Here is a 71845-nt window from a genome sequence, read left to right as displayed (position 1 = left end):
AATTGCGGAGGTCTTGCAAGCTGGGGACAGGTACTCAGACACAGACCTTATGAAAGGGAAGCCACAGGGGGTTTCCTCTGGTGGAGTCTTGGGTTAGCTCTATGTTTGGAGGACCGCGTGGGGGCAGGGAGACTGAGCGGGGCTGTGGGAACTTCCCAGCCTCCCTGGGCAGAAGGCACCCTCCTCATTTAATCGAGGGTCTCCTCTTCTTGTCAATGCCCAAGTTTTCCCAAACTGCCAGTTTAAAGGATGCGTAGACATAAATGCAATCTCATTACCACGGCTGCAGCACCATCTCACATGGTTTTCTGTATTTCTCTGAGTCTCTAGAGAGGAAAGCTTGCCCGAAGGCATCGTTCGCCCTGTTAGAAAACTCCAGGGGCTCAGAGTGTAACAGAGAATTCAGTCATGTCCACACTGAGACAGTACAAGGACTTCTCTTTCACAGTGACACATTTCAGTGGGAAAAATATTCACAAAGTAGAATCTTTTTCTTAAGTAATTGTCAAATTAGTAATCTAAATAACTTCTCAAATGAGAGTCCTGGTTCACTTGGGTCCACAAACCCTAGGTCTCAGTGTCTTTCTTTTAATAAGGACCACTTTGGGGGAAGTTTGGTATTCCCTATAAAAAATCCTCTCCTTCATGTATACACCCCAAGACATGCGTACACAGAGCAGCAAGAACTTCCTTCAAGATTGTTCAGTGGCATTTGTAATAATAGTAGCTCCTGATCGGAAATAACTCAAATGTCCGTTTCAGCAAAATGGGTTTGTTTCTTGTGAGATCTGCAGGCCTGGACCTAGAGTGAACAATAGCTCCGTTCAGCAGCGGGGTGAATCACAGACAGAATGTTGAAACAAGGAAGGCAGTGCACACCAGAGAACGTATACAGTGTGGTTCTATTTATACACAGTAACAAGCCAGGCAAACAAACTGGTGGCATAAACCCTCACTGCGGCTCCTTTTGGTGAGAAGGGGGGTTGTCATGATTGGAAAAATTGCAGGAGGAGCTTCTGGGCTCTCTGCTCTGCTAGGGACTGGACCTAGGCAGTGGTCACCTGGGCTTCCAGTCTGTCCTTCCCTGACTCGGTCTCCCTCTGTGTCTCCCTCCGTCCTCATCTTCACCTCATACCCACACCTACATCTGCATTCGTAACCATATTCTGTCTACATCCTGATCTATCTCTGTAGCTACATTTCCATCTGTATCCATATCCATGCCTATGTTTTTACTCTTCTGTGCTTTATTTCAACTTGTGTTTTAAAGATAACATCCTAGTGCTTATATGCACATTTGTAAAATTATGAAAATAAAACCTGTATATAAAATGTTGGAAAATTAGAAAAAAGGTCATAATTACTGAGCTCAAAGAATACTTCATTATAACATGATAGTTCAGTATAAATTGTCAGGTCTGAATGATCATAATGCACCATAATTATACCAGAACTTTAGAATTATCATAATTCAGCCTTGGACTCCTTCTCCTTTATGTCTTAAATATCTCTTTCTATTTTTTAAATAGAAAACACATTCAGTACAGTGCTGGTGACTTTATTACATGTTAAGTAAATGAACTAAAAAAAAATTGGAAACATCCAACGCTCAGCATTGGGTCATATGGACTCTTTCTATGTATGCAGGTACTAAGTGATAAGTTAATATAGAGATCTGCATTTTCCCTGGTGGCTCAGTTGGTAAAGAGTCTGCCTATAATGCGGGAGACACAGGTTTGATCCCTGAGTGGGGAAGATCCCCTGGAGAAGGAAATGGCAACCCACTCCAGTATTCTTGCCTGGAGAATTCATGGACAGAGGAGCCTGGTAGACTACAGTTCCTGGGGTCACAAAGAGTCAGACATGACTGAGCGACTAACACTTTCCAGGGGATACATGTATATGTGAATGTCTATGATGTGTATACTGTGTTAACAAGGGTTTGTGTTCTTTAGGTCATAATTATTAAGACATCACAGTTGCATGCTCATCGCGAGTTTTGGGCTAGTCTGATATTGCTTGTGATTGAAGCAAGTGAATCACATCTAGAAAGGATGGGAGGATGTGAATTTTGTGTTGTCAGTTTTACATGAGCACGCTCACTCGCAGACACACATGAGTATCATCTCCAAATATACGTACACGTCACTTAAACACGAATGTTTGTCCAAGCAGGAAAAGATTTAGGCTGTGGCATAGATAATAAACCTCTGAAGTTTCTACCCAATCCGTGTATGAAAATGCCGGCTTCACTCCAAAGAGCCTTTTTCTCCTAATCAGATTTGTTTTGTTCAAGCATTCTCAGGGCTCCATGTCTGGACCATTGCTGGTGATATTGATCTTTTGATAGCCATTTTGAGGGGTGGAGAATAGCATCTCACTGAGTGACTAGTTTTGTGCTTTTATTTTTTAAACAGTTATTATAGAAAATTTCGATCACATACTAAAGTAAGCAGTATCACGAACCCAATTTTCCCAACATGTAGCTTCAAGGATTTTCAGCACACAGCCCATTTTATTTCCTGTGTGTCCCCACCTGCTCGTCCTCTTCTTCCCCCGCCCTGGTCATTGTCCCTGAGCTCTGGAACACGGTTTGTCAGCTACAGCATATGATGCACTCCATACTATGGTTTTTTCTGCATCATCTCCTGAGTAATCCAATATGTATTCTGAGAAAATTCTCCAACATGAACAATGTCAGACCTACACGCCTTTGCAGGAAAATATAAATCAAGGAACTTTAGAAACCTCCCAAATAACAATTTCTTAAATTTTTTCCCATTAATAGAAAGTCCTTTTAGGTTTTTGCTTGGCAACTTGATTGCTAAATTTTGAATGTTGTTTATAATTGTGTTTACACAGAGTTGATATATTTTTAAAAGTTACTCTTCTCTTTCTAAGATAAAGGTGAAGCCTACAGATTTTACAGCATGGAAATAACAAATTATCCATGGCTCCCTTTGGAAATATCCAGTGTTCACTCTTTATTGTGTTTCCTTCAGTTTTTTTCTGTGAATGCAGTTTACATCGTTAAGATCAGACTTCATGTTCTAATATTTTTTGAAACTTGGATAATATCCAAGTTTTTTCTTTTAAAGAAAAAATGTGAGCAACCCATGATGTGCAGACCCCCGCCCCTCAGGATCTAGCCCTAATTACTTAAAAATTAATTTGAGAGTAACTTACTTTAGAAAGTAAATTTTTATCCTATGAATATATCTTTCAAGTCAAAATTTCACTATGACGAAGACGTTTTTATAACTGGTACCATATGTTTTTGGATGATAACCACAAGTTTCTAGATTATAATTGTAGAGTCCTAGAGCCCAATTCCCTAGACCAGCCAAGCACACTTTATGAGACACTGGATAAGCAAACCGATAACTCATCACAGATCGATCTTTCTCTCCATCTTGAACCTGACCTTCTTCTCAAGTAAACTCTTGTTCAGATGGATAACATGGCAAAGGCCCTATCCTGGGGGCAAGAGGCCAGTGGAGGAAAATGCCAAGTGGTGATGCCCCGGCTGAGTCATGGAGGGGAGGGGAAAGTGGGTGGCAAGAGGTGGACCAGTCTGGTTGTGGTCAGTGCCTGTGACCAGAGCCCTCAGACATGGCAGAGGGGAGGAAGCCGGCATCAGGCACCTGCTGGCTGGGAAGGTGTCCTGCGCTTTTCTCCACCCCGTCAGAGCAGCTAATGAGTGGCAGGAGAGTTTGGTGGCCCTTTGCAGGGATGGTGGGGATTTTCTCAGCAGAGAAAAATGTCTCCCAGCAGCCTGATGCTGCTGCCCTGCCCAGCCTCAGGGATGGCTGGATTCAGACCAGTCTGGGGGCAGGGCTGTGGGCAGCAGTGGAGGGGCTGGCTTCTCCACGGCCTCTTCTGTGTGTCTGACTTCCCCAGAAGCTCAGGACGTGCATCCTGGCTTTGGACCCAGCCAGAGGCCTTTCTTTTGGTGACTTGTTTAAGAGAAACTTAAACCAGGGTTTCCCTGGTTCAGATAGTCAAGGGTAAACCAGGGTTCAGATGGTAAAGAATCTGCCTGCAATTCAGGAGACCTGGGTTCAATCCCTGGGTAGGGAAAATCCAGTAGTCTTGCCTAGAGAATCCCATGGATGGAGAAGCCTGGCAGACTACAGTCCATGGGGTCACAAAGAGTCAGACATAACTGAGCAACTAACACTTTCACTTTTTAACAGAAACACATATCATTAACACATATGTATTGTCAGATTTATCAAATTCTTTCCAAATTAAGCTTGCAAACCCGGTTGGAGGAGGTCCCTGGATGTGGCCAGGACTGGAGGAGGGAGATCAGGGTAGACCTTGACCCTGGATGGCCTCCGTTTTCCTTGGGGGTCCAGGTAGCAAGTGGGGGTTCCAGATAGCAGGCTGTGCACTCAGCTTTCTCGGCTGCATCTCCAGGCTCTACTGCCTTGGGGGCAGCCTGGGGTCATGCGTGGAGCCAGGGTCCTGCTCTGTGACATGCAGGTGATTTGGTCTGTGCTGTTCTCCCCGTCCCCGAATAATGGGAAGAATCACAGCTTCCTGTCTGAAGATTTCATGAGGATAAAACAAGTGATACTGTTAAATTACTTGAATAATTTGACAGTCAGCACACTTATTGATTCTTTATTATGATGTAACCAGTTGACATGTATGTGTTGAGTAAGCATGCGGGACAGGAGGACATGAGCCCCAGTGCACACAGCAGGTTGACGTGGGAATGGGACCAGGGTCAGGGGTCTCTGAGGTCGTGGATCCACCATCAGCTGTCCCCCTGCGAAGGTGCGTCCTGAGGACGGTCATGTCCCATGTACAAAGGCACTGGCCTCACCTCATCCCAGCACCTTGTTCTTGCTTGTGGTCAGTGGACAGGTTCCCTGAGATGTGTAATTCAATATTAGATGAGAAGAGAAGGATAAGGACAGGCCCGCTATCTTCTGGGCTCTGCAAAGGAATGCCATTACTAGATAGTGATCTTGCAAGCATTTACACTGAAAAATGCACAATATAAAGAATAAAGGCAGATATGTGCTGGAGAATCTTTCTACAGATAAATGGTGTGCTAAATTTAGGGCAAAAATGTGAGGATGGACACACGGTCTACTTCTGTAGAAAATGAAGGTAACCATTCACAGAGACAAATTCTGTTGTCACAGCATTGCATTTTGAGGTGCTGTGGTTTTGTGGGATTTGTGAGTTATCCCTCGTCACGTGGGACTCCACGTGGACACTGACCTGTGCAAGAAGGCTTCCCGGGTGCCGGTGCATCTCCTTGCAGTGTCCAGTAATGCGTGTTGTGTGCAGAGCTCGCTCTGAAGGTGATAAATTAAACGCATGGCAGCCCCAGAGCCTTGACCGCTGGTGAAAATCATGCTGCTTGAAAGTTTTGAGAAGCTCCTGAAGTGTTTTCTCAGAATTAGAATTTGGATAGGAGAGCGGATTCACCCCCGAAGTTGAGTTTTGCCCTCCTGGGCATCCTCATGATTCAGGGCGCCTCCTTAGACAACCTCAGCCTTGTCCAGGCACCTTTCAGGATCACAAAGGAGCTGCCCTCCCATGTCCCATGAACAGGGGTCATGGTCAGCTGTCCAATGTGATTCCATGACTAACAGTTTCCTAGAAGACCCTTGTTAGTGTGGAAGAACAGAGATCCTGCAAAAACGCTGATGACAACTGGAATCTTCGGAAAACGTATTTTAAATTTCTCAGGGTCGTAACAGCAGGTAGTTGCATGGTAGTGCTCATTCACTTCTGAGCACTTTTCTCAAGATAGAATTTAGGTTTGGAAAATCACCTCCCAGAAGGAGTGTGTGTGTGTGTGCTAAGCTGCCTCAGTCATGTACGACTCTTTGCCATCCCATGGACTGTAGCCCTCCAGGCTCCTCTGTCCATGGGATCCTCCAGGCAAGAATACTGGAGTGGGTTGCCATGCCCTCCTCCAGGGAATCTTCCCAACCCAGGGATCAAAACCACATCTCTTATATTTCCTACATTGGCAGGCAGGTTCTTTTACCACTAGCACCACCTGGGAACCCCCCCAGAAAGGGTGGACACTCCCTTTTACACTTAGGTCTGCGGCTGTGATCATAAAGGCCCCGTGTGAGCCTCTTTTTATTTGCTTTTACAACTAGGATTTTAGCAGGTTTATTTCTGACTTCGTCTTTTTTAGAGGGTAAAGAAATATTTCTCAAGTGAATCTGAATCCCCACCAGTTTATTTCTAGTGCGAAAATGCTATCAAACTTCTTGTAGATACATAGATATACTGAGATTATTTCTTTGTCTTTCACCTTCTAACAAATGAAAGCCTAATGTGAAAAGCAGAGGTTCAGTAAGGATTCTCCATCTATACCTGAGGACCAGCCTTGGTGTGAAATTACTTTTCCTTTGACTATTTCCCGGTGCAGGTCTCTCCCTCCTCCAGCCTGGCCCCCGGCTCGCTGCCCCCAGCTTCATGTGGCCCGGCAGCCAGGAGCCTGGAGACCGCAGGCAGGTGGCCGCTCACTCCTGTCTTTGGTGGTGTCCCAAACCCCACGGGGTGCAGAGGTGGTTCAGGAAACATGTGAAGCCAGCCACCCAAGTCGAATGGAAAATTTCAGGAGGGTCGAAACCCATCAGGATGGGGGCAGTGGATGGCTGAGGTCTGGGCTCAGAATCATCTCTTGGTTTACCTGTTTACCCAAAGCATTTCACCCATTCCTTCAGAAAACGAAAAAAAAAATGGAGCACTCACACAAAAAACAAAAAACAGTCGATCTATTCGACAGCCTGGATATCACATCATTCATAGATTTAGGACGACCTGTGTGAACCGTGAGACACAGTCTCGTGTTTTCTTCCCATTCCTTGTTCTTTGTGTCTGTTTTCAGAAACCATTAAAGTGCACATGTTTGCAAGGAAGTGGAAGCCATTACAGAGCTAGAAATAGACTGGGGGTGAATATTCAGATTCATTTGAAAGGTATTTTTTCCCAGCGGGGAGGAGACACCCGCCCTGCCATTGCTGTGCTCCGTCACTCTGCCGAGGGATGCGGGAGGTGATGGCAGGATGTCAGCGGAGCTTTTGCGCTGGATTGCTGGTTGGCAGAGAGCGCGGGTACCACGTTTACTCTGACTGACCTCATCGTTGGAAATGACCCAACGTAAATGTACATGGGCTCCTTGCCCTCCCCCGCCTCACTGGACCCCGGGCTACTCCCCCTCACACCCTCTTCATGCAGGCAATGATCAGATAGTTGGGGGTTGTTCTCCCTTTTTCGTGGGGAGTGTGGTGACTGGCAGACTGCAGGACAGCTCATCTGGGAGTGACTGTGACCCAGAGAGGCCCTGGCATGTCCTGCTCTCCAGTGTGAGAACTGCTGTCCAATACCACAAAGACACTGTGAGAAGATCTACAGCATCGATGGGCCTGGGACCAGAGGAGTCTTTGAGAAGCATCTGAAGGGGCCTACTTCCCAGAGCACACTTTGGGGACGAGGAGCTTGTATCAGTCTTGCCCAGTGAGCTCTGGGGCGGCCCGGGGCAAGGGGGAGCCTGGAAAGAAGACCAGGCGGGATCTGTCCTGCTTCAAGGAAGCCCTTTCTCACTTGCTTCTCACACAGCTGGCTCCTCAATGACTAAGCTTTTCTTTGAAGAAAGGTTTGCTTGACCCAAAAAAAAAAAAAAAAAAAAAAAAAGATTCTAGAAATATTTGTGGATGCTCAGGACTGAATCTCAATGTCAGCTATTTTTTCCCCCGGCTTTGCTGCTCCTCAGACTTTCTTATGGTATTTTTGGAATGAAACCACAGATTCAGACTCCAGTATGAAATCCCAAAGCCAACATCGTCTGATATTTTTTCCCACAAGTGCGTTAGAACCACAGGGAATGAAAGGATGCCCTCTTAGCAGATGACCGAGGCAGTGGGACAGAAGGTCGCTCTGGTGATTGGGGGTCAGTGCTCTGGGGAGGTCGTTAGCTGGGCACCAATCCATCCTGGGCAGAGCCCAGGGTGCTTGATTCCCTGTGAGGGGCACCGGTAGGCATGGGAGCCACGGGCCAATGCCTGCTCCAGGCAGATGCATTCTGCACAAATGCATTGCTCTCTCCCAACAAGGAGGGCATATGGAGCATGGTGACATTTAATCACAGGCCTGAGGAGGCAATCAAGTGTGAAATTAGAACATCAGCCTGAAACCTTGTGTTAATTTTACATTATGCTAAATTTCCAGACCAAATATACACATTAGTAAGCATGTGTGTGTTAGTCTCTCAGTCGTGTCCAACTGGTTGAGACCCCGTGGACTGTGGCCTGCCAGGCTCCTCCATCCGTGGGATTTTCCAGCAAGAATACTGGAGTGGATTGCCATTTCCTTCTCCAGAAGATCTTCCCGGCTCAAGGATTGAACCCAGTCTGCTGCATTGCAGGCAGACTCTTTACTGTCTGAGCTACCAGGGAAGCCCATCGTAGGCATAGATCTAAATTATTAGTTGAATTTAGCACAAGGAAAACCAATAAGGTCAGGTCAGTGTGCCTCCCAGGACCTCTGCCTGCCCTGGTCCTGACCATCCGCCTGGCCTGAATGCCCCTAGAAGTCCACTCCCTGGGCTTGGTGGGAGGGGTGGTTAAGAAAACTCATGCTAGAAAGATCTGTTCTTTTTCTTTGTGTTGGTTACTCAGTCCTGTCTGACTCTGTGTGACCCCATGGACTGTAGCCCATCAGGTTCCTCTGGCCATGGGATTCTCCAGGCAAGAATACTGGATTGGGTTGCCATTCCTTTCTCTGGGGAATCTTCCTGACCCAGGGATTGAACCTGGGTCTCCTGCATTGCAGGCAGATTCTTTACCATCTAACATCTTTACTTTTCCTTAATTTTTTTTCTTTTTCACTTTTTACTCTATAACTTGCTCTGGGCAAATGCTCTCATCAGGCTATGGGGTACATTCAAAATGAGCAGCAGGAACGACAACTTATCTCTATTTCAACATGGAAATGTGGTTTCTCCAGATGTTTCTAATGTTCCAAATGGGGATTTTCAAAGACGAGTATTGCATTGAGGCGTCTAGTCTGAGAGACTTCTCACAGTGACCATGCTTCTGTAACACACACAAACTCACACTCTCACACACCCAGAAGTGCAGATAGTGACTTAATCTGTGCACAAGTAAAGAGGATTTGAGGGGAGACACGCTGTTTCTTCCTGGATGTAGTCAGACTAGACACTGAGCAGCTGCCTTCTTTGAAGAACCATGAAGTGCATGAAAGCGCCTTAAACAATCCAGACCATCTAGTGGTGGGTGAATCATCCCCAGAGCTGGTTTCCCAGACCACAAAGCCAGGGAGGCGACCTGGGGAGACGTCGAGAGCTCACATCATAGGAAAAGCCATATATGGCTGCAGCCTGCAGCATCCATGGGGGAGAGAGAGAGAGAGAGCGGACGGACAGAGAGACAGGGCAGGCGCACAGTGGAGGAAACACAACTTCTGTGAGAGTCACTTGCTGTTGTTTAATCATGATGAATTCATCAGTGGGGGGAGATGTGGAAATGGTGGCTGGAGCATGAGGGTTCAGAAAATGCACCCGTCTCGACAGCTGGCTTCGCTGCTGCACGGGGAGACGGCTGTTGATTATACATTGACGCGTGTCTGTGCTCTGCGCTGTTTCAGCTGCAAGGTGTCTCAGAGTACCGTTCAGGGCTTACGATAAGTTATTCCCACAATCACCAAATGACGTCTGTCTTGCGATAAAAATCCTTCATTCAGTAAAAACTTCCTGCTCATCTCTTAGGCCCAGGCTGCTGGGAGATAAAAATGTGATTACAGTGTCGACCCTTAAAGAATTCACCATCCAGAGAGGAGATGGGCACAGAGGCAACAGCTGTCACGTGAATGACCCTGTGCGTGGGTAAGAACCAGGGGCAGGTCTGGGAGAGTGGGAGGGAGCTCCTTGCAGGAGGCAGGACTTGAACTGAGGTTCCAAGATCCTGTAGGAGTCAGCCGGACAGACCCAGGGGAGAAGGGGTGCCAGGGGTGGGCGGGGTGCGAGGTCCTGCAGTTTTAGCTTGTTTAGGCAACTACCAGCTGTTCAACATTTCTGGAGTGCACAGGAAGATAAACTCAATCACATATTTACTAAGAATCAATAAAAGCCTATAGGTTTGGGTCTCATCTTAGCTTGTTCAGATGTTGCCTTTGGTGTGCTGGGCTGAGAAAACACATTTGTGTTCATGACTACGTTTTGCTCTATCAGAGGAAGACGGGAAAGCTCTCTGCCGCCCTTCACCCGAATGTGAGGAGGGTGGGCTACGTCCATGGAAGCACAGCAAAGACTCAATCTCTCACCCAGTAAACTCGTTTTTCCCTGGAGTCGGGCCAGTGGGTTGGCACTGCTTTCATACTAATTTTCCTGGTTCATCAGGCAGGAGCCTAAAGCCACAGCTGTATTAGGTATTCCCACGTAGAGAGATCCACATTTGGGTCAGAATTATTTGAACATCCCTATACAACCCCCAGTGCAGACATTTTCTGGATTTTCTGACTCATTGATGTTAGGGTACAGGGTCTCCTAATCTTTCTCCCTGTGTTAGTCACTAAATCTTGTCCAACTCTTTGTGGCCCTTGGACTGTAGCCTGCCAGGCTCCTTTGTTCATGGGATTCTCAGTCAAGAATGCTGGAGAATTGCCATACCCTTCTCCAGGGGATCTTTCTGACCCAGGAGTTGAACCCTGGTTTACCTGAATTGCAGCAGGATTCTTTACCACCTGAGAACACCAATCAGAACATAAATAGCCCATCAGGAAACTATCCAATACAACTGATGAATTGGCTGTGGTGTTTTTGTGGAAGAAATGTCATTTTTCTGGATCCCTTTATTTAGTAAAAGTTACAAGTGATGGCAAATGAATTCAACAGCAGTTCCTCACAGCTTCAGAGTCTGCTGACTGTTTACTTATTCTTTGATGAAATATGGTCCTGTGGTTACTGGATATGAAAAGTCCATTTGGCCAACAAGAAACAGTACTGATGTGCTGATATAGTTACTGAGTTTTTCTTTCATCTGATGTCTTCTATGGATTCAGCTGGGGTTTGAATCCCACTGCGTTGTGCTTGGTGGGATTCACAATTTTTGGGAAAGATTGAGGGCCAGAGGAGAAGTGGGTGACAGAGGATGAGGTGGTTGGATACCATCATTGACTAAATGGACATGAGTTTGAGTAAACTCTAGGAGATAGCGAAGGACAGGGAAGCCAGGCGTGCTGCAGTCCATGGGGTCACAAAGAGACATGAATTCATGACTGAACAATGACAACAACAACAATTGATAATGTTGAGCATTGGCAATCTCAATCTCAAAGCCAGGAATAGTTTCATTTTATTTTTTACTTATTTTTAAAAATTTATTTTATTGAAGTATAGTTGATCTGAGCTTTCCTGGTGGTTCAGATGATAAAGAATCCACCTGCCAATGCAGGAAGCCAGGATTTGATCCTTGAGCCCAGAAGATCTCTGGAGAAGTGAATGGCTACCCACACAGTATTCTTGCCTGGAGATTTCCATGGACAGAAGAGTCCATGGGGGTCACAAAGAGTAGGACAAGACTGAGCAGCTAACTTTAGTTTCAACTTTCAATAGTTGATTTACAATATTGCTTTAATTTCTACTGTGTAGTGAAGTGATTCCATATATGTATATATAGTTCATATTATTTTCTTTATTTTTAACTTTTTACAGGAAAGAGAGTAAAACAGAGACCTGAATAGGTGTGAGTCATGTTGTCTGTCTTTTCTTTTGTGAGCAATAAGGATTGGTGGTTGGCAGTTCACTGGACTAAACAGGTTAGCTTCTAGGAAAAAAACCAAAAAGGACACCAAGGAGGATCATCCATCAACTCCACATGGCTTTGCTTCCTTCGTTCAGCTCAACTACACTGGTGAAGGGCAGAGAGAAGCTTGGGGTAAAGCCCATGGTCTGTGGGGGACCTGTCGTCCATCTCAGGAAAGCAGGGGTCCAGCCCCCATCCCTGCCTTCTCCTGGAGTGGGTTTGCTGGCGACTTTCTGGTCTTGTGGGGTCATCATGGGTGCCATGACAGCCACACACTGGCCTCATTTCCAACTGAAGGGTCGGGGTGTCCTGCTCACTTGCTGCCCTTGTGCAACATCCAGTTGGGGGTGTGGAATTCACACATTCATGAAAAAGATAAGTGAGACATCTATTTCTAACCTTCCTTACTCAACTTTGCTTCAAGATACTTCTCTCCTGCACATCATTTCAATCCTCCTGATGGAATGAAAATTACTTTGGTTTTAGAGATCACTTTATCGTTGATATAGACCCAGATAGCAGGTATGGAACACAGAGAGGAAACTTGGTCATAGCATGGGATATGAAGCATCTGTCCTGAACTTTTCAAAGTGTTTCTTCTCTGATTTCAGAAGTGAGATACTTTCATTTAAGTGTGCACTTTATATAAACTCATTATACAGAAGGTGAAAACTTTTCAAAGTTCTTGACAAACTCATTGGATGGAGAGCTTTTGGTGTATTTTTATGGTTTGTGAGTCTGAGAAACATCCTTCTGACTTCTCAGCTTCTTGCATTGTTCTGGGTGAGAGAGCTCGTGGGCTGCTGGGGGCAGATTCTGACCTGTGATGACCGCACGGTAAACGCTCACATCACACCCATCTCAGGTGCTCTTATTAACTGCCAAGAGCAGGGAAGGAAGGCTGCTGAGCGGGAGGGAGCATCTCTTTCTAACAGAAAAGAATAGAATCACTTTCTCATTGGAGAAAAACTACGTCTTCAGCTTTCTCCTGAGAACTTGTTTCTGTAGATTGAAAACCAGGTTGGACTTGAAGAAAAAAGTGTGCTGATCCCTGCTGTGTGAGACACTGTGGCCCGCACTCCTCACCCACCCAGAGTCAAGAACCGTCCTCACTGCGGCTGAGGGAGGGGAGGACTAGGCCGACTTGGGTTGGGCGTGGAGCCGGGTCAGCCAGGGCCACAGAGCCCTGCATGCCTCTATGCTAGCACCACAGACCAGAACTGCCTAGGTTACGACGGAGCTGCGGCCATTGGTTCCTTTAAAAAGTCATGTCACTGATGTTTGTGTTGCAGGATGGCAGTTTGGCAGGATAAATGAAAATGCTGCCCCTTCCTTGTTAAAGATCTGAAGTTGAAAAAGGAGACTGGCTGCCTGTAAGGTCGATCAGGACACCTCCCTGGAAAGGTACCTGGGCTCTTTCGTGTTGGCAGGAGTAGAGGACCAGGCTGGCGCCCCGGGGAGGACGCTCCCGTCCTGGGTCCAGCCAGCACCCTGGCAGCGGCCCCATCCTGAAGGCCTCCAGATTTTCCTAAATTGTAAAAAACCTAAAAGTTACATTTCAAAATCGTCTTTTCTCCTAATTCTTTTTTATTGCCTTTTTATTGCCTCAGGAAAGCAGTAATACAAAGACCCTTTTACGTCTTTGGTTGAAAGCACAGAATCCAAGAAGAGCTTGTCTGGCTGGGTTCATGGAGGGAAATCCTTTTCTGATCAGCATTCGTCCCACAGTGGAAGCCCAATCACGGCAGACGGGCCCATTCAGGCTAGCTTACAAACGCAAAAAAATGACTTTAAAATTGTTGCATATGAGCCAAACGCCTGGATTCTCACTCAGTTTCATTTATTATGCTACAAAGAAATCTTTGTAGCTAGGGCCTCTATCATTTTCTTTCTCTTTTGTCCTGTAAAGTTGTTCTTATTGTGCTAAGAAGCTCCACCCCCACCAACCTGAATTTTATACCATATCAGCTTAATTGCAGCTTAATATCTATTATACTATATAATGTATACTATATTAAAATATAGTATACTTAAATACAGCATATATATAATGTACTTTTCAGCTGAATTTCAAACTTTCTGAAAGTTGTTGTGCTATAAAGAAATTTGTAAAGAATTTGGAATCGTTCAGAACAAGTGTGTGCTGTTTCCTTTTCCATTCTTTCACTGGGGGGATGGTCTGCTCTAACAGTTCCTTCCATCGAGAGCCTAGGACCAGGCTTGCTCGGCTAGCAGTGGAGTGCGATGAACTGGAGTGAGCAAGAGAACAATCCTAAATTTGTGCATAAGTCCTAACTCTCATCCCATCACGAACTGCAGGGGCTCAGCCTCTATCCCCCTCTCCTCCTGACCCCGACCAGCTGTATCAGCCTTATTTGGGAGCTTGGGAGACATGCAGGACTTTCGGTCCCCTGCCAACCTTCTAATTCCGAATTCGGGGGATAATGCATGTTTCCACCAGTCTTTTGCTGATTCTGTGCTTAGTCACTAAGTCGTATCTGACTCTTGGTGACCCCATGGACTACAGCCTGCCAGGCTCTTCCGTTCATGGGATTTCCCAGGCAAGAATATTGGAGTGGGTTGCCATTTACTCCTCCAGGGGATCTTCCCATGATTTCATGATTTCAAATCCGAGAGCCACTAAGCAGCTGTTTTCTCCATGGCCCTGGGACCCCTTCTTCTCCATCCATCTTGCCCCTGATGCTGGAGATACTCCACTGGGCCTCTCACCTGTCTGTGTGTCTGTCTTCAGGACACATGGAAGTTAGGAGGGCCTCTGGTCCCCCTAGGGCTGCTGCAGGTCCAGCCATCATCCTCTCTTTCCACAGGAGACAGGAGGGGGAACTGTGGTCAGTGTGCTTCAGAGGAGACCAAGTGTGCATTTTGGGCCTGGACTCAGAAGGTTGCTTTTATCTATAGCACATATAACTTGCAGTGATGACCAGAGCTGATGAGCAAGCCCTGAAGCACAGCCAGGAGGAGGGCAGGAACTCAAAGCTCCACAGGCACACAAACACCCAAGTGCCCTCACTGCCTCCACCTGGCTCAGGCCACAGCATCTATTCCCCTGTCAGAGGTGGCAGGTAGACCTCCCAGCGACCACCCAAAGCTCGAGTTAAGCAAGACGAGACTAACTGGACCTGGTCGATGACCACCCTGACAAAGATGCCCACCCTAGGCCAGTGCAGCACCTCGTGATGTTTTATGGCATTTTGCACTGTGTGCGTGTGTGTGTGTGTGTGTAAGTCACATGGTTGTGTGCAATCCCACGTACTATAGCCCGCTAGGTTCCTCTATCTGTGGAATTCCTGAGACAGGAATACTGGAGTGGGTAACCATTTTCTTTTCTGTGTCATCCCCCAGATCTGACATTGGTTCTTACCTTCAGGTAATTTCTGCTGAATTTGCCCAGTTATAATTCACTGCTTCACTTCCTTTAGACCTATAGGCTTAAGACATGGTGATCTGTATTCTGTTTTGTTTTGACAAAAATGGTTTTAAAATAAATTTACTCCATAAAATAAGAGAACACAAAGTGATCAGTATATGGTCAATAGTGTGAAATTTATCCTTCAAATGGTGCTTAATATAAGAAATAGGTGCAAAAGAATACTTCTTCCTGTGAAAGGGTGCATAGAATAATGTTTTGAGCCCTTGCATATGGAAGATGCTCTTCATGGCACCTTCATTTGTGATTGTTTGGCTGGATGTAAAATTCTAGATTGGAGATAGTTTTCTTTTGATTTTGAAGTCACTTTTCCTTTATCTTCAAATGTCCAGTATTATTGAAACGTCTAAAACCATTCTGATTCCGTGTTCCTTACATGTGACTTAAGAAAAAAAAAATCTCTTTGAAATTTAAAAAAAAGAAATAGGGAATCCTTCATTATACACACAGCTGATCCTTGAATGACACAGGTAGGGGTGAGGGGTGCCAAACTGCCCACAGATGAAAATCTGTGTATAACTTTACAGGTGACCCCAGTGTCTATGGATTCCACCAGTCACGGACTCTGAGGTGCCACAGTGTGTGGTGAAAACAATCCATTTATAAATGGACCCTTGCAATTCAAACCTGTGCTGTTCAAGGATCAACTGATTATTATTATATATTCCTTACTCAATGATGGGCTTAGGGGGTAAAATGATCCTTAGTTTAATTGTCTGTCATCATTTTATTGTATTTTGGATGAGTTTGGCTATAATGGGGGAAAAAAACATTTAACATTTAACATTGGCTATTATGGGAGAAAAGAATTACTTGCCATCAGTTCAGAAAAAAATCATTTTCTCCTAAGAGTGCCCATTTGCAATTTTATGTAAATATTAATAAGTAATATATAATTAAATTAAAGCAACATAGCAAAACTAACCTAGGAACTAGAAAAAAAATACATCAACTAATTTCCACTTGGCAGGATGTCAAATGTCTGTAAAAGACACAAAGTAATCGGGCAGGCGAAGCCTGTGCAGTTGCTCCCCAAGCTGCCTGTGAGCATTCCTAGGGGAGTCCCACGGCACTCAGGTAGGAGCCCACCTGAGGGCCAGGGGAGGGGTCCAGGCCAGACCCGCCCCATCAGCCTTGCCAGTGTGGGTGGTTTCCTCTCTTTGGGCTGAAATCACATTTAAGCTTCTCTGCAGAGAGCAAGGCCCAGTCTTGGAGTGGGAGTGGAAGCAGCTGGTGTGTGTTTTGCTATTCAGTCATTAAGTCGTGTCTGACTCTTTGCAACCCCATGGACTGCAGCATGGCAGTCTTCCCTGTCCTTCACTATCTCCCGGAGTTTGCTAAAACTCAAGACCATTGAGTCGGTGATGCCATCCAACCATCTCATCCTCTGTTACCCCTTTCTCCTCCTGCCCTCTATCTTTCCCAGCATCAGGGTCTTTTCCAATGAGTTGATGCTTTGCATCAGGTGGCCCGGAAGAGAGGAGCTGCTTCACTGGACATCTGTGTGGTCCTGTCTTTACCACCCTCAGCTTGAATAGGGAGTGGGTGGGGCTGCTGGGAGCAGAGTGTGGTCACAGCCTGGCACCCTGGGGTGATGTTCAAGGGTCAGCCTAACACCTGGGAGCCAGCTAGAAATGCAGACTCCCAGGCCCTGCCCCACCCCAGACCCCAGGATGACTGCAGCTCACGGAGATCTGAGAGGTGGGGGCTGTGAGGATCTTAGCCTCTTTCACTGTTCTTTCTGCCAAGTCTGAATACAAAACTCATGCATCATAGGAGAGTTCCGACTCTGCTCATCTGAGCGTCTACAGGCAGAAGCTGGAACTCAGGAGAAATATGATGCTCATTCGTTGTCTTTGTTAGAAGAATGTCTCGCTATTTCACTTTGCCTGAGTCTTTCTTCCCACTTTGTAGAACCAGCTCTTGCTACCTGCTGATTCTGCAGAAGTAGAAGTCCTTCACTGGGAAGGGTGGGGGCAAGTTCCAGCCCAGAACAAGCCCCGGGAGAAGGTCATCCATCCTTCTCCCCATCCTGACCGTCTCCCGACATTGTCTAAGAAAACTAGTTAGTGATAACTCACAGATCATCTCCCAAACAACTGGCCGAGTGGACCATAAGCAGAGCAACCTACCTCAGTGAGCGAGTGCACAGACTGTACCAGTGCACAGGCTCCTGTTGGCAGCAGCCTTCCCACTCACGGCTATAAATACCCTGCCGGCCTCTCTGGGGTCCCAGGCCAGGGATGCGGGGCTGTTTCCTCTGCTGATCGCTCATTGTCTGGGGTCTGGCTGGGGGCCAGGGCGGAAGGCCTGCCAGGCTCGCTGCTTTTTCCGTGCACGCCGTCCACAGGGTAATGATTACTTCCTGGAGGCCTGAGGGGCCGGCCCTCACTCAGCCCAGAGCTCAGGCCCTGTGACTGTGGACACTCACTTCTACCAACGCAAATGAAACGAGAGGATTTTTCCCTCTGTGTGTGTCTGTCTCAGGTGAGGGGAGTCCTTCTGCTCTCCAACTGCCCCTGGTGGGGAGATAAGAAGGAGAGAAAAGCTGTCTCACTCGAGAATCCTTGCTCCCCGTGATGACAGGACACTTATTCTTAAGTGAGTTTTGATCAGAAAGCTTCCCGTATCTAAACTAGGAGCAACTCCTTGGAAGTGGATGTCAGCCAGGGAAGCCTTCGACTTTTCACAATTATAATTGCCTCATTACCCTGGAGTGTCCACATTTTAGTGGTGAAAGAAAGGATGTTTGCCTTGGAAGCCTTGTTGTCTCTGGAGATAAAAGCCGGGTGAGGAGTGTGGGTGTGAGAGGGAGCCGTAGTGGCCTTCAGAAGATGAAGTGTTAACGGCTGAGGATGAAGACCAGCTGCCTTCCAGCTTGCCGGGGTGGGGGTCGGGAGAGGAAATGGTTCGTGGCCCCAGGAGGGCGCAGGGGAGCTGTGGGGAGGTGGGGAGTGGGCCCTGCCAGGCGGCCCCGCAGGAAGTGGGGCCAACAGGGCTTCTCCAGCCGAGTTGGGAAATGCCTCTGGAGATTGTTGGACGTGATTGTGTAATCCCCGAGTTACGATGCTTCCTGAGCCCAGCCCTGCACTGTGATCTCTAGGAGCGCGTCCTCTTGGGCTTCCAGAGGCCTCTGCCTGCCGTGTGCCTGTGAAGTGGGTGTCCATGACCCAGGTGCTCCAGGGGCCCTTCCTCCCAAGGGCAGCGGAAGAAGCAGGTCTGGAAAGCCGGAGAATTTGGGTTTGGATTTCACTTCTGCAGCTTGTAGCCTTTGCTGCCCTGGCTCCATTCTCCAAACTCGGAGTTTAATCTTTGTAGCCGTAAAAGACCAGCTTCATAGAGACACCGTGGCCACCGGAGGCGACCGGGTGAGGGGACATCTGACCAGGGAGCAGGTTTGGCTGAGCGTGGAGTGAGAGCACCCTGGACACCGTGCCCGAGGCTGATGGGCCGCAGCTGTGACCCTGCGGGTCTCGTCCTCCTTTAAACTTCAGGAAATGGGGTGCCGAGGGTCAGGTTGCAGAGGGACATAAAACCAATAATATAAACATATAAACTGAAAATAAAAGCTGGGACTTCTACTGTGCCACTCTGTCTCATAGGGAACAAGGATGGATCCTGAGTAGGCTCCTTAGAACACACCCTGATTATTAAAACCATAGTTTTCAAAGCTCAGGTTCTCAGAAAGTCCATCAAACCTGGTCCAGGTGCACCTGCCTCTTATCCCCTGTTTGAAGCGTCTGCCCTGTTGGCGGGAGGCTGGCATCACTGTTAGGAGACTCACCAGCACATTTGTCTAGAGGATCTCTCAAAAATTATCAAAACTTTTTCCAATAAAGGGGAAATATGTTAAATGTATTTTAGGTCCGCAGGCCATTTTCACCAATTTCTATTATTTTAATTCACTTATTCATTCAACAAACATGCATTAATATCTGTGTTCTAGATGATGTACTGGCTGCTGTGAGTTTATTTTAAGGTGCTCTGTCTAGTGAGGGAAAACATTTTCAAGAAACTGCCCTTCAGCGAGATAAGCACCACATTGTAAATGATATAACTCTTTCAGAAAGATTGAATTTGGGGAAGTATTCGAAGTATGTGACATCCAAGCCAGATCTTATGTATTACAGGATGTGCAAAAACCTCATAGAAAAGCTGAAAATTCTAAAAAATTACTGAGCTATACCTATAGAAAATCTCAATATCTAATTGATGTACTGTACTTCAAACTCATGACATTAATGAAAGTAGAATATTTAAATCATGAATGCAATGAAAATTGTAAGGACAAAGCAGAAATGCACATTTTATATGTACTGCAAAAAAATATATAATATTTCAAAAATATTACCACTAATTCTTCACTAGGAATTTAAACGAATGAACAGATTTTCCCCTTAGAAAATTAAGTTTGTGTTTTGGACACTAGAAAATGAGATGCCTGTAGATCTACAGACGAGGAAAGGAAATCGAGTCATGTGGTTCTGGGAGGACCAACCAGAAGGCCACAGAGATGCTGCCTGCCTCACTTACACGTGTCCTTGTGAGATATTTCTACATATTACCTGGCCTGCAAGCTTCTGGGCATCATTTATATACCATATACACAAACTAAAGCAGTCTCTTCTTGACTTTAGAATACCCCAGACAAGACATCAGCCATCTCTGTTACATTTATAAATTGCTCTTCAAATAATTTTGCTTTAGAGAGATATGTCCTGAGATACAAAAAAAATTAAAATATGAAATTGAGGGGCTTTTTGGTCGACATACTCCCTTTTTATATGTCAGCTAAAACTTAAATGTAACACACATTGGGATGTGTCTGAGCATCTAAGGGATACGTTGGTATTGCTAATGTCTTTGAGATACTGGGATACTGGTTCTGGCTTTTGTTTGTATCACAAGGACATTAGAAGGAAAAATAATTCTTTGAGTTCTGAGCAAACCAGAGAGAAGTGATTAATGGTGGCAGGAACTCTGCTCAACATGGGTTTGAGTCTGAATTTAAATACATAGCGTGGTGACTGTCACAGTGCCTGTGACGGTTGTTTAGCATCCTAATGTGTGAGTCAGTCCACTGTGTTTGGTGAGCATGTGCTTGTAGGTGGGCTGGCCAGTCTTGCCCTGTTGGATTAGGTCACAGTGGGTTTGAGTCGGGGCCTCTTCAAAATACCATAAAAAGAAAACCCAACCTTCTCTTTCTTAGCCATGCACCTGTCAGACTGCTGATTATCTTAACCCACTAGACGTGGTGATTTCTTTGAATGACTTAATTTTCCAACCTGTGTAATCTGTAATAAGTCTACTACTATAAATAAATCTTTTTCCTGATCTTTTCATGCAGATGCTCTATTTTTCTTCTTATATATCATTAATGACATTTCTTTTAGAGTCCTTAAACTGTTCTGGAGGCCCATATGACAGACACTAATTACAACCAGTGACTGTAATTTGATTTCATAAAGCCAACACAATCAAGTCATCAAAAAGAAAAAGTTTTGAAAGATATTCTTGACTATCAGTAAGGTGAATATTCTTAGCACTCAGAAAGTGTGATTTTTGTTAGAGGCATGCTAACAAACTCCCAGTAAGATGTTGTCTTTCTGAATGTAACAGTACTATCTTAAGAGTAAAAAAATTACTGGCTTTACTATAATCGAACACATAAACTAACAGTTGGTATTCATAATGAACACCATTCACTTTATCTCTTATTAACAAAAGAAGCAGTTCTTTATATAGTTGTTTGAACTAATCATGAAGTAAGTAAAGTTTCTGAGAGCATACAAACAATAGATTTTAAATCAAAAATGTTTATTGTAAAAAAGAACCTTGAAAACTGTTTTTTTTTAAAAAAAGAAATGTAAATTTCACAAGTCTTCAGGTTGTTTATAGGCATTGGCTATAGACAACTTTTCACTTTCATACAAAACTCATTCAATCATATAAAAATAAACACAAATTTACATGGACTCATCAACTATACAGTTAACTAAAAAGACAGCTAGAAGGGGTGCAGTTGTGGATTGCATTTGTTGTATGCATTTAAAGTTGTTTAAGTACATCACAGAGTTTCTAAAAATCCTTTGTTGCACTTATTCCCATCTTTAGTTGATTTTAGAAAATCATTAAAAATCTTTTAAAACGTAAGACATGGAGCATGCACCAGGAATGTTCAAAATAGTCTTTCCTGACTCACGAAGGCACATACTATTTATTGACCAAAAAAAGAAGAAAAAAACACTTTTAATACATTCTCTTGTGTTTTTCCTTCTTGTTCTTTCTCTCTTTCCTTCTCCCTCTCTCCCTCAAAAACAAAGTTTAAAGTACGACAGGTAACAAAGCAGGCTTCAGTTCAAGGATGGTGACCAGACATGACACATGTAATAAAGTGAACTTGGAATACTTTATAAGGCACCTGAGATAGTGTCTGGCAGATTCTTGTCCTATAGGAAAATCTATTACAAATCCCGTACAAGGAAACACTGTTCTTTTCAGTTGAAATGCTTTGGCAGCAAAGTAAATCTTTGCATTCTTTCTTAGTAAGAAAAGATGCAATGTGCTTTTTGCTTCATCATAGAAGAGCAAGATTCTTGTCTTTTATCCTCTCCATCTAACGGTCAGTAAATATACGGTCATTTTAAACTTCACATGGAAAGGATTAATCTGATGCACATGGAATCCCCTGCCCTGGCAGCTGTGTGTGTGTGTGTGTGTGTGTGTGTCTATACATATTATTCGAGTTTGTCAGCACAAGACAAAATGCCTTTGGACTTTTGCTTGTCGCTCAGAGGCGGAGTGACAAGTAAAATGCGTGACAAGTGAACAGGGGTGTGTCACTAGTGCGCCGCACAGCAGCCAGACTCCTCATGCTTGTGCAGGAGGGACATCCGCGAGAAGGTTTTGGAGCAACTCTTGCACTGGTATTTCTTGACGTCCGAGTGCGTCTGCAGGTGAGCCCTCAGATTGGACCTGTCTGCGAAGGCCCTGCTGCAGTGAGAGCAGGAAAAAGGCTTCTCCCCTGGGGGTGGGGCGGGGTGGGGAGAAAGAAAGATGGTCAGTGTTTTCAGAGGAAATGCAAATCCAGAAGAGGTTTACGAGCAATCTTCACACTTTGCCAAAAGCATGAGAAGGAGCAAAACTTGATTCAAATCCCCCTTAATCGATACTTGTTTCAATGTCTGGCCCTTTAAGACAAATGTGAAAGTTGCACTTAAAAAAAAATCAAATTAAAAAAATTTAAAAAATATATAATTCCTGCTGCCAGTCCTGCAGAAATAATTCCTGTCGTGCTAGGACTTGGCTTGTTCAAGCTCTCTTCGTCGGCAGGTGCAGCTAACGGCCAGCTCCTCCCCAGGTTTCCCAACAGTTCCCTTTTCCCTCCTTCTGTATTATGACTAAGCTTGGGTGAGTGCCCCCGCTCCTGGCAGGGTGATTTTGTGCTAGGAATAGAAAACTCAGCAGCAAAAACAAAACAAAAGCAAACAACGGAAAGCAAATTCAGCCCTCGCTATTCAACTTGCTGTGGGTGAGAGACAACACAGCAAGAATGTAACCAACAAAAACCCAAGAACCGAAAACTTCATCGGTCTGTCTGCCTAATCAGTTGATTGGGAGAACAACATCGGTATTTGCTAATCACTGGGAGACATTTCACAGAACAAACGGCCAAGCACATCTCTCCTGATTTGCTAACTGATCTTTGAGACCAAACCTCCTGAATCTAACTTTCCAAAGTCTAAATGCTGTTTGCAGTCTCGGGAGCAGAGGCTGTTAGCAAGCAGTGGAGCCCTTTCTGCTCTGAGGACTTTTGGAGTCATCAGGAAGTAGCTAAAAACGAACATCCATCATCAAAAGTACTGTGTCACCACTTAAGGCAAATCGGACAGCCAGCCCAGAGCTTCCTTCTGCTGGACGGTGACACCCTGACTATGCGTTTCTCTTACCAGTGTGAGTTCTGATGTGCCCTTGCAGTAACCAGGGTCTGGAGAACGCCTTGCCGCAGATCTTGCAGACACAAGGTAAGGTGTGCGTCCGAATGTGCATCTTGAGGGCGCCCAGGCTCACGTATTCCTTGTCACAGTACTTACAGCTGAAGGATTTCCTGGACTGGGCGTCACAGTGCAGCTGCTTGTGTTTGCCCAGCCCCGAGAAGGTCGAATAGGTTTTATTGCATAAATTGCACTGAAACTTTTCAGCTTCGATAGCATGGGGGTCTGAAAGCTTGGACTGTAGCCTTTCCTCTTCGTCGCTAATGGGGCTCTCGGAGCCGCTGTGGTCCTTGGATGAGGTGTCGGACGGAGGAGGCGGACTCACGCGCCCCAAGGATGCGGGGTATCCGGACAGAGGGGAGAGGCCGGCGGGCAGCGGGGCGTGGAAGGGAGAGGCGGTGGTCCACACGGCGATGGGGCTGTAGGCTCCCGACCTGAGGACCTCCGGCTGCGGGATGACAGGCACCGGGTAGCCCTCGTAGAGACACGGGGAGATAATCACTGCGGAGAGAGGAGAGGAGCGGGGCGTGAGACAGAGGGCACCGCGAAAGCGCAGGGAACAAGGAGACAGACTCCCAGGAGCAGGAAGGCGCTGGGAGGACATTACTTTTCCGCCGCCGCTGCTCGCGGTCACTGCGCTTAAGGCTCATTTCTGCACCACCCCTTACGCCCCGCACATGAGCGAGTTTGGGGGGCTGCCCGGCCCTGAGACCAGCAAGCGCAGGGGGAAACCTACCCACTTTCTAAAGATACAGAAAAGTTCTCTTCCATCTCATGCGTGGGCTGCTTGCTTGGCTCACGCCGGTAAGTACAAGGATTGGCGTAAATCAAGCCGCTTTCTGGAGTAAAGGAGCCTTATTACATGAAAAAGGCAATAATTCAACGTTCACGCACTGCCTCACCCAGCCTCCACGTCCTCATTATGCAAGTATGTACACGCTGCGGAACGTGACGTCGCAAGAGCCCAGGGAAGTTCTCGCCAGCTCAGAGTGTAGAAGTTTTGAATTAAACCCGAGACCAAACGATCTGAGCAAGGACCGCTCTTTCGGGAGCAAACAGCCTGGATGTCCAGCTCTTTCGTACTCAAGTCGAGAGGCGGCACACCCCGTCGTTACCCATTTACAGACTGAGATGCGGACATCTGGCCCCCCCTTACCTGTGTGTGTGTCCAGCTCGCTGTAGTTGGGCTTCTTGGAGGCGTTGAAATGCTTCTTGACCAGGAAGGAGCGCGGCATCCTGGCGGCGGCGCGGGGCGCGGGGCGCTGGGCGCGGGGCGCGCGGTCCTACAGCATCTCTGCCCCGCAGGTGCGCGTGCGGCGCCGCCAGGTCGCGGGCTCCTCGCGGACTGAGCCCGCGGTGGCGGCGGGGAGGCCTTTTTTTCCTCTCTTTCGCGAGAAGGGTCCAATCACAGCCGAGAGGTTCAGATTTCAGCTCCTCCCTCTGGGCCAGCTGTGAGCAGAGGAGGAATCTGTTGTCAGACTAAATTATTCTGGTTCAAAATGGGCTGTGCCCCGGCTTTCAGTGGAGAGGAAAAAAGTGCTTCAGTCTTTTCGGGAGAGGTCGTTTTCCTTCCTGAGCGCAGAGACGGGCGTCTCTACTCCGGGCGCGCTGGGTCCGCCGGCCGGGCCCTGGCTTCCAGGTGCGGGCTCCGCGCCGGCTGGGGAGGCTGGGCTCTGGGCTCCTGGAGCCTCGTGGCTTTGGAGAGGTTTGGCGCGCACAGGAACGGAGCAATTCACTCCTGGCTTTTGAAAAAGGAAGGTAGCGGCGAAGACAAAGCCCTAGTGAGTGAGCCACGGGCCTGCAAGGGGGCAGCCCGGGCCGAGACCCGCCCGCTTCGCGCGCTGGGGATGCGCTTCGTGTCCCGGCGGCTGGGGGTGGGGGGTGGGGGCGCTTCCTCGGGAAGTAAAGCGGTCGTGTCACTTGTTAACGTCCGGGCTTGAAAGAAGCGCTTTGCGTCCCCCGAAGGACCCACTTCCAGGGAGAAGCGGGCCCCCCAGGATGAGAGGGAAGGATAAACTGAGGTCCGTGCCGTGGGAATCTGGAAAGGGCTCTCCCAGAGGCCTCTGAGAAGCGCTTCTATCTTTTCATGCATCACTAGGTGTTTTTTTTTTTTTTTTTTTTTTTTTAATGGAAAAAAGCGCGAATGAGCCGTTAGGGACAATAGTTTCAAACATTTATTTGCTTTATGTGGTGCTGGTTTTTCAGTATAAAGTCACCGCATCATCTCTCTGCTACTCTCCTGTGTGGCGTTTTAGAGGAAAGGGTGGCCTCCTCTGTAGCGCTTGGTTAAGTTTCTAAACTAGCCGGGTAACTAGCAAAAACACCTTGATTTTGTGTACGGTATTGAGTCTAAAAATACACTAGAGTGGCTCGTTGTAAAAATGACATTTCAACCATGTTTTCAAGCATCTCTCATCCTGTCCACCTCTTGCTTAAAGATTAAGGAAAGAACAAATCTGTAGTCAGATCACCCTACCCTTGATTCGAACAGGTGCTGGGAGAAAAAAAAAAAAACAAGTGGAAAAATAACAGTTGAAGTCAAGACTTGCAAGAGGAAGGCGCATGTCTGGCACATAACTTCTTAATCTTGCGTTGAGGCGGCAGGGAGGGCGGGGCCCCAGCTGCCTGGGCTATTGTGGAGGATCCCTTTACCTTCCTTCCAAGAGTCACTGGTTCAAGCACCAGAGAAAGGAATTTAGATGAACCTTTATGTTGAAAGAAGCAGTTTTCCTGGGTGTCAGGAAAGTAGGAATATGCATCAGAGTCCTCCACAAACCATGAACTGCAGGATAACCCAGAGCAACTTTCTGAACTTCTGTTTCGTGAAGGAGTGGCTACCCACTCCAGTATTCGTGCCTGGAGAATTCCATGCACAGAGGAGCCTGGCAGGCTACAATCCATGGGGTGGGTTTCAAACAGTTGGACTCGACTGAGCGACTAGCACTTTCATTTCAGATTGGCCGGTTTATTGGGACAGGAGCCCTCCTCGCCCCTCCCAGCCCGTTTCCTGCAGGAGGCACTTTGTCAGGGACGCGACCCCCTTGAGAAAACCCAGATGCCAATGCGCTGACTTCCTCCTTCAGCTCCACCCAGAGTCTGCTCAGCACAGTGAGGGGGCTGCAGGCATTCTGGTGTTTGTTTGTTGGTCGGTAATTACAGCACAGGGTGACCTGCTTAAGTGTGTATGTGAACAATCCGCTCTAAGAGCTGAACAGTATTTCACTCCTCAAGGGATAGCCCTTGGATCTGCGTTACAGATGCCTCATCACGTGGACATCGGGCAGAGTCGGACGTGTTCCCGCGCCTGCCAGGCGGCGAGGGTGTCAGGAGCCTGTCTGAGGCGTGTTCTCGCACAGGTCTGCCAGGCCCGTGTGAGGTCCGCTCTGCTGCAGGAAGGGCCAGCCCCAGGTGAGTCAGGGCACAGGCGCCCCGCTGAGACACCTCAGGGCTGGTGAGGATGGCAGATAGAGGAGACCATTGGGACACCTCCCCCCTGCAAGAAGACCCACTGCAGGGATTCTGCTCAGACCTGTGGCAGTTCCTCTCCTGCGGGCCAGAAACTGGCCCAGTCACTGCCCAGGACAGAGCTCTGCGTGGGGGCAAGGACCCCTGGCTTCCATGTGTCACTGGGGCAGTCACTGCCCAGCACAGAGCCCTGCATAGAGGCATGGACCCCTGGCTTACATGTGTCACTGGGGCAGCACGTTCCCAACCTGGGTCTTGTTCTGCAAGAAACAAGTCCTGGGCTGACGGCTCAGGTGGCCAGGAACAGTGAGGAAGGACACTTGTCCTGAAATGTTACTGACCCGCAGCCCAGCCAGGGAGCAGCTGGGGGCACAGGAGTGCCTCCCGACAAAGGACAAGGTGGGGACAGGCTCAGCCCGCTGTGGGGCAGAGAAGCGAGGGGAGGGAGGATGGTCCGAGGGCAGTGTCCAGGCTCCCTGGCCCCGACTCCCCAGAGAATCTCGGTCCTGCTGGAGGAAGTGGGGCTCTAACAATACCCGCCCTGTGGCTGAGTCCCGCTGGCAGGAGTGCTTCACCTTACCTGTGATCTGTGGAGAGGCCCACATCACCTGGTTCCTTACTCATCACGAAGTTTTATTAGGCAGGACCTGGGGTGGCTTAGCAGGCAGGCTCTCCTTTGCTCTCTTTTCTGAAGAAGCTGATGGAGAAGACTTGTAGACAACTCTGTGACCTTGTGGGGGGCCAGTCCTTCCCCACAGCTTCATGTGCCAGTGGGGTTTCTCCCAGACCCAGGCTTTTCAGTGAAAGACATATTCTTGCCTTGCCAACTCGGGGAATAAAGTAGATGCATGAGGTCTGGGAGTGCATCTCAGGTTTGTGTACTTTGCAGGAAGATTTGTGCGCAGGTAGGTCCTCAGGTATGGGAGCAGCAGTACAGATACTGAGCTAAGGAAATGGAGTGATTCCAGCTCCAGAAGAAGCCACAGCTCAGCCAAGGCAGAGAACCAGCTCCTGAGACCAATGGCGTCTTTTCCAACTTCAGTTTGGGCCATTACCCTGGTGTGGGCGGGGGCGGGATTACCTCTGTTGAAAGACATGCAGTCACGGAATGTCGCTGGTTTGACTGTGATATCCAGAGAATATTAGAGTGTGCAGCTGACTTCTTAACTATTTAGACAGTAATAAAGTGCTCGTGATACTGAACTTTGAAGGACAAACATGTGAGCGGCCTCATGGTGGTGTGTGTGTCTGTGTTTGTACACAGATGTACATGTATGTGTTGTTCTAGCTCATGATGGAACTCAGCTTCAGGTAAAGTCAACCAGCCCCTGAAAGAGAAGTAAACGTTTCCTTGGGTTCCTGGGTTTCTCTGTCTGTAAATTATGTTCGGTACTCTTCCTTTATTTCTTTTATGGTGATCTGGGGATAAATATTTCCCAAGGCAGGAGGGAGACAATCAGAGTGCGTGTCGGATTCTGCTAAGATGCTCTGAGCTTCATGACAAGCAGGGTCCCTGTCCTCCAGGGACGTGGCTGGAATTCAGGTACACACGTGTGTCTGCTCAGGGATGTCAGCGTGAGGGACACACACACGTGTGTGTGCGCAAGGGAGAACCGGGGTAAGGAACCATGGGGGAGCATGCTGTCTGTGTCCTGTGTGGTGTGTGGGTGTTCGTCCTTCCTGGGTGTGCGGGGCCTCCACTGGCCAGTCTCCCTGCCACAGGCTCTGCGTGTGTTCATCTGGCTCTGATGTTGTGGTCAGGAAACACCACAAATGCTATATACATCTGACACCGAGCAGAAAATCTTGCTGAGCGTGGGGACAGCATGAGATGCGTTTTATGTTGAATCCCTTGGATTCTGAACCTCATTTCCAGCTACGGTTTTCGAGTCCCTCTTGTCTCTGGCGGCTGCCCCGCGGTTACTGTGTCATTCAAGGTCAAAGACATGTGGGCCCCCGACGTCCTGTCTGTACTTGTGGACTCTGCAGTTAGAGGAACAGGAAAGACTGCAGAGAGAGGGTGTTTGTCCTCCGCGCTGCGGTTCCGGGATCTGTGGGCGCACAGCGACCCCTGCTGGTGGACTCTGGAAGGCACTTGCTTTCCTTTCCAGACTAGCAAGACCTATCTATCATCTCCCGATGGTGGACGAACAACCTGCACACCCAGGACAGGAACTTGACCTCATTTTGTAACTGCCCCAATTTCAGGAGACTGTTATTTAAACCCTGACTTTCTTTTTTACTCTGTTCTGAATTAACGATGGCTTACTTGGTTTGTGGAAACACAAGTGGTGTTTACAGATGTGCTATGTCCCTTATATGAGGGTGAGCAGGGTGACTGTGGTTGATCTGGGCTGTCATGAGGAAACCTTGTATTGGGACTTGGAACTGAGTGTGGGAGGGGCCGGAGCACGGGAGCTGGGGGTCCTCCGAGGCAGGGTTGCCCCCTGGCCCTTGGCCAAGAAGGTGAGGTGTGGCCCTGCCCAGGTGTGGACCTTCTCCGCCTCACTGGGATTAGATCTGACACGTCTGGTCTCCAGATAAGGCACCCACAGGGGTATCCACGGTGCTGGGAGCCAGGCCACCTTATGCTGGGATGTGATTCATCAGCCTCTGCAGACCCTCCTCCAAAACCTTTAAAGGCATCACAATAGAAAGAACGATCCTCAACTTCAGAACTCTTGTGCATTTAGCATCCTCTCCTCCTCTGTCCTCCCCAGCCCAGGAGGGGTTCAGCCTAATGCCTCCGTGAGGATGCCACGTGCATGGTTAATTTTGGTTACCTCCTCTCCTCCTGCACATCAAATGTCCGGCGCTACACAGAGATTGCAGGTGCCACTGAGATGGCAATCATGCCTCCACCCAGGAGAGACCCTCACTTGTGGAAGGAGAGGGCAGAGGGACTTGGGTTCTGAGTGTGAAGGAAGACTTGGACCCCACACACCCCAGCGGAACAGCCTCTGTGTAAGCGGGAGCTTACAGGACAAGGAACACAGCTCAGTCTGGTCTTCCCAGACCCCAGGTTTTGGTTTGCTCTTTATGATCACTGGCAGGGAGACTGCCCTGGACACTGAGCTGTGTTGGGGAAGCACTTGAAACAGGCTAGTCTGGCTCATGAGTAGGTGATACTCATGGGTATCGTCACACGTGAGGATGGGGCTGTCTCCAAGATGGGGACTTAGTCCCTTGGCCCTGACACCTGTCAAAGCACCAGACAAACCTGTGTTCTCATGGGACTGGCCACGTGGCTGGTGGCAGGTCCTCCTGCGGACAGGCCCCCCCCAGCCCCGCCCAATCCCTCCTGTGGGCACCTACAACCGTGCTGACCCCCTGGGTACAACACAAACACCCCACAGTTCTTAAGAAGATGATGACGGATATTTGTCCAGTTACACTAAGGAAGAGACAGGAAACGGGTTCCTGGTAGCCATGACCTTTAAACACGTAGGCTGAGGCCAGGTCCCTGATTCTGGAGGGCTCAGAGTTGGCTGTCCCCATTGTCTCCACGACATGGATCAGAGCCGTGCTGTGTCAGTAGGGAGACTCCGTGCTGGCGAGTGTCACCCCTGAGTCCCAGGGAGGCCTCAGCTTGACCCTATGACGTTGAAAGTCAACATGAGTGATGCCCCAGGATTAAGCAATGGAGGAAAGTGGGTAGGTGCCCTGTGAGGAAGGCTCCCCAAATGCAGGCCCCCGGGGCCCCTCCCTAGGGAAACCTGCTGGGCGGAGGCAGGGCTGGACTCCTCCACACAGGGGTGGAAGCCCAGTGACTGCAGGACCCTACAGGAAGTTTAGTGCACTGCCCACTTGATTCCAGCCAGTTTGGAAGCCCGTCCTATGTGCAGGGGAGGAGATTATTGGATGGCATCACTGACTCAATGAACATGAGATTGAACAAACTCCAGGAGATGGTAAAGGACAGGGAATCCTGACTTTCTGCAGTCCACAGTGTCGCAAAAAGTCGGACACGACCAAGTGACTGAACAACAGCCTATGTGCTGTGCATTCATTTTTAAAGATAGGATTCTACTGCTTTCTCCCCTTTGTCCTTGGAATCAGGTCAGTTCAGTTCAGTTGCTCAGTCGTGTCCGACTCATTGCGACCCTACGGACTGCAGCACGCCAGGCCTCCCTGTCCATTACTAACTCCCAGAGTTTACTCAAACTCATGTCCATGGAGTCGGTGATGCCATCCAACCATCTCATGCTCTGTTGTCCCCTTCTCCTCCCGCCTTCAGTCTTTCCCAGCAGCAGGGTCTTTTCCAATGAGTCAGTTCTTCACATAAGTTGGCCAAAGTATTGGAGTTTCAGCTTCAACATCAGTCCTTCCAGTGAATTTTCAGAACTGCTTTCCTTTAGGATGAACTGGTTGGATCACCTTGCAATCCAAGGGACTCTCAAGAGTCTTTTCCAACACCACAGTTCAAAAGCATCAATTCTTTGGCAATCAGCTTTCTTTATAGTCCAACTCTCACATCCATGCATGATCATTGGAAAAACCATAGCTTTGACTATACAGGCATTTGTTGGCAAAATACTGTCTCTGCTTTTTAATATGCTGTCTAGGTTGGTCATAACTTTTCTTCCAAAGAGCAAGCATCTTTTAATTTCATGGCTGCAGTCACCATCTGCAGTGATTTTGGAGCCCAAAAAAATAAAGTTTGTCATTGTTTGTACTGTTTCCCCATCTATTTTCCATGAAATGATGGGACCGGATGCCATGATCTTAGTTTTTTTAATGTTGAGTTTTAAGCCAACTTTTTCACTGCCCTCTTTCACTTTCAACAAGAGGCTCTTTAGTTTTTCTTCGCTTTCTTCCATAGGGTGGTATCATCTGCATATCTGAGGTTATTGATATTTCTCCTGGCAATCTTGTTTCCAGCTTGTGCTTCATCCAACCCAGTGTTTCTCATGATGTACTCTGCATATAAGTTAAATAAGCAGGGTGACAATATACAGTCTTGATGTACTCCTTTCCCTATTTGGAACCAGTCTGTTTTTCCATGTCCAGTTCTAACTGTGGCTTCCTGACCTGCATACAGATTTCAGAGGCAGGTCAGGTAGTCTGGTATTCCCATCTCTTTAAGTATTTTCCAGAGTTTGTTGTGGTCCACACAGTCAAAGACTTCGGCATAATCAATAAAGCAGATGTTTTTCTGGAACTCTGTTGCTTTTTTGATGATCCAACAGATGTTGGCCATTTGATCTGTGGTTCCTCTGACTTTTCTAAATTCAGTTTGAACATCTGGAAGTTCATGGTTCACATACTGTCCAAGCCTGGCTTGGAGAATTTTGAGCATTACTTTATTAGCATGTGAGATAAATGCAATTGTGCAGTAGTTTGAGCATTCTTTGGCATTGCCTTTCTTTGGGATTGGAATGAAAACACCTTTTCCAGTCCTGTGGCCACTGCTGTTTTCCAAATTTGCTGACATATTGAGTGCAGCACTTTCACAGCATCATCTTTTAGGATTTGAAATAACTCGACTGGAATTCCATCACTTCCACTAGCTTTGTTCTTAGTGATGCTTCCTAAGGCACACTTGACTTCACACTCCAGGATGTCTGGCTCTAGGTTAGTGATCACATCATCATGGTTATCTGGATCATGAAGATCTTTTTCGTATAGTTCTTCTGTGTATTCTTGCCACCTATTCTTAATATCTTCTGCTTCTGTTAGGCCCATACCACTTCTGTCCTTTATTGTGCCCATATTTGCATGAAATGTTCCCTTGGTATCTCTAATTTTCTTGAAGAGATCTCTAGACTTTTCCATTCTATTGTTTCCCTCTATTTTTTTGCGTTGATAACTGAGGAAGGCTTTCTTATCTCTCCTTGCTATTCTTTGGAACTCTGCATTCAAATGGGTATATCTTTCCTTTTCTCCTTTGCCCTTCACTTCTCTTCTATTCTCAGCTATTTGTAAGCCCTCCTCAGACAACCATTTTGCCTTTTTCCATTTCTTTTTCTTGGGTAAGGTCTTGATCCCTGCCTCCTGTACAATGTCATGAATCTCCATTCATAGTTCTTCAGGCACTCTGTCTACCAGATCTAATCCCTTGAACTTTGTTTCTCACTTCCACTGTATAATTGTAAGGGATTTGATTTACGTCATACCTGAATGGTCTAGTGGTTTTCCCTACTTTCTTCAATTTAAGTCTGAATTTGGTGATAAGGAGTTCATGATCTAAGCCACAGTCAGCTCCCGGTCTTATTTTTGCTGACTGTGTAGAACTTCTCCATCTTTGGCTCCAAAGAATATAATCAGTCTGATTTCGGTATTGACCATCTGGTGATGTCCATGTGTAGAATCTTCTCTTGTGTTGTTGAAAGAGGGTGTTTGCTATTATCAGTGCATTCTCTTGGCAAAACTCTATTAGCCTTTGCCCTGCTTCAATCTGTACTCCAAGGTCAAATTTGCCTGTTGCTCCAGGTATTTCCTGACTTCTCACTTTTGCATTCCAGTCCTCTATAATGAAAAAGACATCTTTTTGTGTGTTAGTTCTAGAAAGTCTTGTAGGTCTTCATAGAACCATTCAACTTCAGCTTCATCAGCATTACTGGTCAGGACATAGACTTGGATTACTGTGATATTGAATGGTTTGCCTTGGAAACGAACATAGATCATTCTGTCATTTTTGAGATTGCATCCAAGTACTGCATTTCAGACTCTTCCGTTGACTATGATGGCTACTACATTTCTTCTAAGGGATTCTTGCCTACAGTAGCAGATATAATGGTCATATGAGTTAAATTCACCCATTCCAGTCCATTTTAGTTTGCTGATTCCTAAAATGTCAATGTTCACTCTTGCCATATGCTGTTTGATCACTTCCAATTTGCCTTGATTCATGGACCTAGCATTCCAGGTTCCTATGCAATATTCCTCTTTACAGCATTGGACTTTCCTTCCATCAACAGTCACATCCACAACTGGGTGTTGTTTTTGCTTTGGATCCATCTCTTCATTCTTTCTGGAGTTATTTCTCCACTGACTTCCCCTAGCATACTGGGTACCTACCGACCTGGGGAGTTCATCTTTCAGTGTCCTATCTTTTTGCCTTTTCATACTGTTCATGGGGTTCTCAAGGCAAGAACATGGAAGTGGTTTCCCATCCCCTTTTCCAGTGGACCATGTTTTGTCAGAACTTTCCACCATGACCCGTCCATCTTGGGTGGCTCTATGCGGCATGGCTCATAGTTTTGTTGAGTTAGACAAGGCTCTGGTCCATGTGATCAGATTTGTTGGTTTTCTGTGATTGTGATTTTCAGTCTGTCTGCCCTATGTTGGAGAAGGATAAGAGGCTTGTGGAAGCTTCCTGATGGGAGAGACTAACTGAGGGGGAAATTGGCTCTTGCTGTGATGGGCGGGGCCATGTTCAGTAAATCTTTATCAAATTTTCTGGTGATGGGTGGAGTGTGTTCCCTCCCTGTTATTTACCCGGGGCCAAACTATTGTGCTTATTTAATTTATATGCAGACTACATCATGAGAAACGCTGGGCTGGAGAAAGCACAAGATGGAATCAAGATTGCCAGGGGATATATCAATAAGCTCAGATATGCAGATGACACCACCCTTATGGCAGAAAGTGAAGAAGAACTAAAGAGCCTCTGGATGAAAGTGAAAGAGGAGAGTGAAAAAGTTGGCTTAAAGCTCAACATTAAGAAAACTAAGATCATGGCATCCGGTCCCATCATTTCATGGAAAATAGATGGGGTAACAGTGGAAATAGTGACTGACTTTATTTTTCTGAGCTCCAAAATCACTGCAGATGGTGATTGCAGCCATGAAATTAAAAGACGCTTACTCCTTGGAAAGAAAGTTATGACCAACCTAGACAGGATATTAAAAAGCAGAGACAGTACTTTGCCAACAAAGTTCCGTCTAGTCAAGGCTATGGTTTTTCTAGTGGTCATGTATGGATGTGAGAGTTGGACTATAAAGAAAGTTGATCGCTGAAGAATTGATGCTTTTGAACTGTGGTGTTGAAGAAGACTCTTAAGAGTCCCTTGGACTGCAAGGAGATCCAATCTGTCCATCCTAAAGGAGATCAGTCCTGGGTGTTCATTGGAAGGACTGATGTTGAAGCTGAAACTTCAATATTTTGGCCACCTAATGTGAAGATATGACTCATTTGAAAAGACCCTGATGCTGGTAAAGATTGAGGGCAGGAGGAGAAGGGGACGACAGAGGATGAGATGGTTGGATGGTATCACTGACTCGATGGGCATGGGTTTGGGTGGACTCCGGGAGTTAGTGATGGACAGGGAGGCCTAGCATGCTGTGGTTCATGGGCTCAGGAAGAGTCGGACATGACTGAGCGATTGAACTGAACTGAAACTATGGTGAAGGTAATGAAGATAATAGTGACCTCCTTCAAAAGGTCCCATGCATGCACTGTTACAGCCAGTGCCTCCAGCCCTGCAGCAAGCCACTGCCGACCCATGCCTCTGCTGGAGGCTCCTGCACACTTATGGGCAAGTCTTGGTCAGTCTCTTGTGGGGTCATTGCTCCTTTCTCCTGGGTCCTGATGTGCACAAAGTTCTGTTTGTGCCCTCCAAGAGTTTGTTTCCCCAGTCCTGTGTAAGTTCTGGTGGCTTTATGGTGGCATTAATGGTGACCTCCTCCAAGAGGGCTTATGCCACACCCAGGTCTGCTGCACCCAGAGCCCCTGCCCCTGCAACAGTCCACTGCTGACCTGTACCTCTGCAAGAGACACTCAAACACAGTTCTGTCTCAGTCTCTGTGGGGTCTCTGGGTCCTGGTGCACACAACGTTTGAGCCCTCTGAGCATTTCTGGCGGGTTTGATCTAATGTGATTTTGCCCCTCCTACCATCTTGCTAGGGCTTCTCCTTTGTTCTTGGACATGGGGCATCTCCTCAGATACTTGGAATAGAGATGTTAGCTATTTCCACTAGCAGTGAGTCAAATGGATTCCAAAGTGAGCTTAACAAATTATAATCTGGAAATCACAGGAAGTTTTGTGCTTACCATCATCTTCATCATTTTCATCACTTTTCCATAAGAATCCTGAAATTTGTGTATTTTCAAGATATTTCACCAGATACACCTACAATCAGTCCAGGTAGAGCAACCACTCAAACAAAGCCTCAACGTGATGGCTGGTACATTCAGATGAGGAAAGGTCAGTTTTTTACTTGGAAAGGACAATTAAAGATGATCCATTATAAATCCTTTGTTTCTAGGGCACTTATATTTTCTCAAGCTCTGTCAGCCTGGGGATAAAAAGGGGTTTGAATAGAAGCACTTGAAGAGCAGTTCTCCTGCTTTGTCACACCAGCCATGTACACAGGCTTCCTCTCAGGGACCCCAGCTCCTGCCTGGAGTCGTGGGTGTCATGGTGCTTCTCCATCTTGATGGCTCTGTTTCTGTCTCTGATCATCAAGGTGGCTGACCATGCCCACAGGCTGCAGAAGCCCTTCCCAAACCCCCCCCCCCCCCCCCGAGACCACCCTCAGCTCTTGTCTCATCCATGTCAGGCATGTCTTGTTAGATGGTGTCCAGCCCCACGAACTGGGGCCTCACCCGAACTTGCCTTGGTCTCCACTTCCTGGATGACACAGCGGACAGGACAGAGCAGCAATCCTGACCCTGGGTCTCCCACAGCCTTGCCTCACATACACTTGACTTCACCTCCCACCTTGGACCCAGAATAGAGATGTGAGGACGTGGGGCCTGATGAGAGGACAGGCCCCTGACAAATTCAGTGCTAGAGGCCAAAGGGCCTCTCTGCTGCAGCCTTGAAGCTGCAGCCTTCGGATTCGACCCTTTGGTGGTTTTTCCCTGGAGGCTTCTGGTCCTCGATGCAAACAGACACCTGGAGGCATCTCTCCGGTCTGTTGCCTCCTGGTGGTCGAGGGTCAGGAGCAGAGCCGGGCTCCTTCCCTTCCATCTCCCTCCTTCCCTCCCTTGCTCTCTTTCTTTCTTTCTCTTTCTTCCCTCTTTCTTTCTCCTTTCTTATGGATTTTATATCCTTATAAGAACTGTATATATATATACATATATATATATATATATTCTTTTTTTGAAAATAAACACTAATTGAGCGCCTACCTTTAGCCAAGAATTGCACTAACTATATTTATGAATCTTGTTTCCATCTCATAGCAACTGTCTAGGACAGGTATAATTTATTATTTCACAGCTGGTGAGACTGAGAACTAGACTTCATACACATGGCAGTTGTTCTAACTCTAAGTCTACTGGCTTTTACACTGAATATTAGTAGATCGACCATTTATTGACCTCTGAGTATTTGGAAGTCAGACAATAACAGCCCTTATGCAGACTGGGGTAATTGTGTTTGGTTAAGGGTACAATAAAGAATAATATGACCCAGCCTGAGTGCCCATTAAATTATGCAGTTTTCAAGTTAAAAATGTTCACAGATTTTGAAGTTCAATAGGTCTGGATTTGAGTAATGACTGGTGTCACATAGTAGCTGAGTGACCTCAAGCTAATTATTTAATTCTCGTTTACTCTTTAGTGAATGAGAATACTGACGATTATCTCTCAGAACTGTTGTAAGGACTTGAGTTGTTCTGTGTAAGGTGCTAACTGTAGCGCTCAGCACAGAGCAGAGTATTAAGAGCGATCCTTTATTGTGTGCTTACCTTGTGCTAGATAGTGTTGAATCGTCTCCTCATCCCTTTAATCTAGTCCTCAGTTAGTTGGGATAAAACTCATTTTGCACACGAGTTGCCCAGGTTACACCCATCAGTCCTGTGGACAAGACTGGAGTCCAGTTAGTCTGAACACAAATGTTATGCCCTGTGCTTCTCTGACAGTAAGACCTGCTGGCAAGAAGTTGAATGAATGACAGCTATTACTGTTAAAGTTCCATAATACAACACCCTAAAAATGACATCTTTTGTTGTTGTTGTTGTAAAAACATTTTGAAAAGGAGCTCTGGGGTGGTTCAGACTGTGAAGGATCTGCCTGCAATGCGGGAGACCCAGGTTCAATCCCTGGGTTGGGAAGAACCCCTGGAGAAGGGAAGGGCAATGCACTTCAGTATTTTTGCCCAGAGAATTCCAGGGACAGAGGAGCTTGGCGGGCTACAATCCAGGAGGTCGCACCAAGTCAGACATGACTGAGTGACTGACACTGTGACTTTCATGCTGACCCCTGGCAAGTCCAGCAGCAGTTTTGCTTTAGGAAAGCAATGCTAAATCTTGGCCTTTCGGTGCCAGGATTCTAGGTGCCAGGTGACCCTCGGTTACTTTTTGTTGTTTTGAAGCATCTTCTGACAGGCTAGGGTAGAAGCAACTCTGGGGCTGCTCTGAAGTAAAGTCCTGTCTCCACCTTTACTGCCTGGGGTCTTCAGGTTGGTGTTTTCACTGCTGCCCAGGAAGCCAGTGGAGCTGAGCCAAAGTAAGCGATTGAGACCTCTGCCATTCCCCAGCCAAAGCCGAGCAGCACAGTAGATCCTTGTTACGACATGACGCATCCACAGATCTGGGTATGTTGCCGGTCAGGCAGAGTCTTCCAAACATAACAAGGATGCCTGCCAAAGTCTCGATGAAGATGGTGAGTCTGTGATACAAGTATTGGTCCTATTTCTTGGGACTGGAGTTGTAAGTGTGAAGGTGTTATAGCCCTGAGTATTGCTGGGTTAGAGTTTGTTACACTGCAATAAATTAGGGAGATAGATTTAATTTCTGTTTGCTCTTGCTCTCAAGGCTGGAATTTGTACATTCTATGTGAGGAGGTGTGTGGGGCTTTAAGAAACATGGCTATATATATGTTAGTTCTGTACTTATTCAACAAATTCCATGTTGGCAGTTTTCTTTTCTTTTTTTAGGTAACTCACAGCTGTCTTTTTTTTTTTTAACTAGTTAGAAATAAACACCTATGGTGTTGTTTTTACTTTTAATATATCAAGCTAAATCTACTATACTATTAACTAACAGCAAATACATTATTGATACTATGAACCAATTTTAAAGAGAAGAGTAAAGAAAAGACAAGGTTGATGGAAAGAAAACAAGAGGACTCCATACACTGAAGTCTTTTGAGAGTGAAGAAGAAGTCTAGGGCATTGAGGGTAACAAGTTTAGGTGACTGAGGGTTATAATCAGAGAGGGGAAATTTGAGTTAGTGCTTTTTTGGGGGGTGGGGATCTCCATGTCATTCAAGCATTCGTATAGTTTGAAATGAAGAAGATGAAAAAAACATGCATGATGCAAACAGCACATAAAAAACTGGAGTGGCTACATGACTATCACACAAGAGACTCAGTGTTACTAGCGATAAAAGGAAATTTTATTACAGAAGTAGTAAACCCATTCAGAAGTTATAGGAATTACAACTTAAATGCACCTACCAACAGAGCCTTTACAGATGAAGTAGAAACACTTGATAAAAATCCAACACTTTTTTTGTGCGTGTGTGATAAAGACAAGCCACTGACTAGATATGGAAGGGTTTTTTCTCAACATGACAAAGGAGATTGATGAAAAGAAAATCACACAGCTCACATACTTAATGATGAAGGATGAATGTTCCGCCTAAGATCAGGAGCAGCACAAGGATGTCCAGCCTCCTCACTTCTGTTCAACATTGTATGGAGGTTCCAGCCAGGAAGTCAGGCAAGAACAAGGTATTGAGATTAGAAAGGAAGAGCTAAAACTTTCTCTATTTTCAGATGACACGATCTCACTCATAAAGAATCCTATGGAGTCTACTGCAATGTGATTAGAACTAATAAACCTGCCCAGCAAGGAAGCAGGATACAAGATCAGCATACAAGTATCAGTGGTCTGTGAACCGCTTGAAAAGGAAGTTAGCAGCTTCACAGTAGCACCAAAATGAATAAAACACTTGAGAACAGATTAGCAAAAGATGTAGAAAACTTTTACTCTGACAATTGCAGAACATTGTTTAAAAAAAAAAAGAAAATCCTGCAATAAATGGATAGGCATTTCATTGTGAAAAAATGAAAAGAAACATCTATTTGTCTGATATGTCCAAGCACATATTTAGAGGTAGAAAATACACACATGGATGTGCAGGGCTGAAGGGCTTGGGGGTGGGACAGAACTGGAAATAAATGCTGATGAGAATATGAGGATAGATGGATGAGGGTAATGCTGTAAAGTGGACCGTGGTGGTGGCTGCACAAGCCTGCAGATTTAGCAATACTAATAATCATGAAGCTGTACACTTTCCTTAGCTGAACTGTATAATATAGGAATTATAGCTCCCAAATGCTACTACATATTTTGTCTATATTATGAAACAAGATCACTGTAAATTAAGAATTTTTTAGTATTGAAGTGTTATGTATAAATAAAAGAATCATTGAATATTTATATACAGGGTTAAAAACTCAGTCTGGGAACATGCTTTATCTTATTTAAAATGCTGTTGAAAATCTGAAACATACAGGAAACTCAAAATAAGGATGAGGAATATGATCTGCAATTTCTCTCTTCTCTCATTCTCTGCACTTCCCTGAATAAAATAGGAGCCAAGATAAGGGATGTTACTCTGTCTCAAGGAATCAAAGTCTGAATTCTTTTTTCTTAATATATGAATAGATTTAGAAACAAGTGGAAATCTTAATTGATACTGAAAAAAGCAGTTGAGAAAATCCATCATGTTACTAGGATAGAAACAGAGGTGAGACTGGGCCAGAGGGAAGTCCAGGTGGGAGGGACATCCCATCCAGGGAAGTGCTCCGTGGATGGAGACTGCAGCTGCCGGTGGATCCGATGGTTCACGGCAGAAGACTCATGGCTTCCTGACAACACGAGCAAGGATGCAGGGGCTGGAAATCCATTTGCTCAGCATCTGGGTGCAACTGACCCAGAGACCTTCATGTGGTGACCTCATAAGGAGAGAAGAGAGTAGTATTTCTCAACCTCACAACTGAGCCATCTGTTGATCTGACTGTAACCCAGTCACAATCTACTAAGTTCTGTTGGGGTTTAGATTATGTCCAGAGAGAGAGGAGGCTTCATCGTGGGTTTCTGTGGCACTCCGTGGCGCCCGTGTGACCAGGGCAGGAAACCGTCCCTCCGGGTCCAGCCGCCCACGGGTCCTTCAGCCACTGGACACCACCAAAGGAATCAATTCCAATCTGTTTTCCTTCCACAGTTAAAATACATTTTGTTATTGTTTTTTTAGTTTATTTTGAGCTTAAAAAAAAATCTTCCTAGAGGAACAAGGCTGTGTTAAACAAAGGCAAATATCATGAGTATCACACCCAGACAGAAGCGGTGGAGCTGGCGTCCAGGAACCACAAACCACTCAGGTTTGGCTGGATTGTAATCACAGCCTTTCAAGTGTTGGGTCTAATCCCGGTTCGTGGCTGGCTTTGAGAGCTGTTCAAGGAAGACTGAAAGAATGATGAAATCCTTGCGCGTTCATCCCCCTGGAAGGGATGCGAGATGCTTGGGAGGAATGGGCTCCCCAAACACTGTGCAATTTATTTTCAGCTTATCAGCTGGACGCACAGCAGGCTTAGCAGAACCACCAGTCCTGGAGTTTCTCGTTTGCCTTTTAAGCAAATGAACACACTACTCGGTGGGTTCCAGCTGTAAGTCACAGCTTTGATGAAGGCTGTCCCAACTGTCTAATATGAAGTCATCTGTCCTTCCGAAGACTGGAGAACTGTAACACTTTAAAAGTAACATTTCTTCTCTTACATTTTGGTTTCTTTATTCTTTTATTTTACTGTAATCTTTTGATGTATTAAGACACCCTAAACTATTTGATTCCCATGTGAAGCAGCCCAGTGATATCATATTTTCCGGATGTATTGTTTTTTTGTTTATTTCTTGGAGGTTTTGTTAAAGGCTAAAAAATGCCAGCTTTTAAATTGATCAAGTGTGTTTTCCCGTAAAGGTAATAGTGTTACTGGGGATCCTTGGAAAAGAAAAAAAGGCTACTCTCTATTATATTTATAAAAAATAAATCGTGTTACATTGTTAAAAACAATATACAGTTTTTGAAAGACGTGGGAAATGAAGAAAAATTTGTTATATTGCTATTAGCACTCTAACAGAGCCTTTGGTAACACTTTGTTGTATTAATTTTCAGACTTCTTTCTATACACATTGCATATGTTGTGAAATAATAATGTCCAGCAGAACTGTGTTCTACTCTTCTATTTAGCATTGCATCCTAAGGATTTTCCTGTTGTTAAATCTTCCTTAGGTTTGTAATGATAAATAACTACACAATATTCCATGGTTGCAGAGTCAGACATGACTGAGTGAGTAACCCTCACACACAATATTCCATCACGTGGACAGATCCTTAAGTGTTTTAGTATCTTCTGTTTGTGGACATTGTTTGTTTCTGGGTGGTCAGTGTTACAAATGATGCTACAGTAAATACGTTCGATGTCACAGAAAACAGTTCTAGAAGTAAAATCATTAGGCCAAGGGGTACAAATGTGTTTATGGCTCCTGATACAAATGCCAAGCTTCCAGCTATCAAACCCGAGCCCTTTGTGTTCAGAGGTGGTTTGCAGGCGAGTTCCCGCAGCCGCACTGCCATCCATGTGGCACTGTTGTTTTACAGCTGATGCATCTTTAGTACAAGAGAAAACAGATATTACAGTTTAAATCTTTATCAGATTCGTTCAAGTAGTCCGAGGCCATCAGCTAGCAGTGAAGTCAAGAACAGAATCCAGGTGTTTCTGATCACAAAGCTTATTTTATTAAAAACCACGCCATATTTCTTTTATGATCATTTCTAGCCTCGTGGATGAAATTGAGATAATAAACCTCGCCAGGATGCGATAAGATGCACCAGGTGATATGTGTGGAGCTTTAGGGCGGATGCAGGGCCTGAAATCCTTCAGACCGTGCTGTCGATGATTATTTCTGTGTGCAGCCCACTCACATGAATATGTGTATTTTCAATTTTTTCCTATTTGTTTCAAAGAAGATTAAGAGCCCTTTGCTTTCACTGATCTTTTTCAAACATTCAAATTAACTTTGTGATGGAGCCAGTGTTTACTGACCCTTCCCTGGCGAGCTCACCCTTGGCTGCCCTACGTACAAAGTCTCCTTGTGCAGAGACCCCCATGAGGACACAGTCAGCTGAGATAGTCACCTGCCCTCGGAGGCAGAGCACTTAGTGGAGAGGTGGAGATGGAGCAGCGGTGGGTGCAGACCCGCAGGTGATGAGTGGACATCGTGAGGCACATGAGGCACTCGTCACCTGTAGATACAGATATTCTTCTTCACGTCCCTGTCCTCTGAACTGTTCTCGTATTTCTACATTAAGGAAATAGAAGTAATAGAGGTAACTGTCTCTGATAAATACATAGCAATCTCACCTGCCACAGTCGTTTCCATGGAAACCAAACAAAGACTAAGAAAGGATGCATTATATATTCCTCTGCTTTCAGGAACAATGCCATAAATCCATAGTTTCATGTTTTGTTTCCATTAGAGCTACTTTAATGTGTTGAATGAGAAAAGCATTTGGGCTGGAGACAGACCCCAAAATATGCTAAAATCTCTCCACTTGCAGCCATCATATGCTAAAAATACCCACTCTCCAGCAGTATTATTGAGAGCCTAGTATGTGCCAGTGTTTTAAGGCACACCCATGAGAACTGCTGTTCAGACAAGGAAGACAGAAGAAGTGGCAGCTCCTGAGCCCCAGCTCTGCGCAGGAAGAGGCTGGGTCTGTGAAACACGTGTTATTATTCATAGCAATGTGCAGTGGTCCGTGCTACATGTGGTCTGAGGATGAGGAAGCTGAGGCTGAGTTACAGTAAATATCTGCCTGAGGTCACGGTCTTAGAAAGCAAGCTGATCTATGAGTTTCAAATTCTGGCCGCCTGTTACTTTCTATTTCAGTTGTCTATGATGCCATTATCAAACTCTTAACATGTAAACATTTTCATAATTTAAAAAATGAAAAATAAAAAATAAATTAGTGAATTAAATGCATCCATTTTGGTGGATGCAATCTATCTGGATAATTAGTGAAATGTATGGAATGTCTTGGTTATAGCCTTATCTTAGAATTATGTTCATATATGAAAATATATTAAATGGAAAATAAAAAGCATGAAATAAAAGTGTCTTTAAAATGTGTAATTTGAGAGGAGTTCTTCTATTGCACATATTTTATTGTTTTAACTTTTTATCAGTGACATTTTGATAAAAGTATTCTAAGAAAAACTCTAAGATTATAAAAAGATAAAAATATTCTAAGATAAATAGTCTAAAACTATCCGAAGATTACCTTTAAGTAAGTAGGTCTGCTTAAAAATTAAAGAAATAAAAAGGTAAAAATAAAAATTTGAAAGTTTTGTTTGTTGGAAAATAAGTTTCAGAAAAAAACTCATTCACTTTGGGAAAAATAGTTTGTTTTCTGGGGAATGCTGGGTTCTTCACAGACTCAGATCAGTTCAGTTCAGTTCAGTTCAGTTGCTCATTCACATCTTACTCTTTGAGACCCCATAGACTGCAGCATGCAAGGCTTTCCTGTCCATCACCAACTCCTGGAATTTGCTCAGACTCAAGTCTATCGAGTCGGTAATGTCATCCAACCATCTCATCCTCTGTCACCCCCTTCTCCTCCTGCCTTCAAACTTTCCCAGCATCAGGGTCTTTTCCAATGAGTCATTTCTTTGCATTGGGTGGCCGAAGTATTGGATTTTCAGCTTCAGCATCAGTCCTTTCAATGAACGTTCAAGACTGATTTCCTTTAGGATTGACTGGTTTGTTTATCAGATTCGTTTACAGTGTTAGAGGCCATCAGCTAACAGCGAAGTCAAGAACAGAACCCAGGTGTTCCTTGCAGTCCAAGGGACTCTCAAGAGTCTTTTCCAACACCACAGTTCAAAAGCATCAGTTCTTTGGTGCTTAGCTTTCCTTATAGTCCAATTCTCACATCCACACATGATTACTGGAAAAATCATAGTTTTGACTAGATGGACCCTTGTTGCAAAGTAATGTCTCTGTTTTTTAAGATGCTGTCTTGGTTGGTCATAGTTTTTCTTCCAAGGAGCAAGCGTCTTTTAATTTCGTGGCTGCAGTCACCGTCTCCAGTGATTTTGGAGCCCAGGAAAATAAAATCTGTCACTGTTTCCATTGTTTCCCCATCTATTTGCCATGAAGTGATGAAACCGGATGCCGTGATCTTAGTTTTTTGAACGTTGAGTTTTAAGTCAACTTTTCCACTCTCCTCTTTCACTTTCATCAAGAGGCTCTTCGCCTTCTGCCTTAAGGGTGCTGTCATCTGAGCATTTGAGGTTGTTGATACCTCTCCACAGACAAGGTCCACATTGATTTTTATATTAGGCACACAATGACCAGCAGAGGGCGGTATGGGTTTACAATTGGCCTGGAATTATTAAGGGAAAATATTCTAACTTAATCCAAAAATCTATTCTGTAGTAGGTGAAATCTTTAAAAATATTTGTATTATATATAGGTGGGCCTGTGATATTTGATGCTTAACTATTATGACAAAGGACGGTAGTTGAATATTTTTTATAAACGTGAAAGGGACTGTTGCCAGCCACCCGGCCCAGAAGCTTCCGGGCCCGTGGACAGGACGCAGCAGGGTGACTGGGCCTCTGCCCTGTGATGCTCAGGCCCCAAAACCTGCTTCGTCTCTGTGGCAACTGTGCAGGCACCCCTTCCCTCTCCCCTGCCACCCTGTCCCTTTCCTTGATCTCTGTTTCCTGGGATCCTGTCTCTTTGTTTTGTTGATAAACATGCCCTGGGGCTTGGGCTTACCTGGTAGCTCAGCTGGTAAAGAATCCACCTGCAATGCAGGAGATGTAGGTTCGATTCCTGGGAAGATCAGGAAGATCCTCTGGAGAAGGGATAGGCTACCCACTCTTGTGTTCTTTGGCTTCCCTGGTGGCTCAGCTGGTAAAGAATCCGCCGTCAATGAGGGAGATCTGGGTTTGATCCCTCGTTTGGGAAGATCCCCTGGAGAAGCAAACGGCCACCCACTCCAGTATTCTGGCCTGGAGAATTCCATGGACTGTATAGTCCATGGGGTCGCAAAGAGTCAACACGACCGAGAGACTTGCACTCACTCACTCTGCCCTGGGGGACGTGGGTGTCCTGGGGAGCAGAAAGGTCTGCCCCTCAGAGCCTGATGCTTGCAGTTCATGTTAATGGCTATCAAGACAGTGGACGCACAGAGCCTCCTCAGCTCTGGGGGCAGGAAGTCAGGGAAGGCTTCCTAGAGGAAGTGGCATTGTTACAGTGGAGTCTTGAGCTGTGAGCTGTAGTCTGAGGCCACAGGAGCTCCCGAGGTGAGGAAGGCAGTTATTCAGTATGGAGAAGCGTGGACCCTGAGACTGGGCAGAGGGGAGCCATGAGACGCCACAGGCAGGTCACAGGGCAACCTCCCATCTTGACATGAAGGCTCTGTCCTGACCACATGTGGTGGTGACCACACGTGGTGACCAAATGTGTCGTCTGGAAATCACCCTCCGTCCAGGCAGTCCCTGCCGTGTCCCTGACCCTCTGCTCACTAGGAAGTTCTGCCTGGTTCATGTCTGGCACAAAGAACTCATGGGAGCAGCTGGGTCTGTTTCTTTTTCTTTCTGCTTCTCACAGATATTATACTGACAAGAAGAGTAAAGCAATTTCTCTTCTTTTCAGGTAGTTCTGTTTATGTGAACTCTAGATGTGTTCCATGCAAAGAAAGCACATGCATGAGTGCACACACACACATGTATGCACACGAGACAGGCAAATATGCACATACAGATATATACACATCCACACACACGCGGACACACACATGCACACACAATGTCCGTGAACACAACCTCCAAGTTCTCCCTGCTCACTGCCTTGCCCTGCCCTCCATCTAGTGGAACTTTAGAAGCCAAGTAAATCTACCTTTCTCCTGCCTGGGTGTGAGTGTCTCACAGCTCACACGTGAGAGCTGCCTGGAGATGCTCTAGGGCCGTCTGTGACCCTGAGATTCCACAGCTCATAGCTCATAGCTTCAAATGACAGCAACAGGTCAAAGTCTGAAGTTGTATAATTAGTAGTGCAACATTTTTTTGGGAAAATATTTCTTTTAGTATGTATATTTTTATTCTCATTTTTGTATAATGAGGATGCTTATATAACAATATTAATATTTACATTCATTTATCATAATTATATGTAATTTTCAGACTTGCTAATGTCTCTCTCAAGAATGGAACTGGCTCAGAAAAATCACACACATGCAAACCATGGGCAGCTCATCCCTCATCCAGACCCTGAAAGATGACTGTGCCTACAGATGCCAGTGGAACTCAGGCTTCCCATCCATGCTAGGTAAAGAGTAGTTCTCAAGGATGTGTTAGTCGCTCAGTTGAGGATGCCTACAGCCTGGCTTAAGTGTTGAGATGCCAGCAGCCCCTGCCACTTAGGCTAGTTCCAGGAGCAGAGGTGTCCTCTGGTGCTTCCTGGATGGATGGGGCAGAGTGGACCGCTGGGCAGACTCACTTAGAGCAGACTCACTTAGGGGCGGCGGGGGGGGGGGGGGCCCAGTCACCGCCATGTGGGTGTGCCGTTTTGGGTGTCAGACCCCCTGAGCTAACCTGGCTGCTGATGGAGGAACACGGCTGGTTCGGGTCAAGGCCGCCCCACAGCGCTTTGCATCCGGTATGGTGGTGGTGGGTTGTCATGGGGACGTATGACTCCTCCACGGACAGTGATTAACCCCATGTTTTCAGACCCACATCTCACGTCCGCATTCTGTTCTTTCTAGAGATTCCTGAGGACTTGAACCGCAAGCTCCCCTCCAGGGCCCCCTTGCTGGGGGTCAGAACCCACTGTAACCCTCCTTCCCACTGTCCCTGGTCCAGCCACAGCCCCCACCCCCTGACTGACCGTCCTCACGTCTGGCCCTCTTGTTTCTCGGCAAACGCTTCATTGTCATGTCAAGGGGCCTGGCCTGGACAGACTGATACAACCGAGTCTCCATAGGGTACAACTGCCTTGTCCAGTCCCCTGGGAATGGCCCCCATCTCCACATCTACCCTGCATAGACTTGGCTCTCACTTCACTCTTGTGGGAGCCAGCAGCTTCCATACTTCACGTCTATTTTTCTGTGCATCTTGGCTTCTATCCACCCAGGGACCTCTCTGAATTATTGATTTGACTTCCCCTTTTGATCTTCTGATACCTGGGGTTGTGGCCAGTTTTTCTACCAGTTGTCCTAGCATCATTTAGGAACTGACTTTTCATCCTTAATGGAGCAACAGGCACGTTTAAGGAAGAACTCTATTCCTTTCTCTCGTCTTGCCACCTAGCTCAGGGACTGCAGTGGGGACACAGGGACAGAGTAGCTCCTGGATCTGTCTCCCACGCCGGAGGCAGAGGAGGGTGTCAGCCTCAGTGGGGAGAGGAGACCCAGGTCACTGAGTTTTGCCTGATGTTGTCACCAGGACCTCAGACAGGAAGGGGCCAGCCTCCTTGAGCTCCCTTCTGTTGCTAGATCAGGGCCAGAGGTTCATGCCTTGGTGGCTCCTCAGTTGGGAGGAAGACTCTTGAGAGTCCCTTGGACTGCAAGGAGATCAACCCAGTCAATCCTAAAGGAAATCAGTCCTGAATATTCATTGGAAGGACTGACGCTGAAGCCCCAGTGCTTTGGCCACCTGATGTGAAGAGCCGACCGATTGGAAAAGTTCCTGTTGCTGGGAAAGATTGAAGGCAGGAGGAGAAGTGGGTGACAGAGGATGAGATGGTTGAATGGCATCACCGACTTGATGGACATGAGTTTGAGCAAACTTTGGAAGATAGTGAAGGACAAGGGAGTCTGGCATGCTGTAGTCCATGGGGTCACAGAGAATCAGACACGCCTAAGCGACTCAGCAACAACAGTAAACACTTTTTGCTCTTCTAATTCAGCCTCAGAGCCCTGAGAGTTCCCAGAAGCATCCATACATGAAGTAACTAGCATGTTCATGAAGTAGGTAGCTCAAAAACTCTAAGCACTGAACGGAAACACACATAGTAGAAGAGGGGAACAACAAAGAAAATGGTGAAGGGCAGGTAAAGGGCAGGTTTGGATGCCTCCATAAAAAAGAATGATTATCATCAACAACAACAAAGTTTCAAGAAGTATTAATGTAAGACACAAGTTTTCTTTTTTAAATTTCAAAGGTACAGAGTGAAATATTTTCTAATTTAGTCACATCTCAGTTTACAAAACAACCAGTCACTTGGTATGATCAGAAATGTGTCTGTATCAAAGGGGTATCATATTTTAGGCCTGAAAACTGAAACACTTAGTCATAAATATGTCATCTTATCATCAGACATTTAAAAATTTAACCATAGAAGAGAATCCAGAATATATGAAAGTACATCATTTAAAATAAATGTTTAATAAAAATGATTTTAGAGGGACCTTACATCTAAACCTGAAATATAAAGGTATACAACACCTAAATAGAAAAATGTCTTTACCACCTTGGGCTACACAGAGATTTCTTAGTCAGAATACAAAAAAAGCACAAAACCTACTTTTTAAAAGTGACTAATTGGTCTTCAACAAAATTAAAAACTTCAGCCCACCAAAAGACATGAGTAAGAAAAATTGTAAGGCAGCACACAAAATGGAAGAAAATATTCACGAAGGAAAGACGAATGTGTTCAGAATAAAAGCTTGCTCCTACAAATCAATAATCAAGGGCAAACAACCCAAACGCAGCACAAACAAACTTGAACTGATGTTTTCTTTTCAGAAAAGAAAATATGTTGTCAGGAAGCAGAGGGAGAGATGCTCGACATCATCAATTATCAGGAAATACAGAAGAGAAGCATCATTAAACACCATTTCACCCCAGCAGAACGGGTGACAGTGAACCCCGACAAAGACACAGCCTTCCCTGGGCTAGGTTCTCATACATTGTTGGCAAGAGAGTGAAATTTTACAGCCATTTTTAGAAAGCTGTTTGGCAGCTTCTTATAAAGTTAAACACGTACCTATTCCATGACCTGGCTGTTCCACCCCTTAAGTATTTACCCAAGAGAAATGAAAACACTTGTCTACAAAAAGACTTGTAAACATTGTGTTCTTAGCAATTTTACTTACAACTATCCCAAACTAGAAACCCCCAAATGTCTGTCAAAAGGAGAATGGACAAAGACACTGATAAAGTCACACGTCAGAATGCTACTCGGCAAGAAAAAAGAACACAGAGTAATAACGAAAAGAATAAACAAATATGTGTAAGACTGAAGTCATCAAATTTCCTCCAAAATGAGATGATCTCCTTGTGTTTTCTGTTTGGGAAACGTCTCGTCCTGACCCTAACCCCCTGACTACAGCCGCCCCCTTGCTGAGCTTGTCTGAGATTGCCCTCACCCTGACGCCAGGCATGAGTCAGCTCCTTCACTCAGACTTTGCCTGGTTCACCCCTCAGAGAGGCTGTTCTCTCTACCTCACCTGAATCATCTTCCAACACTACCTGCTTGTGAAAAAGTGAAGGTGTTAGTTGCTCAGTCGTGTCCTACTCTTGCGACCCCATGGACTCTAGCCCGCCAGGCTCCTCTGTCCTTGGGATTCTCCAAGCAAGAATAATGGAGTGGGTTGTCATTTCCTTCTCCAAGGATCTTCCTGACCCAGGGACTGAACCTAGGTCTCCTGCATTGCAGGTGGATTCTCTACCATCTGAGTCACCAGGGAATCTTCTGCCTGCTTAGTTATCTGTTTTTCACTTGAGGTATGTTTCCCTGCTAGGAATTATATTAGTTTACTTCCTAGAGTCCATGAGGATCAAGGATGTTGTCTTGGCTACCAAATGTGTCAGCATGGTGAGATGCCCGCTACATAGCACATGATTAAAAAACACTTTAGGAGGAGTGAACAGTAAGAAAACCTGAGTTTCAGTGGGTGCTGAGGATTCAGAATATTGAATTTCACCTCCTTGTAGGACTATATCCATGAAAGACTAGTGTCCATGAGTGATAAACACCAGATGTCTGTTGAAAATGCCATTGTGATTTCAACTCCTACTTTCCATTCTGTTGTAGACAGAGATGTGACACTCTGTTAATTCTCAGGAGTGTTCACTGAGTCCACAGGATTCTCAAAAGTAAAAATAGTAGCCTGGTGCCTGACACATAGCAACCACTCTGTAAATAGCTGTGACACGGATCAATCTACTTGCTGGAAAATTCATTCTCATCTTAGTCTGTCATTTGATGACGATGTTTGACGTCTAACTTATAGATTATAAAATTAATTCATCAGTGTTTCAGAATTTGGTAATTGTTATCTGTAAACTCAGTATTAGAACTTTGTCTTCTTTGCCCCCCCAACTTTTTGAGAGTTATTGAGCACCTCTTGCTAACATGACAAGTGGGGTCTAAAACACTGTTAATCCCAAGTAAAGAGGTGCAACATATGTTCCAAAGGAAGAAATACTGATGCTCACCAACATATGCATGGTTTAAGTTCATGGATGTTCTTTATGTGGCTCTTGAAAGGACGACAGAGTGCTTCAGTTTATGATCTCTGTTTTCGGTGAAATATTTACAAACGTTTTTAATAAGTCTGAATGAATGCTTGTGAATTTTGGACAATGAGCTTTCATAAATATTCATTGAAAAATCATAAACAGTTTATCCCTTGTATGGAAATCTTAATTAATTAAAAGTTAAAACAAACTCAGAGTATTCCCACTAGACATGAAAGAGTGGCTTCTGTTTTGTTTACTCTAAACTCATTACTGATTATATTTAATAAAATGAAATCAGTGAACTTGCAGTCATTGGGTGTATTGATAGCATAAGCCCTGCAGAAAACATGTCTTAATTCTGTTCAATTCTCAATGAAATATCAAATCAAAGATACTTCAGTGGAGATGCTTCATAAAAGGGCTACATTCACCAAGGATGTAAAATTGCTACAAAGGCGGACTGTTTTAATGATCAAGGAAAGTTAGTTCTACAGAGTTCACTGAAGAAGCCCTTGGCCTCTAATATGGTTATTTACTCTATAGCCCAACTCCAGTAGACATTTTCCCTTGGAGATTTGCTAAAAGAGGCCATACTAGTTCATGATTTTTTCACAGGTATCTAATGTACAATTAGAGATTGATTTTAAAGTAAAAGGAGAACACTAATTGGATTGAATTGCTAATAAGGGGCATCTGGTGTCATGTTTTTCAGAGCATACACCAACTTAAAGATCCTCAAGTGCAATACTTTGAAGTATATGTAAACTTTAATAGTCCTGTTCTCGCAACAAGAAATAAAGATGTAGGGAGATGCATGCCATCTTGCTTAACCAGTACTTTTAGGCAAAATCCAGACCTAAATGGACTGGGTTCTGAATTTCATTAGCTTTCTTTCCCAATAGATACAAGTGGAAACTATCCATCATGGGAAGTCAATACAAGGAAATTTGCCTTGGTTTATGTGGGTTTGATCCTTGGGTAGGCAAGATCCCCTGGAGGAGAGCATGGCAACCCACTTCAATATTCTTGCCTGGAGAATTCCATGGACAGAGGACCCTGGAGGCTACAGTTCATTGGGTCATAACTGAAGAGCTAGACACAACTGAAGCGACTAAGCATTAGTAAGGTAGGGTGGTTCTGAGGGATGATTTGGGGAAGGTGATGCAGCCTTGGTGAAGAGTTATGAAACATCAAAACACCTGTAATGAGCCTGGATTACAGGCTAATCTGTAATACAGGATGAGCCAGGCTAATCTGAAATGAGCCTGGATTCATGAAAGGATCCCAGATTTTATCTTTTGGATAAAGATTTTATCTTTACATAGAAATACATCTATCTTTGCATTATAGATGTCTACACAGAAGGTTGTGCCACTGATTGAAGCAATTAAATTTTCAGTCAATATTTCACCAGTATTTTCTCTGGATTTCAGGTAAAACTAGTTTTACAAACATACAAGCAGCTAAAATTCCACATCTAGGCATGTTTTTTTGATCGAGGGCCTGCATTTACACACATGTAGATCTGACACCAGTAGAATCTAACACTTTAGAAAAACACCCTGTGACTCACGTAACCTCAATTGCTTCTGCCTTTCCATAGCTAACCATTCATAAATCACCTTGAATACGTAAAACTATTTTATAATGTTATAATGGGTTTGCAATACAAGTGAGCTTTCTATGGCTCCTGGCAACAGCTTGGGAAAGTTCTGCCAGAAGTCCTTTTTTCCTCCCCTTCCTCTCTGGTGATGAAATTCATAGAGATAGTCTTCCTTCCCTGGGCTGAAGTTCAAAATCCACTTGTGTTTTGGATCATCTGATAAAAGTTGATACCTCATCTGAAAGTTGAGCAGAGTTATTTTCGTAAGAGAAAATAAAAGCAGAATAAAAGGAAGTGAAAAATGCCACATTTAAAAACTACTCGCAATCAGGCACAAAGAGTGAAAAGTACAGTAAAATAAATATCACTGTGAAAACTATTCTTTCATTTTATGTGTAAATCTCAGACTTAAAATATTTATTTCAAGGGAAGAACGCACAATCTAATGTTTTCAACATGTGGGGTTGATTTGTGCTCTTTGATAATTACTATGAGTCAATTAAAAATGAATCTCATGTTTCTGCCTCTAAAGTTCATGGCTTCTCTGGTTTTAATTCTAAATAAGAAACTATTTCTTGTAAGCTTAGTCAAAGGATCAGTGAAAACATGACCATAGCATATGAAATTTTTTTGTCAGAAACTATGTGCATTATGTTCCAGCAATAGCAGTGCCCAGATTTATGGATAATGATACATCAAAATGGATGTAATTCAGGATATTCAATCAATTCATGTCTGAAATGAAAGCCTTTGTGCTTAGCATACACTTTGTGTTTGAAGTCTCGCTTTACCTGGCAAGCTGTCTGAGTGATCTCGTGATGTGTTGATGAGACTGATGGATTGAACAGGTAACGCCCAAAGCTTCTTTCTGCCCCACAAGTGTCGCCTTGTGCGTCTCAGTTTCTGCTCTTCAGGGAACCCGGCCAAGGACAGGGCGCCCTGGGGCTGGGGTTTCAGGGTTGGAGCACCTTTCCCCTGGTTGGCAGCTGTGTGGCCCCCGTGGTTGGTGATGGATGAAGTGCCACAGCCTGTGGGAAACTCCAGCAGGCCATTCCAGGCTGAGGCATGTGTTGAAGTCCCAGCCCCCAGGACCTCAGGATGTGACTGTATTTGGAGATAAGCTCTTTAAAGAGGTGACTAAGTTCAAATGTCATTGTTAGGATGGGACATTGGTCCAGTATGACTGAGTGCCCATTAAGAGAGGAGACTAGGATGCAGACACAGACAACCCTGTGAATTCACAGAACCATCTATAAACCAAAGAGAGGGGCCCAGAAGAACCCAACACTGTCCCCAGACCCAGGAGAAAAGAAAATATAAATTTCTACGCTTTAAGCCACCTTGTCTCTGGTGCTTTGTTACAGAAGCCCTAGCAGACCAGAGTGGCAATTACAGCCTCTACCAGTGATGATCTGGGTGTGGAGGGGTGGGGGGCACTGTGGCAGGGGGGGTCCAGCATCCATGGCTGTTCAGGGGTGTGATGGTCAGAGAGAAAACTAGCACTGGACATCGGGATGAGCTGGCTGTAGTGGGATGGCATCCACACATTGGAAAAACCTGTGAAAGGAGGAGAGAGACTGTTAACCAGTGTGGGGGATGGTAAGAGTCAGCAGGTGAAGGATTTATCACCTCTGGCATCTGTAAGGCAGGGGGGCTGACAGTCAGCCTCAGGGACAGAATTCTGAGCTGTGTGAGCAAGGTGGGACCCTCACGGTCCCAGGTCCACAGCTCTCCCCTGGCATCACTTGAATCTGACACTGGGAACTGTAAGTTCACCCTTGGTGACTCAGGCAGGTTTTTTTCCCTAGGAAAGCTCACAGGAGGAAGGTGAGGGGGTGAAGGGTGATTCGGCTTTAAAGCACCTGCCACAGATGGTTGGATGGCATCACCGACTCAATGGATATGAGTTTGAGTAAGCTCCGGGAGTTGGTGATGGACAGGGAGGCCTGGCGTGCTGCAGTCCATGGGGTTGCAAAGAGTTGGACACGACTGAGTGACTGACATTGAACTGAACAGTGTTCATTTGAAGCTTTTGTTATTATAGAGGCCTTGTGTATGTTTTTGGGCTTCTCTGGTGGCTCAGTGGTAAAGATTCCACCTGCCAATGCAGGAGATGGAGGTTCGATCCCTGGGTTGAGAAGATCCCCTGGAAGAGGAAATGGCAACCCATTCCAGTATTCTTGCCTGGGAAATCCTGTGGAGAGAGGAGCCTGGAGGGCTACAGTCTACCAGGTCTCAAAAAATCAGACAAGACTGAGTGTATAACAACAACAGAGTGTTTATGTATAATGGGGTATGTTCATCGATTCCAATGTCACTGCATGTTTAAGAACCCCGATGTGTTGTGTGCACACATAGACATGTCAGACTGGAGTTGGAATGAGGCAGAGGCAGTGAAGTCACCCAGACTCTGATCTCACCTGGTCAGTGGTCTAACAGCATAAGTGGTAATGAATTATCTATAAACACAACCATCTTTTTGCCATGAATTTCCATGCTCTACAAAACAATGATCAGATACCTGTCTCCTACTTCATCCATCATCAATAAACCCAAAAAGAGTAATAGTGTCCCACATGTGATAAATTGGTCACCCCTCAGAGAGACTATGTGGGCTGTGACAAGTACTTAATCTTTCTAAAATATGCCTTTCTCTTCCTCTAATGAGATGTCCATTAGGTTTGAAGTGTGTGTTATGATCAAAGAGAAATGTTTGCATAGCTTAATCTTAGGACAAAACACTCAGTGAAATGTGGATGGATCTAATAATGGATCTAATAATCTAATAATTTTAATGGATCTAATAATGGATCTAATAATCTAATAATTTTAATAATGAGATATTGGAAAATAACGTGGGTCAGGGAACAATTGGGGAGAAATTAGCTGCCTTATGTCATGGTTACGGTGTGGAAATCTGAGCCCTATTATAACATTTTAATCACTGGCTGAGGATATAACCCTCTTTACCACACACGGGAGGAAGAATACATTGGTTTTGTCAGATTTTCAGAACAGGAACTACTTATGGTATGTGTTGGGTTTTGTACTGGATGTTGCTAAAGCAAAAATATAGAGGGTACCTATCTTACATGCTAGCAAAGTAATGCTCAAAATTCTCCAAGAGAGACTTCAACAGTATGTGAACTGAGAACTTCTAGATATTGAAGCTGCATTTAGAAAAGGCAGAGGAACCAGAGATCAAATTGCCAACATCTGTTGGATCATAGAAAAAGCAAGAAAATTCCAGAAAAACATTTACTTCTGCTTCATTGACTATGCTAAAACCTTTGACTGTGTGGATCACAACAAACTGTGGAAAATTCTTCAAGAGATGAGAATACCAGATCACCTTACTTGCCTCCTGAGAAATCTGTATGTAGGTCAGGAAGCAACAGTTAGAACTGGACATGAAACAACAGACTGGTTCCAAATTGGGAAAAGAGTACGTCAAGGTTGTATTTGTTATCCTGTTTATTTAGCTTATATGCAGAGTACATCATGTGAGATGCTGGGCTGGATGAAGCACAAGCTGGAATCAAGATTGCCAGGAGAAATATCAATAACTTCAGATACGTAGATGACACCACCCTTATGGCAGAAAGTGAAGAGGAACTGAAGAGCCTCTTAATGAAAGTGAAAGAGGAGAGTGAAAAAGCTGGCTTAAAACTCAGCCTTCAAAAATGAAAATCATGGCATTCGGTCCCATCACTTCATGGCAAATAGATGGGGAAACAATGGAAACAGTGACAGACTTTCTTTTCTTGGGCTCCAACATCACAGCAGATGGTGACTGCAGCCATGAAATTAAAAGATGCTTGCTCCTTGGAAGAAAAGCTATGACCAATCTAGACAGCATATTAAAAAGCAGAGACATTACTTTTCCAACAAAGGTCTGTCTAGTCAAAGCTATAGTTTTTCCAGTAGTCATGTTTGGATGTGAGAGTTGGACTATAAAGAAAACTGAGCACTAAAGAATCGATGCTTTTGAATTGTGGTGTTGGAGAACACTCTTGAGAATCCCTTAGACTGCAAGGAGAAACCAATCCATCCTAAAGGAAATCAGTCCTGAATATTTATTGAAAGGACTGATGTCAAAGCTGAAACTCCAATACTTTGGCCACTTGATGCGAAGAACTGACTCATTAGAAAAGACCCTGATGTTAGGAAAGATTGAAGGCAGGAGAAGGGGATGACAGAGGATGAGATGGTTGGATGGCATCACGAACTCAATGGACATGAGCTTTAAAAAGCTCCAGGAGTTGGTGATGGACAGGGAAGCCTTGCGTGCTGCAGTCTATGGGGTTGCAAAGAGTCGGACACGGCTGAGTGACTGAACGGAACTGAACCCCCTGTCTTTGAGAGACTCACTTTTGAATCTTTCAAAAACTGAAACCATGGGTCAAACCTTGATAGCACCAGACAGGAGAGAGGTGTGGTGTAGTGGCCAGGGGGGTGCACAGCTAGACAGAGCAATGGAAGTTACCTGCCACTCAGAAGGAACCTGCAAATCCACATCCCAAAATTTATGAAGAAATCTAGTGCTAAGCAACTCAGCCAACAGTTCAACAACTGCGACAGAAAATGCATCTGTAAAACTAGGAAAAAATAATGTAGCCAAAGGGAGCTGATAAGTTATTTTTAGAAGGAAACAGAACAGATAGCAGAAAATATAAAGATGAGAGGAGATAATTTCTGATTGCATATAAAAAAGTAGGTGCCACAAAATTAGCATTAGACCAATGAGAATTTAAGGCAGAAGTTAAACCCTTAGTGCTGATAAAGGAAAGTAAAGTCCGAGATCCACCAAGAAACTATGACATCAGGATTCTGTGCACACTTGCCCACATGGCTGCAAAACCCATGAGGCCAAAATGGACAGACTCAACTGATACGATGGCACTACAAACTGGGAAGGCAGATGGTAAGACATCAGTAAGTACATAAATCATTTGTTTAACATAATTAAGTAACACAATCAAATAGATACAAAATCATGACTGTGCAATGGAAGAATATTTACTATTATTAATACACAGAAAGCCACTTCCAAAGTTATTTGAAAGAATGAACAAAAATGAAAAGACTCTCTTGACAACATAGTGTATTTAGGAATCATCAATTAAAAGATAATTGAGAAAATTTATATGTCTAGAAAGTGAAAGTGAAGTCATTCAGTCGTGTCCAACTCTTTGCGAGCTCATGGACTGTAGCCTACCAGGCTTCTCCATCCGTGGGATTTTCTAGGCAAGAGTACCAGAGTGGGTTGCCATTTCCTTCTCCAGGGGATCTTCCGGACCCAGGGCTCAAACCAGGGTCTCCTGCATTGCAGGCAGACGCTTTACCCTCTAAGCTACCAGAGAAAGTATATGTCTAGAAAAGCATCACTAAATAATTGAAATATTCAAGAAATGTCATAACAGCAGTAAAAAAATTTTTAACTAGATAAGAATAACCTTAAAGTAAATAAAAGGAAGAAGAATAAAAGAAGACAGGAAATAAAATATAAAACTTAAAAACACGCGAGGTAGTTCTTTGGAAGAACTGATTTAATAGAGAAACCATCTGGAAAATTAATCAAGACAAAAGGAGAAAAGGCGGAAATGAATAATACTGGCAACAGAAAGGAGCCATAACCAGGTGGAGTGGGTATTTAAAAAGAACCACGAAGGCAAACTAAGACAAATGTTTTGAGTAAATTTGAACATAGCTGATGAGCAATTCTGTATACATTGCCCAAACTGATTTCGGCCAGTGAAACCAACAGCCACCAAATGAACTGAATCATCAGTTGACAGCATCTTCCTCCCAATAGCGAGGGATCCATGGCTGGACCTCTTGGCAAACTGAGTCTAGGAAATGGCAAAACAGTTCAAGTAAGGACCATTGCTAGAAGCAGAACAGAAATGCAGCTTTTGTTTCAACCAGCGGTGTTGCTAGAATGCCATCAAGTTCCTGTTTCCTCTGTCTCCATGATTTCCATGTGTCTTGGATTGTTCTTGCTGGAATCTCTAACCTGCTGTCCACTGTGGGTGCAGTGAACCGCCCTCCTCCAGAAGGTTCCCACACTTCTCCGACCTCTTTCCTGTCCTCCAAGACCCCGTGACTCTGCACTGCATCCCCGTGGCTGTGATGACATCCAGTGCCCCTGGGGGCCTGCAGCCTGTCCATGGTGTCCCCCTCAGAGCCCAGCGTGGTGCTGTCCCCGAGTGTGTGACTGACCCCAAGTTTGTGTCTCTGCCCCCAGAGTGGCTATTACCTCTCTCCCTGTCAAACCAGCAGTCCTGAACCAGGACTGTCCAGAGGGCCAGGACAACACCACGTCCGGCCAAGTCCTGCTTGGCCCACAGCCCCCCCGGCAGGCTGACCCAGTCAAGGGCACACAGGCAGGCAGGGAGCCTCTGGCTCCGCCTGTCGTGGCCCAGTGCCCACCTGCGTCCACTCCCAGCTCAGGTTTCTGCCTTCCAGACCGAGGGTTGCTGTGCTCCCAGACGGCTCACCCTCTGCCCCATGGCAGGTCTGTCCTGGATCACCATCAGTCAGCCCTTCCCAAGTCTGCATTTTCTGAAGAAGCTATAGATCCACGTTCATTGGAAGAGCAGGCTGAAGAAAGCAGGCAGGTGAGTGATGGTCAGGGCTGTGTTTACACTTCTGGAGCCAGCTGTGGGCATGGTTATACTTGGATATATATTTTTTCTTGTGACCTAATGAATTGCATTTTTGGTTTATGGCAATGAATTTGATTACAATTTTATGTGAACTATTTAATTCTTTGTGGGATATTTATTACATGGTAAATTATGTTGGTTTACAAAAAATACTCATGGAAAAAAGAACAGGAACCCAATGTGATTAACTTTAGCCTCTCATCATCCATTTTGCAGGCTGCCCATCACCAAATCACTGGCTCCTGCTCAGGGGACAATGGCATCCGTGCCTTCTGCTGGTTGTCTTTTGGCCAGAAATCAGTATTATCGAAGTGAGTCATAACAACTCTAGAGGGTGGCCCTAGAGAATATGATCTCAGGTGATATTTGTGGGGTATAATTAACCTACGTATCATGTCCTATCAGAAGTAAGAGGAGAATAGTGACAATTCTTTGTGACAGCGAAGAAAATAGGAATAGACCTTGTCAGAGACTCCCCGAATCAATAAAAACTGTCAAACCTCATCACTTTGCTTTAACTATGTTTTGTTATAGCCATGTTGTGTTATAACCATTAACACATAAATAAGTAAAAATAAGCTTATATTTCACAATTTTGGCAGGGTTGGGGGGAGGGTGGGTGCTTCCCTAGTGGCGCTAATGGCAAAGAATACTCTTGCCAATGAAGGATTCAAGCGTTTCATCCCTGAGTTAGGAAGATCCCCTGGAGGAGGAAATGGCAACTCATTCCCGTGGGTTTTACTTTCATGTTCCTTGCCTTTAATAGGATACACTAAAACCTGATAATTTTGCATAAATAAAATATTCATTTCTGAGAAAAGAGAAGTAGCACAAGTGTGTTTCAAAGATTCTCTCATTTCCATTCTCTCCTGTGGTTAATAGGTCAGCTTCTACTTGGCCAGCTTTACTTTTATTTATCTCTCCATCTGTGAAAATTTATAGCTAAATGGAAAAGTATAGCTTCTCAAAGAAAATTCAGAAATTTCATACAATGAAACAAACAATCATTTCAGAACCAAGCTATCATTTTTTGAAGTCACATCAGCCTGTAGAAAAGTCTTATTTCAAGGACTGTTTGTAGACAAGAGATGGAAACATCTACTAATTTATTTTCCTCCACCCAAAGTTAAACTATGCCCAAGTTCTTAGAGTTATTACATTCTTAAAAGTTATTTTTCTACTCTTATCTTTTAGAACACTTAGGTTTAAAATACAAGTATGATATGACAAATAAGATGTTTCTCTTTTAAAATGATTCTTTTATTTCTAAATTTGATAACTTCTGTAGGATATTTAAATATAATACATTATATGACTTGTATGCAAGTAATATATTTAATATAGTACAATAATATTCATTCTTGATTTTGTACTTTTTAAGATTTTGAATTTGATAACTTTTATTATATATTTTAAATTCTACTTAATATCTGTGTGAGAGTTGTTCACCATGGAAAGGAACACACTTTATTAATAAAAATGTAATATGCATTATTCTGGGAGACTTCTTTTTTTGTGTGTGATGGATTTTATTTTATTTTATTTTATTTTTTTAAATTTTATTTAGTTATTATTTTTTTCCAGTGGGTTTTGTCATACATTGATATGAATCAGCCATAGAGTTACACGTATTCCCCGTCTCGATCCCCCCTCCCACCTCCCTCTCCACCCGATTCCTCTGGGTCTTCCCAGTGCACCAGGCCTAAGCACTTGACTCATGCATCCCACCTGGGCTGGTAATCTGTTTCACCATAGATAATATACATGCTGTTCTTTCGAAACATCCCACCCTCACCTTCTCTCTGGGAGACTTCTAATTGGCTGGTAATATAACCAAATTTTCAGTTCATAATCCAGGATTAGATGATTTCAGACCATGCTGCTTGAGAGTTTATATGTAACAACCTGTGTTGGCTTATTATTTATATGCTTGTTTATTATTGTTTCTTTCTTACAGAGGCCAGTGTTTCTTCAGGCACCTCTTTAACTGGCCCTGATTCTGTCAGCTTTGTAGGTGATGACAAAGCCCAGCTAGGTATGTAGTTTATTTCTTATCAGTATCACCCTCCCTATTTCCCTTTGTTTTTTGTCTCTCAATTGTGTTTGATAAGACCCTGATGCTGGAAAAGATTGAGGGCAGGAGGAGAAGGGGGTGACAGAGGATGAGGTGACTGGGCGGCATTACCAACACATGGACAGGAGTTGGAGTGAACTCTGGGAGATGGGTGAAGGACAGGGAAGCCTGGTGTGCTGCTGTTCATGGGGTCGCAAAGAGTCAGATACAACTGAGTGACTGAACAGCAAATGTGAATTTTATTTGATAGGATTACCCGAAGTGGCAGAATCCACCTGGTGGTTTAAATCCTTTTTTCAATCTGTACCTGTGCTTTCAAATGTAAAAAGAGAAGACCAATCTGCTTGTGGGTAAGTTTTAGTCTTTTGTGATAATATTTTCTTTTCAGATGAAAACAGTGCATGTCATAATTATCACATCAACCAACAGGGATAAAACATGGTCCTCTCTGGAAGGTGAAGTCTTTGATGTAACCTGTACTTGAGGGCAGAGGTGGGGACACTTTCTTCTAGTTAATCATTAGTCAGATCTGAGCATTCTATCTCCAAAGAGAAATTGAAAACTCATATGCTGTTGTTATTATGGTTTAGGGGGAATGGACCAGGAAGCAGAAGCAAGGGACCTTTAGGAACAAATAACCACTCTCTACTCCAATAAGAGGAATCACAGCTCCTTGGAGAAATGGTTGATTCTGGAACAGTAAACAGATTCTGGGACAGTAAAGCAGTAAAAGACAAGCCCGGACCATTTCATGATGCCCCCAAAGATACAAATGCCCCCAAATGATGGGGATATATTAAAATGACACAGGAATAAATTGGGCACATCTGGGACTATTTCAGCAATATTTTTCCAGTTTACCCTGACTGGGCAGACAACCTAGCTTACTTACAAAGGAGCAATTCTCAGCTGATCATCTTTGCCTTGCGGTTTGGAGGACAGTGTTGTAACAGTTAACTACACTATTCAAAGTATTACTATTGTTTGCAACTCTATGTAATAGCCACCCGCTGAGGCCCTGCAGGTGTGACCCATGGACCCTTTAGCACGTGAACTACTCCTGGTGATCTTCTTCTCCTTTATAAGATGATGAAAACCTTTTGGATATCTCACTTATAAGACAAGACCACCGCAGACACACAGACGGCAAAAGTTTCAGTATTTTCTTCAATGTTGAGAGTATTCCTGCCACCGGTGTCAGCTACATGGAGAACAATGGAAAAGCTTTTGAAAACATGTGACCTTCAAATATAGAGATTCATGTGAAATAGCCTTTTCATTACCCTTGTAATTTTTCAAATTTTTTAAAAATCGAAAATTGTGTGTTAATTTTCAAAAAAGTTTTTAAACTCTCATTACATCTGTTAATTGTTTTATTATGCCTGAAAACTGAAGCATTCATGCCTAGCACAATTGTTTTAAGAGCCCTGGATTCGGAAGTGTAAAAAACAGAGTTGCAGAAATTGCATTTTTAATCATGAACATTGGAAGTATAAAACAAACCCATAAATACATTATCTGTTAAACACATTACTGTACATAATTGGTTATGTAGACTTTAAAATTCATGATTGTAAATTATTTTCAACAACATGGAAAACCATAATGATACCAAGTTGGATGAAAAAAAGGAGGATAATTTGTATATGGCGTGAACTTTGTTGTATTTAAAAGGTATATATGCTTAAGAGTAGATTGGAAGGAAATATATCAAAATGGTAACAATGGTTATTTTCAGAGATGGGAGTTTGGGTGGTTTTCATTTTCTTCTTTGTATTTTCTGTACCTTTTCAAATTGACTAATATGAGCATGTTTTGTGTATAATTTGGAATACGTAGAGGAGGGCTGGAATGCACTTTCTGAATGTGAATATTCCTGACATCGGATAGAATATTTCCTACTTTCCTTCCTGTTTGGTAGATAATGCTAAAGGAGTTCCAGTTGAAGATTTTCTGATACTGCTTGCAGATATCTTTCAAAGTAAGATGCCAGTCCTAGCAGTTAGGGATGCTACGGTTCACTCAGAGGTAGACATCAGTACATGCTGGTGTGGCTGATGATGCACTAAACACCCGAAGGGAGCACTGTCTTTCTGCCCAACCACAGGACCAGGCAGCCATGGCAGGGTGGCTTCCTCAGTGATGGACACCTCTCCAGCCTCCACCGGTCCCTCCAGATGGGATGTGTCCTCCTTCTAAGTCACCTTCTCCATCACTTTGCTGTCAGTGAAGGGATTCAAACATCCCTGTGGCCCAATAGTACTTCATTGCTGACACATTACTGCTCTTCTAATGGTTACTCGCCTTTACACTTTTTATGCATTTGTGGAGGCTCATTAAACCGTTGAGTTCTACATTTCATTTGCCTTTACTCTAAAATCAAATTAGCATGATTAAAGACTGAATTTCTCCAAAGTGAGAGAAAAATACAGTGAAACAAAATGGTAAATTGTGGGCGGGGGGGGGGTATTTTTAATTTGAGATTATTAGCAAATTCCTTTTTTTTGTAATCACTTGGGATATGTGTGAACAGATGGCTTGTTTAGTTTACTGGATAAATTTCCCCAAATAAGCTATCAAGTCGGTATTTACTTTGTCTACTTAGAAAGATGCTGTTTGTTAAGTTACACTTTTGCCTTTGTGTTTGCAGTATTTTTAATGTGTTTAATGCTACGGTTACTGAAAGTTATTATTGTTTAAGATAATTAAATTTTACATAAGGTTTTAAGTCCAACATATTATCATGAACATATATAGTTATTAAGCACTTTAGAGTACTATACACACACACACACACACACACACACATACACACACACACATACACACACTACATCTATCTGTGCAGATTTGTAATTGCCAGATAGATAGATGTATAGCTATAGATCCTCTGAAAAATATTAGGAATCTTTCCAAAAAATAATGTTAAAGTGAACTCATATAATGATTGGCTTCCCTGGTAGCTCAGTCAGTAAGGAATCTGCCTGCAATGCAGAACACCCAAGTTCGATCCCTGGGTCAGCAGGATCCCCTTGAGAAGGAAATAGCAACCCACTCCAGTATTCTCGCCTGAAGAATCCCATGGACAGAGGAGCTTGGTGGCTGAAGTCCATGGGGTCGCAAAGAATCGGACACGACTTTGCGACTATACCACACACAATGATTAAAAACTGAAAGGCTTGCTTTGTGCTATTCAGAGTTTCTACAGATTTATGATGATAGAAATAGTGACAACAAAATGTCTCCTAGGTAAATTCTAGATTCTAATGCAATTGTCCCACCATTCAAACACTTTGGGGCTGTCTTTAAAAATTACCTCAGATGTAGGTCTCAGCATAACTGTTGTTTTAGTTAAAACATCTCCTGGCTTTGCTGCCTACTGAGGAGATAATAAATAGTAAAGGTAATTATGTCAGAGGGGTGTCCATGTGATCTGAAACATGCTATGATCATTCTAGTGTGATTTATGAAATGTTATTTGACTGGACCTGGATGTTGATATCAAATGAAACAAAGCTTTGATAATTTGCCCTCATTTTCTGTGAAATTTTATGTTGAGATTCCACTAACCTTTTTGAGAAGTGGTTTTGATGGCAGGTTGGACATTATTGGCCCCATATTCATTACAGATAAAGCCACCAACAGCCAGTTCAACTGTCTCTGAAGTCCTCCTGCTGGAGTTTAGGCCTATTTGATGCTTCATACATTTTGTAGAAGTTAGGGTTGTTAGGCCAATACTTTGGCCATCTGATGCAAACAGCTGACTCATTGGGAAAGACCCTGATGCTGCGAAAGATTGCAGGCAAATGGAGAAGAGGGCAGCAGAAGATGAGATGGTTGGAAGGCATCACCGATTCAACGGACATGAACTTGGGCAAACTCCAGGAGATAGTGAAGGACAGAGAGGTCTGGCATACTGCAGTCCATGGGATCACAAAGAGTTGGGCATGACTTAGTGACTGAACAGCAACAACAAGCATTGTGAGAAACAAAATTGCAGAATTCCATTGGGCTACTACAGAGTGAGGACATAAAGAATTGTCCAGGTTGAACAGTGTGGAGCTAAACTTCTAACTCATAGACATTGAAGAAATGGAGACAATCATAATTAATCCACCACCGCCCCCAACAGCATTCTCTGAGGCCCACACTGGCCCCTGTAGTTGAGACTGGCAGCTCCACTCATCAGCCCAGATGACTAGGGAGATCAAGTTCCCTTATGACTGATCTGACACCAAGCCCTTTAAATTTCATTCTGTGTGTTTCTAGGATCTACCTACTCATTTCCTTTCCCATCATCACTACCTGAATCCAAATTGCAATCATGTCTCCTGAGGGCACTGCCAGGACATCCTTTGTGGTCCACCTGTGTCCTCTCTAAATCTTTTCTTTAGATAAATCACAGTCATCTTCACAAAACTCAAATCTGGTAATTTTCTCGTATGAACACAAGAACAGGCATACTCACACCTCCACAGCATCGATGGTTCTATTACACTCAGGATAAAGTCACAACCCGGCCCACACCCCATCCTGCGGCATATTCTAGCCACATAGATCCATCCCACCCACTCCTGTCTCTCATGTCCCCAGTGCCCAGTGGTCCAGCTCCATCAATCATCCTCTGTCCATCCTTCCGGCACTGTCTTCCCTCTTGCCAAGGGGCACCCCCAGCCCCTACTCTATTCCCTTAATTCATGTCTATGCATTTCAAATCTTAGCTCAAAAGCCTCTTCCCCAGAGAAACCTCCGATCTACTTAACTAAATTAGATGTTCCATCATACGCGCTGATAGCCTGTGTTTCTCTCCTTCTCGGCACTCACCACAGTTATAATTTTACATGTGTCATGTTGTGTCTTTTCTCTGTGGCACCATAATATATGTCTTCCCCACTGCACCATAAACCACATGAGGACAAGGATCACGTCTGCTCTCCTTGACATTTTATCCCCAGCTTGTGACACAACAATAAATATTGGTCAGATGAACGACACTGCTTCTTTGGCTAGAGCTGGGCTGTTCCCAAGAAGCGTCACATTTTAGCAGAGAAGAGTAAACACTAAATCAACATGGAATATAGTTTCCTGCAGTGGTATGTGCTGTAAAGGAGATAAAACAAGGTGTTATGTCGAAGTGCAACTAGGACAGGACAGAGGTGGAGGCAGAGAGGCTTTGATTGGTTTGATTAGGAGAGGACTCACAGTCAAGGTGGCCAGGGACTGGGTCCTGAGGGGGAAGTGGCACCTTTGTGGAAGGCGCTCTGGCGGGCACCAGACTGCGACTGACCATGCTGTCCACCTGTTTCCAGTACCTTGTGACGCTGTCATCAGGGGACAGCAGCTCTGGGTGAGTTTGGTGTTCTCCTTGTGGAGGTCACATCGTCTACAGCATCATTTCCAACTGAGCCCAGGATGAGAAATGGTGGGGCCTGGGGTTCTGTGCTTCCTTCTTAAGAAATCTGTGATCTAGTGAATTGTCCAAAGGCACTCTGTGCAGCAACAGGGTGAAGCCAGATCACCCAAAAGCCTTCCTCACCAGGGTCTCCGGTCTCAGAAGTCATCGTCTTCCCTCCTCTCATACCAAGTACTGCTCTTATTTGTTTTTTGCCACTTTCTGTTCAAAACATAGAGCTGTTTTGTATAACCTAGAAAAATAGAGTACTACACAGTTACTCTCCTTTCTCAATAGTTTTGAAAGAATGTATTTTAGGTTTGGCACCTGATAATTGTTTTCATGTTACAGAATAATTATTTGTTTCTCAAAATGTCGATAGAGGAAGGGGAGGCATGTGTGCATGCTAAGTCACTTCAATCGTATTGGAGTCTTTGAGACTGTTGTCCACCAGGTTCCTCTGTCTATGGGACTCTCCAGGCAAGAACACTGGAGTGGGTTGCCATGCCCTCCTCCAGGGGATCTTCCCAGCCTAGGGACTGAAACCGTGTCTTCTGCATTGCAAGCAGATTAGTGACCATCTGAGCCAGCAAGGAAGCCCTTTATCTAGCATCAGTGGAATGTGAAAGTTTTGCTTCAACATATTTTAATTGGATATACTGAAGCTTATTTGCCTCCAGGTTGTAAACACAAAATATATTAAATCCTTTGGACTATAGTAATTATTTGACTAAGAGCCACAGAGTGTGAATTTCATAAATATTTTATCCTTTTTTACATGCTTAGCAGAGGTTTTTGAATTAAGAAATGAACGGTTACTGGAAATACATTTTGGATGCCAACTCAAGCAATGGTTAGGATGTTGAAATTCCTTTGCAAGGAAGAGAGACAAACATTCTATTTTCAAATAAATTACCTTTGAAAATATTTGTGCTGTCTTAAAAAAACTCTGAGGGAGCTATCTGTCTTCAGATTTCAAGCTAAATTTCACATAAAAAGAGAATACAGAGGAAGGCCACCAAGTAGATGTATCATGTTACTTTGTCCTATGTCATCCTTGGTAGATTCCAATGCTCATCCATCTTCTGGTATCACTGATGCTGCTGAGCATCCTGGAGGAGACCACATTCCCTGTTATACATAGAGGATCCTTCCTCTGAGCTGCATCAGGTTGGCTCCACTCGGGGCGGTCCCTGAGGTGGGAGCTCGTCTATCTGATGATGAATCAAAGAGCTGAAAGAAGACTGAGTTCTGGAATCTGTGGGCACTGTATCCCCAACTGACAGCAAATTAGACTTCATCCCCAGCAGCACTGTAGAAGAGGAAGAGGGATTTGGGGGTCTATGGGGCTAATACATTTTTCTTAAATATATTTAAAAAGTTTAACCAATCTGTAACTGGTCAATTAATTCCAACTCAAGTATTTTCCTTTTGGAAACCACCTTTTACAGGATTCCAAAATCCTCCTCCTTTTTAGAATTCTAAAAATAATAAATTTTAATATTTTAGAAAGTATTAAATTTCAAAATATTGAGTCTCTCCAGCAAGTTATTATAAATCATTACTTGCAGTGTTACCTTGAAGCACTGTGTTTCTTCAAATGGAAGTAGCAGCTTCTCTGATGCTAAATGATTAAAAGCACAGGTGACAGACAGACAGGCTGGACATATATTACAAAAGTATAAAAACCTCATAAAAGCCATGGACGTTGCCTAAAAAGGAAGCAATTTATTTGAACAAAACTGCAACCCTGCAGTTCTCAAAATCTTGTGTATCTAAGCACCGTGTGAGGAGCCTGATAAAATGCAGACACGGGGCTCCATCTCCAGGAATCTGAAATCAAGGGCCCTGAGCTGCAGCCTGGGGATTTATCCTCTGCTGAGGCTCCTGGTGACGTGTAACTGATGTGCAAAGTAGTGCTTTCGGCTGTGGTACATATACACATGGAATATTACTCAGCCATTAAAAAGAATACATTTGAATTAGTTGTAATAAGGTGGATGACACTGGAGCCTATTATACAGAGTGAAGTAAGCCAGAAAGAAAAATACCAATACACTATACTAATGCATGTATATGGAATTTAGAAAGATGGTAATGATAACCCTGTATGCGAGACAGTGAAAGAGACACATATGTATAGGACAGGCTTTTGGACTCTGTGGGAGAGGGCGAGGGTGGGATGGTTTGGGAGAATAGCATTGAAACATGTATATTATCATATGTGAAACGAATTGCCAGTTCAGGTTTGATGCATGATCCAGGGTGTTCGGGGCTGGTGCACTGGGATGACACAGAGGGATGGGATGGGGAGAGAGGTGGGGGTGGGGGTATTCAGGATGGGAAACACATGTACACCCGTGGCGGATTCATGTCAATGTATGGCAAAACCAATACAATATTGTAAAGTAATTAGCCTCCAATTAAAATAAATAAATTTATATTAAAAAAAGTACTGCTTTCTTCAGTTCAGTTCAGTTCAGTCACTCAGTCGTGTCTGACTCTTTGCGACCTCATGAATTGCAGCACGCCAGGCCCTGTCCATCACCAACTCCCGGAGTTTACTCAAACTCACGCCCATCGTGTTGGTGATGCCATCCAGCCGTCTCATCTTCTGTCCTCCCCTTCTCCTCCTGCCTCCAATCCCTCCCAGCATCAGGGTCTTTTCCAATGAGTCAACTCTTCGCATGAGGTGGCCAAAGTATTGGAGTTTCAGCTTCAGCATCAGTCCTTCTTTCTTAGACTGACATAAACTGCAACCACTCCTTTCCCCAAACTCAGGAAACAAGCTACTATGTTACTACGTACTACTATTAGTACTATGTTTCGCTGTAGTTGTCATTTTAGCATTAAGAACTCAATGGTCTGGGAGAGCACCTTGGGCAACTGCACACAAGATCATGTAACATGGAGAAATTGTTTCAAATAAGAAGGGTTGGGAGCTGGACATGCACAACCAGTCGACTTCAGCCTTTGGAAAAAGAGTTGGAGTTTGGAAGGATTTTCCCTTCGGGGAGACAGTTTTCTTCTCCATCCTCAAATGGTAATGATTACCAATAACTGCTCATTTTAAATTAAAATGCACTTCTTGTTTTTCAGCCCCTAATTCACCCATGATCCATGTTAGAGATAAATGCAGTTTAAGGAAATGATCATTTTTCTTGATTTATCTCCATTGCACACCTTTCATATAAAATGCACATCATGCATCTTTGATAACAGTTTTTCTCTGTAATTCTGTGACAGCACTATGGCTGACAAAATAAATATTAGAAAGGCAGTCTATAAAATCTTAATTTTAATCTAAAAATTTTCAAAAACTGGAGTACTTGAGTGAAGTACTATGACTCTGTGGTGGTGTGGTGGCCCCCTGGAGTCCCAAGTCTGCGATGGGGTCCCACTCGCCTCTGCTGGCCAGGTGGGTGCAGCTAAAGATTCTCTGTGCTGTTTGGCTGCAGGACACAGACACTTGCAAACTGTCAGTCTGGCCAGCAGACCCCTTCCCTGGGCTTCTGACCTGACAAAGCAGGCTCACTATAGCTTTTTGTCTGTTTGTTTTTCGCCTCATTGGTGTTTCCTGGTTGCCGGCTCCTACAGGATTCAGTTAGAACATACTGTTGTTTAGTCACTAAGTCGTTTCCTACTCTGTGCGACCCCATGGACCATAGCCCTCCAGGCTCCTCTGTCAGTGGGTTTTCCTGAAAAGAATACTGGAGTGGGTCGCCATTTCCTACTCCAAGGGATCTTCCTGACCCAGGAATTGAACCCACATCTGCATTGGTAGGTGGATTCTTTACCACTGAACCACCAGGGTAGACCTTAGGATACATTATGGAGAAATGAAACCCAGGGAACTCACCCCCATGTCCTTCCTTGGCTCAGAGAACATGGCCATTCACCTCTCTGAGATGTCTGTGCTTGTTTTATATATAACATCAGGGTTTTTAGTTTTACTTACAGGAGGAATGTGCTTCCTTGGTGGCCCAGACAGTAAAGAATCCACCTGCAATATGGGAGACCTGTGTTAGGAAGATCCCCCAGAGGAGGGCATGGCAACCCACTCTAGTATTCTTGCCTGGAGAATCCCATGGACAGAGGAGCCTGGTGGGCTACAGTCCGTGGGGTCACAAAGAATCAGACATGACTGAGCAACTAAGTACACACACAGGAGGAATACACCTCCTCCACATTCCCAAGAAGTGGAAGTCTTTCTTTCTGTACTAATTTTCTTCAGAAGTTTTCGTTGTATTTTTGCTTTTCTACATCTCCATATAAAGTTTGAAAACTTTGCCTTTTACCCCCTCTTTTTTCCTCCCAAAATATTGTTGCTATTGTATTCTGACTGCATTAACTTTCAAGATTAATTTAGGGAGGCTGTTCACTCTTGTTGAATTAATTATTTCCCCCAAGATTAAGCATGATTTTCTATTGCTCAAGGCTTCATTTGCATCTCAGCTCCATTTAAAAATTTCCCTCACATTGATACGTATTTTGGGAGCTGATTGTGTTCCTAGATATTTTATGTGTTTTCTTCCATCTCTTAATTTCTTGGGTTTGTCTATTGCAGACTAATGATTTCTGTATATTAATTTTCTGTTTAGGCGTATTATGAATTATAATAGTTTTTCAGTTGATTTTTAAATTAACAATAAACAGCCATAAAATCTGCAAACAAATCATTACCTTCTGTCTCCTGGTTTTTATATGCCATTTCTGCCTTGTGTCCAGATGTGTAGTCTGGTATATCCATATCAGTTTCAGATAAATGACCTTCACAGCTGAACTAAACAAGCTGGGGAGGGGACATTGTGTCCCTGAAAACACCCTGAACTACAGCACAAGGACCCTTGGGGTGTCTTGCTGTGGCTTTTTCACTAAGCATCTTGCAAACTTTAAGGAATGCATCTATTTAAGAGCTTTTTCAAAAGAAGAATGGATGATGATGTTTTAAGTGCATTTCAAAGTCT

General features: G+C 44.5%; 2 protein-coding genes across 3 annotated transcripts in view; one reads left to right on the top strand and one right to left on the bottom strand.

Moving 5' to 3' along the window:
* Positions 1-21037: 21037 nt before the first annotated feature.
* SNAI2 (snail family transcriptional repressor 2) lies at positions 21038-24605 on the bottom strand. Its single transcript, XM_065902825.1, has 3 exons — positions 24403-24605; positions 23202-23747; positions 21038-22276 (listed from the first exon to the last, which is right to left on the bottom strand). The coding sequence occupies exons 1-3, from the start codon at positions 24479-24481 to the stop codon at positions 22095-22097; spliced, it is 807 nt and encodes a 268-aa protein (XP_065758897.1). The 5' UTR covers positions 24482-24605; the 3' UTR covers positions 21038-22094.
* Positions 24606-59246: 34641 nt separating this feature from the next.
* Positions 59247-71845, top strand: part of PPDPFL (pancreatic progenitor cell differentiation and proliferation factor like) — a 16618-nt gene continuing 4019 nt past the window's right edge. The window contains exons 1-5 of one of the 2 annotated variants that reach the window (XM_065903376.1): positions 59247-59364; positions 59629-59723; positions 61370-61447; positions 61737-61836; positions 62077-65021. In XM_065903376.1, coding sequence (XP_065759448.1) covers positions 59669-59723; positions 61370-61447; positions 61737-61836; positions 62077-62143 — 300 coding nt within the window. In that variant the 5' untranslated portion in view covers positions 59247-59364; positions 59629-59668 and the 3' untranslated portion in view covers positions 62144-65021. Of the gene's footprint in view, positions 59365-59628; positions 59724-61369; positions 61448-61736; positions 61837-62076; positions 65022-71845 lie in introns of those variants that run through there. The other variant, XM_065903374.1, reaches the window with a different exon arrangement.

This window comes from Muntiacus reevesi, chromosome 12 (assembly GCF_963930625.1).
Source record: "Muntiacus reevesi chromosome 12, mMunRee1.1, whole genome shotgun sequence".
Lineage (NCBI taxonomy): Eukaryota > Metazoa > Chordata > Mammalia > Artiodactyla > Cervidae > Muntiacus > Muntiacus reevesi.
The sequence above is the reverse complement of the archived record's forward strand: the minus strand, read 5'-3'. Positions and strand labels throughout refer to the sequence as shown.

Bases quoted from the DNA above. Each gene is read 5' to 3' on its own strand.
- SNAI2 (XM_065902825.1), bottom strand. From the start codon at position 24,481: ATGCCGCGCTCCTTCCTGGTCAAGAAGCATTTCAACGCCTCCAAGAAG. The intron at 23,748-24,402 runs GTAAGGGGGGGC...CTCTCTCCGCAG, and splicing joins CGAGCTGGACACACACACAG to TGATTATCTCCCCGTGTCTC. The intron at 22,277-23,201 runs GTAAGAGAAACG...CCCCACCCCCAG, and splicing joins GCACATCAGAACTCACACTG to GGGAGAAGCCTTTTTCCTGC.